The following is a 72,089-nucleotide window of genomic DNA, read 5'->3' as shown; positions in this document are numbered from 1 at the left end:
AGAATGTTAAATAAAATTTAATAATTTTTTTATTTAGTTACTTGTTGCTATATTGGTTTTTATCTATACAAAGTTATCAAACAACAGCAAATCATTTTTGAGAAAAAAAGTCAAAAAGCCTAATGGGTCTATGTTGGGAATGTTCAATTTTTTTTTTGAATTTTCAAAAAATATTTTTTTAATATTAAATAAAATTTATTAATTTTTTTATTCAATTACCTGGTTTTCATCTAAACAAATTTATGAAAAATAAAAGAATTGTATTTAAAATAATTATGGGAAATGAAGATTTTATTAAAATAACTAATCTACAACCAACTGTGGCGTAAGGCTTGTAAGGTTATATAGCGAAATCTCAGATTATTATTTTTTAAATGTTAATTACTTGTTTTGTGGTTGATCTGAATTTTCCCTCTGTTATACTCATGATTATGAAATTTTAAAGGTTTTAAGAAATCATTTCATTTCATCAGCATATCTTCCAAATTCAACACATCATAATCCTCCACACATAACTACAACCACAAGATCACAAATGTGAACTTTGCACACAAAAACTATTGATAAAATAAGATTTTTCTTAATCACGCGGCAAACTAAATCTATAAAGATTTTCTAGAAACAAATATTGAATGAAAAAATGCTATATTTTAGCAAGTCATTGAGTACTAAAATAAATATCTCTCTCTTTATCTCTCCCTCGAGATAAAGGCTCTCAGTCTGGTCGATTTTATTAATTAACATAAATGATTAATTAACAAATATATTCGTACATATCTACAAAACATGAAACATAATTTGTTTTTGTATGCTCTTCATTATATATGTACATCAATATGTATGTATAACCAATTAAAAAACATTATTAATAATAACAAGCAAACTAATTTCATCATTAATTTTGTTTTTAAAAATTAAAAAAAAAAATTGTTTTCACTTTTTCGTGGGTGTTAAATTTTTATTTTTAAAATTTTCTTTGTCTCTTTGCAAAATTTTTTGAAACAATTTAAAAAAAGCAACACAAAGAAAACGTGTCGCCATTTAATAAAAAAAAAAACATCGTATTGCTAAAACATATCCAGGAAATAATTTATAAGTCATGTGACATTTTTTCATAACAAACAAACAAACTTTGGAAAAAGTGAAATGAATTTGAAAATAAATACGTATGTGATGAAAAACAAAACAAATGCTTTCTCGTGTTAAGATTTGCATAATATGTATGTTTTTTTATTTATTGAAAACCCCCAATGAACATCTGCTTGGAGACATCAACTGTTTTAATTTGCTTAAAAATGTTTTGTTTTTTATTTTTTAAGTATTTTAAGTGAAATAATTTAATTTCAGAATTGTTGCTATTGTATGATTTTTGATGTGTTTTCTTAATTAGCAAGTCTATTAAAAATTGACACTTCATTGAAATTGTATGCAATCGCTTTTAAATACGTTATAAATAATTAGGTTGGCTAATTACAGCCACACTTTCACATTGCATTGCAATGAAATAAATAAGAAAGTGTTAATATGAGATATTGTCAGTCGTTACGCCCATTTCAAATTTGTTTCATAATTTACTACGTAGAAATGACCGGGACGTCGCGGCAATACACCACTGCATTTCTGTGTTGCAATGAAACGTATAAGAACAAAATTTCACAATAATAATCGATTTGTGTATCGAAGCAAGCAAAATAGTACAGTCGGATATGAGACTCCCCAAAGATTTTAACTTTCTGCGGTGATAGACCCCAAATATGAGCAAAATATGGTGACAATTGCAAATATAATCCATTTGCAATCATGTCAAACCATAAACGTAAATTAATTTGATATTTATATATTGGCAAATTCGCAGGGTCAAGTTTTTTAGTTTTTACACAAAACTTATGGTCCACTTTTTCCGAACAGTTGTTGGGCCATTAATATGAACCGATTATCACCAAAGAGTACAGATATAGTATATTTTCCAAAATTGTCATCATTGAGATTTGGTCCATATTAGCTGTTAGCGTTATAAGATGAAGCCAGGGAGTTCTCTTGTTACTTTTGGCTTTATTTATCACCTTCGACGAGATACTTCTCGCTATACTCTGCTGGAAATGAAGCGAGGAACCTCATTTTGTAACCATTCTTGGGTGCTGAGTCCTGTTGAAATGTCCAAGGTCCGCGCCCAAAATGTTTGCGTGCCCAAGGCTTTAATACACCCTCCAGAATATTTTCGCGACAATATTCGGCATTTATTCTGATGCCACGGTCAAAATAGGTGGTACGAGACACAAACGATTTATTCAGATATAAATGCTGCAGTTATCTTAGAGCCAATTTTGTTTTTTTTTTTCGGAAAAATCTCACTAAAATGCTTTTGTACGCTTAAAGTTGGTTGCAGTTTTTTTCATCTCACCCTGTATACATAAAATTTTTCTTAATAAAGCATGGACCGATATTGATAACGCATGGTAGGCGTCTAAAATCCTCAAAATATTTCAATTTAGAGTCATGTGAGGGGAGCATCGCAAAAAAACACAGAAAGTATATGGGGGAGAGATATCAATATATTTTCTAACCTAATTTGTAAGTGTTGTATCTCGATTCTTTCCTTCACGCTAAATGTTTTAAATACTGAAAATCTGGAAGTAACATTATATGGGGATAAATCGTCTTGGAAGAGATTTTCATATGATATAAACAACATTAGGCATCAGAATATAGTGATTTCAACAGACGGACAGACGGACATGCATAGAATTTTATTCTGATTAAGAATATATATATATATATACTTTATGGGGTCTACTGTGAATATTTCAAGGTGTTGCAAACGGAATGACAAATTTAATATGTATAAAGTGGGTTATATGAGGACTACCCCAACAAGTGGACGTTTCGTGCCAAAGGGAATAAAAAATAGCAAACTACAGCCACTTCGGTTGGAAAATGTGCCCCAGCTCCCCAAAATACCAAATGTAAGGAGTAGCGTTATATGAGGCTACCCGAAAAAGTTTATATATATTAGTCGTGATATTTTTACCCACTGAGAACACAAAATACTAAATTCCAGCAAATTCGGTTAAAAGACGAGTGCCAAAATCTTAAAATAGAGCAAATTTGGAGGTAAAGTTATATGGGGACTACCCCAAAACCTAAATGTCATTGATCCTACAACTTCGCCCGTCACAATGTCGTAGCTCGGATCGAACATACTACCTCGATTGCCTTCGTGGGACCTATAGAAAATATAAATAGTTTCGCCTGACATAAAGTCTGAGGTCGGCAAGGAAAGACAGAAACATTACTACCGCAATACACCGGCGAGGTGTAGTTGCAAACATTCTATGTTCCAGAATTTTTTATGTTGGGGGCTGATTTATAGTCTTGCTAAAAAAAAGGCTTTGAAGTTTTAATCCGAATATACACTTGATTTGTAAGAACTTTATTAGAGGTCCTTCAGGTCACCACACTGTGGTACAGGGTATTAAATCTTTGTGCATATGTTTGTAACAGGCAAAAGGAAACGAGATAGACACATGGTTCCTTTCCAGAATATGCATAGAATCACTTTCTGAGTCGATTTATGCATGTCCGTTCGTCCGTCTGTAGATGTTAAATTGTAAACAAAGTACAGATCGCATTTATGATCCGATTTCGATGAAATTTGGCACAAGGACGAACCCTATAGAAAGTGGTTAAAATCGGTTCAGATTTAGATATAGCTCCCATATATATTTTCATCCGATATAGGCACCAAAGTCCCTATATATCTTTCGATTTGCACGAAATTTGGAATAGCGTACTGAATTAAGTCTAGTTCTAAGTTTCGTGAAAATCGGATCAGATTTAGTTATAGCTCCCATATATAGTTTGGCCCGATTTTAGGTAAATGGTACACGAAGGTCCCTGTATATCTTTCGATTTGCACGAAATTTGGCATGTCGTACTGATCTAAGCCTGGAATGATGTTTGTTAACTTTCGAGAAAATCGGGTCAGATTTAAATATAGCTCACATATATAGTTTCGTCCGATTTAAGGAAAATGGGCCACCAAAGCCCCCATATAATTTTCGATTTGCGCGAAATTTGGCATAGGGTACTACATTAGGTCTAGAATGATGTGTGCTAAGTTTCGTGAAAATCGGTTCAGATTTAGTTATAGCTCCCGTATATATTTTTGTCCGATTATTTGTAAATAGTGCACCAAAGTCCCCAAATATCCTTCGATTTTCATGAAATTTGGCATGGCGTACTTAAATAAGTCTAGAATGATGTGTGTTAAGTTCCGAGAATATCGGTTTAGACTTAGATATGGGCCGATTTTAGGTAAATGGTGCACCAAATTCCTAATGTTTGTCGGATTGACATGAAATTTTACACAGCGTACCATATTTTTAACAGTGCGGCATACTACGTAGCGTGTATCAAGTTTGCTATAAATCGATTTCCATAAATTTGTCCCATTGCACGCGAACGATTCTTACTCTTACTCTGACCGATTGAAATTAAATTTGGCGAAGAGAACATTGACATGAAATTGGTAGGATACATATGTACAATCCAATCGGGCCAGTCCAATTTTACTACTTTCCTTACTGGTTTGAAATTGTGAAAGGGGGAACAGGGATGGAATGGTGGGGTACTTTTAATGGTGCCACATCTATATTATATATAATATATTATATAATATTTATTATATAATATATAATATTTTTACACTAAACCATGCTAAAAGAATAATTAACTACTTTTTTAGATCAACCTCAAATCACTTTGTGTGTAGATTTTTGCTTTCAGATTTCATATTGATGCATTTGTAATAAAAATTCTATAACGATGGTGTTTGTCATGATGCATTTTGATTGAAATAGGTATAGTTTCAGATATAAATCTCATATACATATAATACCTAGTATTCGATTCAGTGATTTGTGGGGCCTGAAATTGTAAAGTGTCGTGCGGTCTGCAAAAGAACTAGCGCCATCTGTATATTAGACTTGTTACATATATACATATTTCACCTACGTGACGACAACATTGGCATTTCAAAATTGTCATACTACATTTCATTTAACTAAAAAACTGAACACACACAAAAAAACTGAAAACAAATCATGAAATACAAATTTTGAGATAAACCAAATTGTAAAAAGACATCTGGCGATGAACAGGGATCTGCAAACGACAAAAAATCGCAATCCCTCAATTGAATTTCGACAAAAAGAAATTATTTACCTAACAACAACTACTACTCAGCGGAACAACAATAGTTCTGGCAACTACTGAACGATTAAGAAATACACCAAATTGGCTAATTATATGATTTGGCCTTGAACCTGATTAAGATAAGGGGTTAATTTCTGTTGGGTTAGAAAAAAAAACGAAATACTTGGCAACAATGTAAGGAAATAACAAATGGGATATGAAAAATAATAAAATTAATCACAACGGCCTAAAACAACAACAATTTGTTGTATGTATAGTGTGTGTGTTACAACATCTGTTTGGCGCACGTCCTTTTTTCTCTACATTTTTCTGTGTGTAGGAGGAAATCGCAACAAACTTCCGTTTTAAACCAGAAATCAGTTTGTGTAGAATTCCACTGTCGACGATTTGTTGCTCGATTTGCATCACGAGTTTGTTGCGCGTAATGCAAATTCCTCTGCTGATCTGGTGATCTTTGCAAATGGCCAGATGATAAAAATAAAAAAAGAAACAAATGTGTGACATTTCTCTTCCCAAAAACCCCACATTCATTCAACCACCCACCAATAAAAAAACTGTGCTAATAGCCACACGTTGCAGATGTGTGGGTGCACAAGATGTGACTGTGTGTGTTTTTTATTCGTTTGGTTAATTTGAATGCTGCACAATACGCGACAAAAGTCGCGTTTTTTCAAAACAAAAATAAACAACAAAATATTTTTTATTTATTTGTCTTGAGTGTGTTTTTATTTTTTAAAATTAATTTTTATTTTTATTTATTGTTTTATCTAAAAATAACTTACACTTGCTTAAAAAGACAGTAGCCAGAGTAAGGGGCATATTATTGTGTGTTTTGTTTGCAAATAAATATTTTGATTTATTTATTCGTTTTTTTTTTGTCTTTTAGTTGTATTTTTTCATTGTCGTCGCCTTTCGTTTTATATGGCTGGCATCCAAACTATTAGAAAGGCACTTTGAATAAACATTTTTTTTTTTTTTACTTAGTTTTTATTACAGTATGGGCTTATTTTATGTGCCACTGTAAATTTTATTCGACCAACGACGATACAAATAAAAACAAAGTAGAAATCTGAAAATATTGATATTTGTCAAATGAGTCATTTATTTTGAAAATGGTTTAAGTCCAATTTTTTTATAAACGTCGCTACGTTATATAAAATTATTTCGAAATATTTTCCGATCTTTCTCAAGGTCAATACCAATTTATTGAAGGTTCGACCAAAAATTTTATCATTAGTTTTATGAGATGTTTTTTTTCTTTGCACTAGTACAGAACGTACCAAAATGATTGATATTCATGCCCTATAATAAACGCTCAGACCACATGCTGAAACTAAAATCTTTAAATTTTGCATGTGTGTTAGTATTGATAAGGGTATGCAGCAATTATAAGCCGAACATAACATAGAAAGGGATCTGGCCAAACAAATCGAATGGCTGCCGTTATAGTGAAGGTTGAATATTTAGCGGGTCAAATGTACGAAACCCTTTTTTAATAACCAAATTTAAATCTTATGGACTAATTTATTGTTCCGGAAAACATGATAAGACATGCCACAGATGTGCTGTTGATTTCTAATCGGTCAAGAGAGTACAATTATCGCGAAATATTTTGCAGGCTCAGAATATAGATCCGCACAAACTTAGAACTCAGTGGTAGTTGTGTAGGGTATCATATTGTCGAAGCACAATTTCGGTCCATAGATCGGCGAGAAATTGGGTTTTATAAAAAAGTTGGTTTGGTATGTTATATTTCGTAGCTATCGATTTATAATCGACTGTGTTCTTCGGATTTCCTACATTGTAAATTATAAGAAATAACAAGAAAAAACGTCTTTGAGTTTGGTCTATTTGGATTTCTTACGGGAATACCACCTATCCTCTATGTTAAATTTCGACGCGATTCAATAGGCTGTCAAATGAGGATACATTATGTTAAAGACTTGTAACTTTGTATTTGAAGACGTAAAGAAGAAGAAAATAAATTGACCAAATTTTGTTGTTTATTTTTGGTGTTTTTTTTTTTTTTTTTTGTAATTAAACAAAGATCCTTTTTGTCGACGGCAACATCCTAATCTCAAAATTCCAACGCAATTAGAAGGATTAGATATCTAGCTTTGCTAGAAAATTAGCAATCTGTCGGTCCTAGGAATTTTTTTTATGGAAATCGACTACTTTCAGTGAAAACCCGAACTGAAAAATCGGGAAAGTCTTCGAATAATTTTAATTTTTGGTAGAAAGATTTGCACTCATTGATCATATTATAGTCGATTCGGTTGAAAAACTTTCCCAAAAATCTAAGAATACATAATAATAGGCGGATCTTAGGCCAATTATACAATTCGTTCTGTCCAATGAAAGTTCAAAATAGCGAAATTCGGAAGGTATCGTTATATTTAGGGCAATACTAATATTTACCAATTTTGGTAGGAAGATTTGCTACCAAATTATAACCCAAATTTCAATAGGCCATTTTCAATAGCAAATATCCTGGGAGATAGAGCACACACATTGTCACTGTGTGTGCAAAGCTCAATCTTAAATATTCCAACTAAATCGATCAAATCAATCAAAAAATAAATGTGAACAATTTGTATTTCAAATCAATCAAAAAATAAATGTGGACAATTTGTATTTCAACGGTGGACCACAAAAGTATATTATTTCTCTATTAAAAAGGGGTTTCTCTGGCGAAGAACAGTAATAATTTTATCATTTATTGCATACTTTCAGGCTAACGCCTAGATTGGACAGTTTTCTAAAACCAAAATTGGTGAAATATGCACTAAAATATATTATGAATAAGCACCTAGAATCGAAATCGTTTACAATGTCACCGTTTTTGTAGACTCACTTCTAATTGAACCCATAAATCGACTACATACTGTGTTTTACTTAATATATAACCTATATCTTTGTTTGTGTGCCATTGGATTATTTATTTTACATGTTATATTCTACATCTGGTCGAATTTTCGTATCTCTTGTTCTCTATTCTTTAGCTTGTATATGTGTTTTTATTTTAGTATGACGTTGATGCATCTGCATTTTGGGATTGTCTTTTTTTTAATTTTTGCTGCCATTGCTGTTGTTTGTATGAATGATTTCACTGATGAAATTTTGAAATATTTTTATTTCATTTTATTTTATATAATATTGGCAATTAAGGCGAAATAATGAATAGACAAGCAATAAATTAGTAAATACTGGGGGGTAGAAGTGAAACGTGTACAACAAACTGTCGGCTACAATGTGTGAATGTTTATTGACACCCGTTCTAGAAAATCGTGTGGTTGAAATTTTATGACAAATTAAAACATTTTAATACGACATTAACTATAAATAAAGTTCTGTTCCAGAACATCTAATATTTATCGAAATAGAACATTTTCCTGTTAAAAAAATTGAAAAGTTTTACTGGGAACAGACACTAATACCATAGACAGACGACAGCCTTAATTTGCATTAAAAAGTTCTTAATTTGAATTAAAATTTACCCCTGACAGACGAGAGTTTCTGCATTTATGAACCAGTTTTTTCTTTCAAAACGATTGTTTGTCTGTGTGTAGGAAGAAAATATTGACATTTGTTTACAATATTTTTTAGGATTACATCTTTTTGAAATTGATACATGACAGTAAGGAAAACTAACAGCTATAATAAAGATAAAACAGGTCCAAATTTGAAGAAATGTTGAATTTTGCCTTTATTTCTAATTTTTATTTTCCTAAACGTAAACAAATTTGACAACAATCAATTTATTTTCTACAGCATTGCCATATTGAAATTGCTTAATTCAGTATAAATTCAGTTTGATTTTGTGCATTAACAACACATAAAAATGAGGATAATGTACAAATTAATTTGAATTAAGGCTGTTAATGCAAATTAAGGCTGTCGTCTGTCTAGGCTATAAGTTTTAGATTTATTTGTTTTTATTTTATGTTATAATTTTTATTGATCTAATTTACGACTACAGTGGCAACATTTTGAACCCGATTTTTTAATTATTTAATTATATATTTAACATGATTATATTTCTTAAAATCTAAATCTCATTTTTTTATTGTATATAATCTTATTACTTATCATTTTTTTTTGCTATATGTATGTTTGTTGCACAAACATATAGACCACCACATTTTAGTCTTATTTTGTTAAATGTAATTCTATATTAGATATCCTCTTATTTACAAAAGTATTTTTTTGTTGTATGGCAAAATAAAGGGGTGTGACTATATTGCGGTAATGAGCACGTGATTTTTTGTTTTTTACAAGACCTGCCCACTTTTTACACAGACACGTTTGTTTTTTACTTTTTTGTGAAGATCTATATTTTGCCATCTGAATAGATCAATTGGTTTAGTTCGCTGGCGTTCATAAGTACTGAAGGTTGTGGTTTTTTGTGATATTAGTTTTTATTATTATTTAAATTGCCGACTTAATTTTATATTAAAATAAAAGGTAAATTTGTTTAATTTTTTTTTTTTCATAGTGCTATCCATGGGATGAGGCGATAGCACTATCTTAATTGAATACTTGAATGTATAATATAAATAGCTGTATGGAGCACTTTTAATACCTGTTTTGCTGCTGGTGGATTTATTGAGTGTGTTTGTGAGCAAATTACATTTGGTGTGTCATTCACACTTTAAGACCTTAAAGCAGAAGTTAGAATTCAACAGAGGTGTTGATTCTAAAAAATCCATTTATTATGTGAGCGGTATACCATTTTGCCATTAGATACCTATAGAAAGAGCAGAAAGGGATCTTCGACAGTTTAGTTTTCACAAATCTCACCAACAAAAGCTTACCCTTAACATATGATATGGAGTGTGTTCGCAGAACGAGAAAACTAAGGCTGAATAATTCCAATATATCCTTCTGTATGCAGTGGTTTCCATCGATTTTTTATTCATTGCAGTAATATTACCTGTTCGGATTTGTAGAAAAATAAATAAAAAAAAACATTTTGCCCCAGATTTTCTAAAGGGGGAATTTTTTGCCACAAATTAATTTTTAACGAATTATTCACTTTACCATGTGGTTCTCTTTTGTTATTTGTTTTGTTTTTTTTCTCTAATTCTAAACTATGATAGGATGAGGTAAAAAAACGATTACTTGTTTATGTGCGGGTTTAAGGATACCTCCTATTATCGGTTGCAAACAATTTTGTTTAATTTATTTATATTTATATAATTTTTATACCCTTCACCACGCTGTGGTACAGGGTATTATGTCTTTGTGCATATGTTTGTAACAGGCAAAAATAATTGAGATAGACCCATGGTTCCTTTTGAGAATATGCATAGAATCACTTTCTAAGTCGATTTATGCATGTCCGTCCGTCCGTCTGTCTGTCTGTCCATGTTAAATTGTAAACAAAGTACAGGTCGCATTTATGATCCGAATTGGATGAAATTTGGCATAGGTCACTTATTCGGCCCAAGGACGAACCCTATTGAAATTGGGAAAAATCGGTTCAGATTTAGATATAGCTCCCATATATATATTTAACCGATTTAATGTAAACGGTCCCTATATATCTTTCGATTTACACGAAATTTGGTACAGGCTAATCATTTAGGCCTATAATGATGTCTGCCAATTTTCGTGAAAATCGGTCCAGATTTAGATATATCTGGTGCCCCAAAGTCCAGATATATCTTTTTATTTGCACGAAATTTGGCATAACGTACTGAATTAAGCCTAGAGTGTTGTCTGCCAAGTTTCGTGAAAATCGGTCCAGATTTAGATATAGCTCCCATATATAGTTTCGTCCGATTTCATATAAATGGTGCCCCAAAGTCCCTATATATCTTTTGATTTGCACGAAATTTGGCATAACGTACTGAATTAAGCCTAGAGTGATATCTGCCAATTTTCGTGAAAATCGGTCCAGATTTAGATATAGCTCCCATATATAGTTTCGTCCGATTTCATGTAAATGGTGCCCTAATGTTCTTATATATCTTTCGATTTGCACGAAATTTGGTATAACGTACTGAATTGAGCCTAGTATGACGTCTGCCAAGTTTCGTGAAAATCGGTCCAGATTTAGATATAGCTCCCATATATAGCTTCGTCCGATTACATGTAAATGGTGCACCAAAGCCCCTATATATCCTTCGATTTGCACGAAATTTGGCATAACGTACTTAATTGAGCCCAGAATGATGTCTGCCAAGTTTCGAGAAAATCGGTCCAGATTTAGATATAGCTCCCATATATAGTTTCGTCTGATTTCATGTAAATGGTGCCCTAATGTTCTTATATATCTTTCGATTTCCACGAAATTTGGTATAACGTACTGAACTGAGGCTAGAATGATGTCTGCCAAGTTTCGACAAAATCGGTCCAGATTTAGATATAGCTCCCATATATAGCTTCGTCCGATTACATGTAAATGGTGCACCAAAGTCCGTATATATCCTTCGATTTGCACGAAATTTGGCATAACGTACTTAATTGAGCCCAGAATGATGTCTGCCAAGTTTCATCAAAATCGGTCCTGATTTAGATATATCTTCCATATATAGTTTCGTCCGATTTCATGTAAATGGTGCCCCAAAGTCCCTATATATCTTTTGATTTGCACGAAATTTGGTACAGCCTAATCATTTAGGCCTAGAATGATGTCTGCCAAGTTTCGTGAAAATAGGTCAAGATTTACATATAGCTCCCATATATAGTTTCGTCCGATTTCATGTAAATGGTGCACCAAAGTCCCTATATATACTTCGATTTGCACGAAATTTGGCATAACGTACTGAATTGAGTCTAGAATGATGTCTGCCAAGTTTCGAGAAAATCAGTCCAGATTTCTATATAGCTCCCACATATAGTTTCTTCCGATTTCATGTAAATGTTGCACCAAAGTCCCTATATATCTTTCGTTTTGCACAAAATTTGGCATAACGTACTGAATTGAGCCTAGAGTGATGTCTGCGTTGTTTCGTGAAAATCGGTCCAGATTTAGATATAGCTCCCTTTTATTATAGATTGATTTTAAGTAATTGACGCACCAAGAACCAATAGGAACAAAACGTTCTGAAATTAGTATAACCTATCCTGTCACTAGTTTGTTTGAAATCGCTTAATATTTGGATAGAGCTTCCATATATATTTTCGCCCGAGTTCAAGTAAATTGGTCATCAAACTCCTCATGTTAGTCAGTTTGACATCAAATTTTGCACAACGTACAAAATTGAGCATAGAATTATGTAGTTGCGTTTTCTAGAAGTACAGACATAGCCCAACGGATGACCCATTTATATTTGTTTGAAGTCGATTTACATACTTTATGGATAGATCTACGTAGATTAACATTTAGATAAATATCACATATTTTATTTCATCCAATTTCATGCTAATAGTCCTGTTTAATATACCCATAGTGGTGAAGGGTATCATATAGTCGGCCCCGTCCGACTTTACTACTTTCCTTACTGGTTATTTATTTATTTTTTCGTATCTACTTTATTTACAAAATTTCACTTTTAAATTTCAAGTGATTTCAAGTAACAATTACTCGGGAAGAAAAGTACCAAGCAACGGCCGGAGTGTTTTTCAATCAAATAGTTTTTTACGAATGGCGGGCACGATAACTCCAAAACTAATAATGCAATCCATTTTAAACTATAACAAATTCAGTACGTTTATATCTATCGTATGAACAGGGATAAATGTAATCGGCCAAGACCCTTCATATCTGTTAACTAGCTTTGTGGTCAAAAATAGGAAATTTTCCAAAAATCAATCAAAAAAAATAGGTCCGCCATTTTGTTAAGTTTTTTTTTACACCAGAACCAGAATGCCGCTGGAACTTATGGATTCGGTTGTTCCAGTGGTCGGAAATCATACCCGCTGTCGAAAAGAAGGATTTTTCTTTAATTACAAAAACAACACAGCGCAATTGTGCCAATTAATTTTCTCATTCTTTAAGTCTTCAAATACATATATACAAAGTCACAAGTCTTCAATATAATGCACTTTCATTTGCCGCTTGTTTAAAAATTGACGAAATTTCAAATCGCGAACAGAATTGGCTCCCCTTGAATATGGAAATTAGAAACATATAAACACCTGTTTAACCAGTGCAATATAGTCTGACGTGGCCGACCGTATGATACCCAAAACAACTACCACAGAGCTCGTAGTCTCCGCAGATATATATTCCGAACCTCGGCAATATTTTGCAATATTTGCAATCTGTTTATCAATTATAGGTCAACAGCTCCTCTGCGCATCTTTCCCGGAGTACAAAATTACACTATAAAATGCAAGTTTTCCGGTAAATATTGATCGTTATTTGAATTAATTGGTCAGAAAGCCTTCCCCATGGAAATTTCTAATGTCATCTAGGGCGACTAGAAAACCAGGCAAAAAGTTGTTTGTGAATTTCATCCACAAAATATCATTTGATCATCAGCGTCGTCCTTGACCATAACGGGAACTTCATGTATAATTTCAGGAGTAAATATATACGCCATACAATATAAATGTTATCATTTTTGACACACAACGCTGGGTCCTTTTGATCCGATTAATATTGGCCGAGATTCATCAAAACATTCATGCTTATTCCATGGTCAGGTCTCTTTTCTCTTTGTAAAATTTCGTGATGTTCGGGTCATAATTGCGACCTTTAGAGAGCCCAGAAAAAACACAGACAAAAATAGAGTTTTTGGTCCATTTTACTCTCTAAATTGGTCCATAATCGTGGACTGTGTCGAGCTTACAAATTATAAAGAATAGACAGAGGGACACACTTGTCTAGATTGATTAGGCTAGCCGAAATATGATAATCGGTGTACTAAAAGTTGGGTCTAGGACAACTATTTCGAGGCGTGACAAATTCTTGGGACCGCACAAAGCTATAATACCTTTACAACACAGTTGTGTAGTGTATAAAAACTGTATATATAATGGCCCATATACCACATCGGCCGGGCCGAACTTTGGATACCCTCCACCATAGTTATATTGACAGGTACTATAAATTAAAATATAGGGAACATACCAAAAAGTGGACCTATACCGACATTTCCAAAAACCGATTATGTAAACCATAATAAAAATTTTAGAAATTTTTAAAGGATAATTATACCATCAGCCTTATGGCTAATGAAGGTGTATACACTTTAACACGATGAAAATGTGCCTCATCGAAATATTGGTTCTAGACCCCATGTTTCTTTGGATCAATTTCATCCGAACTTTGCCCATCTTATTATTTCTTCCATGATTAGTTCAATTCCGAAAATGGGGAATATCGGTCCACTCTTTCTGGAACCTCCAATCAGGGGCTAGATCTAAATGCGGCTATAGTGCATTACCGAGCTTACGTTCCAATTTTTTATCTCTCTATCCTCCGCAGGTGAAATGATTACAAAAAGGTCTTAGAACCAAACTCAAAACGCGCAACAAATCAGATAACTATTTTAATATATAAAAGGGGGTTAGATGGGGACTACCCCAAAAAGGGGGGCGAATATTAATAATTTTTAGTAGGGAGATTTGTTACCATATGCGACTACAAAATACCAAATTGCAGCAAATTCGGTTGAAAAACGCGTTAAAAACCCCAAAATACCGAAAATTGGGGGTACCCTTATATTGGGACTATCCGAAAAATAGGACCTTTATTCATAATATTTTGTGGAGAGATATGGAACCTATTAAGAACCCAATGTACCAAATTTCAGCGTATTCGGTTAAAAAACGCGCCCAAGAACCTTAAAATACCGAAAATTGGGGGGTTCTGTTATATGGGAGCTATGCCAAATCGGGGACCGATACTGCCTGCAGATCGGTCCTGCCTGCAGACAAAAGACAACCCTATGCAAAATTTCAGCACCATATCTCAATTCCTTCAGAAGATAGTGTGATTACAACAGACGGACGAACGGACAGACGGACGGACATGGCTAGATCGTCTTAGAATTTTACCCTGATCAAGAATATATACTTTATAGGATCGGAAATGAGTATTTCGATGAGTTACAAACGTAATGACAAAATTAATATACCCTCCATACTATGGTGGAGGGTATAAAAAACTGAAAGGATGTTTCAAAAGACGGAAGACGACTATATTTTATCTATGCAAAAATTTCGTGTCACTAGGGTAGACTTTGTATCTTTGATCTGGCACATATACTGAATTAAATTTGGTTCAATGTTTTACCAGTTTTGTGGGTTCAGGAAGGGTTTTCGAGTAAAAAGTTTTAAAACTTAGTAGATTCTTTTAGGTTCTGGAACGAAACTATTGCAAAAGCCTGCGATGTGATTAGTAAATAGCCTGGGTTGTTATACAGAGGACATATACCGACCGAACAAAAATTTAACCACTTCTTACCATTATATGGATACTATACATATGACCGGACCATATTTTATATGGCACATTGAAAATTTTCTGAAAATATGTTTTTTTTACCTCCAGAAAACCAGATGGGTTGAAAACGCGGATTACATTCATAAAATGACAAAAATGGGACAGTACCGTTGAAAGGGGGCTATACGAAAACATGGACCTATATTGAAAATTTTAATTCATACACAGAAAACAAATTTTAAGGAATATTTGAATAATTTCAGTCATTGTTTTTTTCCTAATTGTACATGTACCTCGCTTAGAATACAAGTAAAAATTTTTATAATCATAAGAAAGCCACTATTTTTTTCAAAAAATGTAAACATTTCATTAACATCAAAATTAATTTCATACTTCGCTCTACTTTACCACTATTTGCGCTAATTTTTTCATTTCTCTCTTTTCACAAAAAATGTATTCTTCCAATAAAACAACCCACCACCATTCATTGTGTTTTGTTTTGGTTTCGTCCGATGTCTCTCCCCTCACTTGGTGGTTGTTAGTTTTTCAACCGTATGTTTATCTACTGTCTACTCCAATCACTCTATTGTGCCTAGTTTTGCGTTCCATTGTTTCATTATTTCAGACACTGTTACCGACATCTGCATTGGTGTTATAAAATTCTCACATATATTTTCCAAATTATTTCGATATAAAACGGAAGTTTATCATTATATAGAGTTGTTACAATGACACAAAACAAGAACATTTATTTTGGAACCTTATCTGCCTACAAACAGTCTACCTTTGACTTTATATTATTTTAAATGCATTTTTAGTACAAACATGTAAAAGTGAAGCTTAATCATCAAACCGGGTTCCCTTATCTTTAGATGAGATTTTTGGAGTTTTGGTTTCAATATGGAGAAGAGAATAAATGAATTTTGGCAAATTGATTTTAATTGATGATCGATAGAGATCAATTTAATATATAGTATGAAATAATCCCGATCAAAGGGCTTCTCGCTTTTTTTTCTCTCTCTCTCTTACATTCAATTAACCAAATTTAATTATTTCCATTAAAAAATAACATAGCCATGTTTTCTTATAAACAAAACAAATTATATACTATATTATGTACCACACAATGATGTCTCATTTATCATCATTAATATACTAAATATGCACACAAGTACACACATGCATATTTATATTATCATACGTTCATCATCGTCATATACTAAATATAATGAAATGAAAATTTTTTAAAAATTCGGTCAACAATTTCAATGATTTCATAAAATTGCCAAAAGAAAATAAAATAAATGCTGATATATATTTTCTCAGAAGACGATACTAAAATAAGTTTCTTTGTTCTCTTTGCAGTTCGGCCAAAAACAAAATTGCTAAAAAAAGTTTGACGTAAATGAACGGTCCAGGCGATTTACCCTTACAACACTACAGTGGAACGCCCGACGCCAATAATTGCAGTATCATATCGATAATACCCACGCTAGGCATGTCATCATGTAGAGGTCGGGCTGAGGCATTTGCACGCCGTTTATCATCAAAGTTGCGCACGTTAGGCTCACAGGTAACGAACCCACTCATCGATTGATTAACTGACGAATAGATTGATTTATGATCGATATAATGTTTGTTTTTTTCGTATTGACAGGCTGACGACAGCGAAAACTCTGGTGATGAACAACCCATTATCAATGGAGAACCCAAAAACACTTGGGTATCCGGCCACGATGGTGGCCAAACAGTCACAGATTTACAACCCCTGAGACATGAGTCGGATTCATTTTTCGATTTCGACTGTGAACTGGAAAGTCCCGGCAGTCCTGTGGATGAATGTGAATATTTAAGACTTATAGAATCGACTTCAAATACTCCACACAATTCGGCAGCAGAGTCAGGATATGCATGTGCTTCGGCCGCCAGTTCTCATAGTTCCTCAGATGGTCCGTATTTCGATGTGAATTCGGAAAGTGAATCAAGTCAACAACAGAAAGCTCATCTCTGTCAGCCACATCAGAAGGAGGGCACTGACGAGGTGGACTTCCCCCGGGCCAAAGCCATCAATGATGGAATCGCCTTGCCTGTCTGTAATGGTCATGCCTGTGAACTGTTTACCAAACCTTTGAAAATTCCAACCGGCAACGAGGAAGGAAAACCCCAACATTCATACAAGGATGTGTCGAAACCACTGCCTAGTGAAGGTCCGGATATTGAGAAAAATCAGACAGTCCAAGAAAATAAAAATCTGCAAGAGGAAATTTTAAAGGAACTACAACAGCAATCACAGAATGTTACGGAACATGAAAAAGATGAGAAGGACACCAGCACCACCGCAGTACAGGAGACATCAGAGTCAAATACAGAACAGCAGGCTGTAGAGCAGCACATCCTTGTCAATGGTCATGCAGAGAATGGTGAAGAGGTTTTGAAAATCGAAATTTGTCAAGAAGAAACAACTGCGGAAGACACCAAAGAACCCACAGTGAGCCAAGAGGTCAGTGCGGAGGGCACAGAAACACAGAGTGAGACCATTGACACACAGAAACAACTTTTGAACAGCTCACACTTGGACACAACAGACGACGAGGAAGATTGTCGACCACAACGAGTAAAACGCTGTTCCTCCCTGAAAACCGGCAAAACACCACCAGGCACACCGGGCCGCAAGAAAATTGTACGCTTTGCCGATGTCCTCGGTCTAGATTTGGCCGATGTTAAAACGTTCCTCAATGAAATACCAAATATACCCAAGTCCGCCTTTGAAGATTTGGAAATCAATGAAAATGAACCGCCCATACAGTTGGGTCCCAAGACCGATAAACTTCTGATGCCTCTGTTCCAGCAACCGGGTGGCCTACCCAATTTCCTCGACATTGTCAAGGATAAACAGGTGTCGCTGGAGAATGCCGCCGTCACCGATCACATCAATCACACAATTACCGGCAGTGTCCGTGTGCGGAATCTGGACTTTCACAAATCCGTACACATACGTTATACCCTGGATAATTGGCGTAGCTATGCTGATCTACAGGCAAATTATGTAGAAAACACCTGTGATGGCTTCTCCGATAAATTCTCATTTGTGCTGTTCGGCAATTCGCTGCATGTCGGCCAGCGTTTGGAATTTGCCGTGCGTTTCCAGTGTAAGGGCCAACAGTATTGGGATAATAATTATGGTTCGAATTATTGTTTCCAATGTTTGCCAACATCGACGCCGACAATAACACCGCCGGCAATGCCGTCACATCACACGAATAACAGTCATTTGGTGGGGATATTGAGTCCAGTAGCTGGAGATGCCTGGTGCACTTCGTTCTATTGAGAGAGAGAGATGGAGATGAAGCGGTGTTAAATGGGTATATAGAATATGTTAAAAGAAATATAGGATGCAAAGGATGAAGAAGGAGAAGCAGATGGAAAAAAGAAGGGGAAATAAGGAAGTAATGGAAAAAAATAATAGAGTTTGTTTACAAATGGAAAGAAAACCATGTGCAAGTTGCAAAAGATATAATGAACATCAAAAGGTTAAAGGTTACACAAATTATTTGCGGAGAAGGAAGGTGATTTGTAAAGAAAATCAAAGAAGATGCTCTTAATCGGACCAAGACTTTTATCAACTACGAATGGGAAATAAGGTCATGACCTTTCAATTAGGTAAATTAAAAAATTATTGCATACTTTTAGGCAATATAATTTCAATATTGATTCGATAAAGAAGTGTGCTAGAATATCCGAGTAAACAATATATAATATGGCCGACATACAGTAGATATCGGATATAAGAAACTCAAAAAAGCCGGAGATTTCTTTCTTATATGCGTTTTTTTCTTATATGGAATTATCGGATATAAGAAAGTATAAGCTCGGTGTTTTTGATAATCTTTCTTATATGCGATATTTTCTTATATGAGATGTGCCTTTATCCGATATCTACGAAATGAACAGTGTCTTTATCAGTGTAAAGTTCTAAGACGATTTAGTCAGGTCCGATATCTTACTATGAAAATACCTATTATCTTTATACAGACCAATTAGCCTTTATAAAGACCTGTGGTTTCCAATTGACCTCAGTAACGACCTATGGTTCCTATATAGGCCAATTGACCTTTATAAAGACGTGTGGTCTCTATATAAGCCAATTGACCTTTATAACGTCCTGAATTCTTCATATAGGACAATTTTCCTTTATAGAGACCTGCGGTATCTATATAGGCCAATTGTCCTTTATAAAGACCTATGGTCACTATATATGGCGAGTGACCTTTATAAAGACCGGTGGTCTCTATATAGACCAATTGGTTTTTAAAAAGGCCTATGGTCTCTATATAGGCTAATTGGTATTTATAAATACCTGTGGACTCTATTTAGGCCAATTGGCCTTTATAAAGAGCTGTGATTTCTATATAGGCCAATCGGCCTTTATAAAGCCTGTGGTCTCTATATAGGCCAATCGGCCTTTATAAACCCCTGTGGTCTCTATATAGACCAATCGTCTCATTTTAAGCCAATTGGCCTTTATAGCGTCCTGAATTCTCCATATAGTACAATTTTCCTTTATAGAGACCTGCGGTATCTATATAGACCAATTGTCCTTTATAAAGACCTATGGTCACTATATATGGTGAGTGGCCTTTATAAAGACAGGTGGTATCTATATAGGCCAATCGGCCTTTGTAAAGACCTGTAGTCCCTATATAGGCCAATCGGCCTTTTTAAAGACCTGTGGTCTTTATATAGGCCAATTGGCATTTATAAAGACCTGTGTTCTCTATATGGGCCAATTGGCATATATAAAGACCTGTGGTCTCTATATAGGCCAATTGTCCTTTATAAAGACCTGTGATCTCTATTTAGGCCAATTGTCCTTTATAACGTCCTGCGGTTTCTATACTGACTAATTGACCCTTATGAAGACCTGCGGTCTCTATACAGACAAATTTGCCTTTATAAAGCCCTGTGGTTTCTATGTAGATCATTAAAAAATATGGAAATATTTGTGTAACCTTTAACCTTAAGAAAAATCAGAGAAAAATGAAATTACAGTTACCACCCCTCCTAAAACATTAAAAATCACAACCACTCACATTCAATATAGAAAGTCTCAGGAAGAAAACATCCTCACATATTTTGTACGAAATCAATTAATTTACTGACTGTAATTTCATTCTAACATATTTGAATTAAATAATTTTGTTATTTTTTGTACAACAAAAAAACTGAAAATTCTGTGGAACCCGCCGTTGCAATAAAGTCATCAATGAAATGTTTAAACAAATAATGCAAATAATCTCGATATAAATTCTAGTACTCATAGTATATTTCTCCTCTTTTATTTTAGTTATTTAGTTTCTATATAATTTATATAATGTAATTTATTTTTGTTTTTAGTTTTATGCGATTTTTTATTTTATATTATTTTCGATGACAAAATAGAAAAAAGTGTGGCAAATAAGAAACGGAATATACAATTAATATAACATAAAATAATTATTTTCTCCCAAGGAAGTAAAAACTGTTGAATTTAAATTTAAACAGCCACAAGGTCGTATGAGTGCCGCCATCAATCATACGCCGCATTATGTATAAACGGTAAATGCAATGTTTATTGGATCGTATGAGTAACGCCGTCACTTATACTCAATCAACTATAAACTTTTGTTAGAAATTTAGTTTATTAAAATTTTTCGAAACGTTGTATAACTACCATTAGTCCTATCTTATTTGCCACACCTATCTCTATTATATTCTTTGTGATTATATATACCTATTTTCTTATTTAAAATTAATATTTTTGTTACTCGTTATTTTTTCACTATTTGTTCAGGTTTCCTATTCGTTTATTTCTTTTCTCACAGAAAGAATGAAAAAATGAAGAAAATCAAATTCACATTTTTTACAAACATATTAAATTTTAAGCAAAATTATTTACATTTAATTTTATTTAATGATTTTCTCTCTCATTTTTTATTTAGTGCATATATAACAATAAACACCTTTAGTATATACAATAATAAACAAATAAAAAGAAACTATTTTTAAACAAAATTATTTTGTGTTGATTTTTGTTTTATTTTATTTTTCTTTTGTTACCAAATAAAGGTTCCTAAAAATAGTGGAGGGGGAAAAGCAGAAAGAAACTAAGAAACAATACCAAACTAAAACTTATTAAACTATAAATCAAAGACAAGAACATATTTTTATAAAAAAATAAACTTCCAAAACTTTTTGAAAAATATATTTACAATCAACTAAATATACATATAATGACAAAACAATCTCTATTAACAATAAATTATAACAAAATCCACCCTAAAGAAAACCAGCCCTAAAATAACAACATCTACCTGAAAATCCCTGTGAAGTCAACAAAACTACCTCAGCGTAACTAAAACAACAAAATTGCAATTATATTAAAAAATATATACAATAAAAGAAATATTTAGACATTAATGAAACATAAATTACATCAACTTTGCCTAGCAAACTAAATTAAAAAAAGATGAAACTAAAATACACTAAAATATTACATTACTATTATTAATAAATAAATATATTTGAAAAAAATCCAAAAATATTTATGTTTAAAAAAACTTTAAAAGTTATTAATTTCATAACATACATGTTTACAGATATTAAATGTTATATATTTTATTTTTTGTTATTAAAATTATTATTCCTTTTATTAGTCTCAATTATAGGTTACTTGCAAATGCTTTAGAATCCTATTTCTAATGATAATGCTATTCAAAATATGAACCTATACTGAAACTGTAAAAAGTCATTAAGTCATTTCAAGAAGAAAATCGGTCGAGATCCTTATATATGGGTAATGCTGAAACCTAGACCTACCTATAATTTAGTTCAAATAAAAAATATGTAACAAACGTAACAAAATCGTACCTAAAGATGAATCAATATAGTTATCTTTCGGTAGGACCTACGCAAAAAAAAAACAGTAAGGAAAGTAGTAAAGTCGGACAGGGCCGACTATATGATACCCTTCACCACTATGGGTATATTAAACAGCATTATTAACATGAAATTGTATGAAATAAAATATGTTATATTTATCTAAATGTGAATCGGATAAGATCTATCCACAAACATGTCATTCGTTTGGGGCAAAAGTATGAAAATCGACATCAAACAAATCGACTTCTAGAATACGTAACTACGTTATTCTAGGCTCAATTTTGTACGTTGTGGAAAATTTGATGTCAATCTGACAAACATGAGGAGTTTGATGTACAATTGACGAGAATATATATGGAAGCTATACCCACATATGAAACGATTTCAACGAAGCTTGTCACAGGTTAAGTTATACTAATTTCGGTACGTTTAGTTCCTATCAGCCATATATTGGTTTCTTGGTTCGTTAATTACTTCATATCAGCTATATCTAAATCTCAACCGATTTTTACGAAACTTGGCACACAAAATTCTGGACTAAATTCAGTACGTTATGCAACATAAGAACTTTGGCACATTATTTAAATGAAATCGGACGAAAATATATATATCTAGATCTGAACCGATTTTCACGAAACTTGGCAGACATCGCTCTAGGCCCAATTCAATATGTCATGCCAAATTTCGTGCAAATGGGAAGATATATAAGGACTTTTGTGTACCATTTATATGAAATCGGACGAAACTATATATGGAAGCTATATCTAAATCTGGGCCGATTTTCATGAAACTAGGCAGACATCATTCTAGACTTAATTCAGAACGCTCTGCCAAATTTCGTGCAAATCGAAAGATATATAAGGACTTTGGTACACCATTTACCTTAAATCGGACGAAAATATATATTGCAGCTATATCTAAATCTGAACCGATTGTCACGAAACTTGGCAGACATCATTCTAGACCTTATTCATTACGCTCTGTCAAATTTCGTGCAAATCGAAAGATATATAAGGACTTTGGTACACAATTTACCTTAAATCGGACGAAACTATATATGGGAGCTATATCTAAATCGGAACCGATTTCCTCGAAACTTGGCACTCATCATTCTGGAAATAATTCAGTATGCTATGCCAAAATTCGTGCAAATCGAAAGATTTTCAGGGTCTTTGGTGAGCCATTTACCAAAATTCGGACAAAAATATATATGGGGGCTATATTTAAATCTAAACCGATTTTTCCCTATTTCCATAGTGTTCGTCCTTGGGCCAAATAAATGAGCTGTACCAAATTTCAGCCAAATCGGATTAAAAATGCGACCTGTACTTTGTTTATAATTTAACATCAACAGACAGACGGACGGACATGCATAAATCGACTCAGAAAGTGATTCTATGCATATTCTCAAAAGGAACCATGTGTCTATCTCGTTTCCTTTTGCCTGTTACAAACATATGTACAAAGACATAATACCCTGTACCACAGTGTGGTGAAGGGTGTATATCGAGTGTATATCACGTGTGGATTGAAATCGGTTGAAATTAAGATGGATGTCAACATTCCCGTTTTAAAAAATCGATTTTTTACATGATTTATTTTAAACATACAGTAACACAAGCATGTCTAAAAATTAGAACCAGTAAGGAAAGGAGTAAAGTCGGACGGGACTGAATATATGATACCCTTCACCAATTTGGGTATATTCAACAGCCAGTAAATGAAATTGTATCCATAAACAAGTTATTCTGCAACCGATACTAAATTTTTCATTTGGTCAGATATAGAAGCTATATCTAAATCTGAACCGATTTTTAGGAAACTTAACACACATCATTCTAGACATAATTTATTACGCTGTGCCAAATTTCGTGCAAACCAAAAGATATATAGAGACTTTGGTGCACAATTTACATTAAATCGGACGAAAATATATATAGGAGCTATATCTAAATCTGAACCGATTTTCAGGAAACTTAGCACACATTATTATAGACACAATTAAGTACGCTATGCCAAATTTCGTGCAAATCGAGAGATATATAGGGACTTTGGTGCACCATTTACATCAAATCGAACGAAAATATATATGAGAGCTATATCTAAATCTGAACCGATTTTTCCCAATTTCAAGTTTCATCCAAATTGGATTATAATTGCGACCTGTACTTTGTTCGCAAATATACATGGACGGACAGACGGACGGACATGCGTGATTCTATGCATATTCTCAAAAGGAACCATGTGTCTATCTCGTTTCCTTTTGCACAAAGACATAATACCCTGTACCACAGTGTGGTGAAGGGTATAAAAATCTTGGAGATATATACCCTGTAGGAAATGTCAATTGTGAACCCCATATTGGCTCACTATTGACAATGTACTAACCGAAATTTGACAGCTCCAATAGACATTTTATGTGAAAGTGTCTTTCGGAAGTCAATAGTGATATTGTCTATGGTGAGTCAAAGCGATATTGGAGTGTCATTCGAAAGTCAATAGTGGTATTGTCGATAGGGACAATGGTTATATTGTCTTATCCATTGTCCACAAAATCAAAATATTTTCAGCACAAAATTCGTCGACAATCTGACAATTTTTATTTTGATAACAAATGTCTGTTCATACACTTTACCACACTGTGGTACAGAGTGTTAGGTCCTTTGGTATATGTTTGTAACAGGCAATAGGAAACAAGATAGGCCCATGGTTCCTTTTCCCAAAATATACAAATAATTTGTTGTCCGATTTTATCTATGTTTGTCTGATTGACACAGCATTTCGAACAACGTATCGAAATGGGACAAAAATAACTACTGGTAAGTTTGGATCAAATTTAGATAATGCTCCCATATATCTTTGTTATCTTTGTTCGATTTTATGTAAATGGTGCATCAAGTGCCCAATGTTTCTCCGATTGTGACGTAAGCTGGCACATGAATTAAATTAAGCTTAGAATTTTGCGTTTTTTTTCATATTTCCGACTGACTTAATGTTAATTACGCACCAAAAATGATCTGGTCTCCAGTTGAAACAAATTTCCAGCATACAAAAACAACCCTAAAATCTGCCCTAATGAAATGGAATTTTGTAGAGGTTGCCGAAGACATTAAGTCGGTTCACATGTAAATACAAATCTCATATTTAATTTAGTTCAATTGTTGATAAAGGGTATCATAATGTCGGCCCCGTCCGACTTTCTACTTTCCTTACTGATTGATATATCCCTTTGGTGCCATCAAAATTAACTGCAATTTAGTTCCATTTTTGGACATTACCTCGCTAATTTCGGTATTTTGAATATTTTAGTCACATTTTCCAAATAAAGGTAAGGAACTCGGCATTTTAGAATTGCTGAGAATAAAATACAAATTGACAGATATTTTTATTTTCATGTAGATCTATGTTTTTTCATAGGCCCCATATAAAGCTTAAAGACAAACTTCATGTTGGATAAGATACAAGCAAACTTTATGACATTTTGACTTGAAAAAACAATATATTCGAACAGATTATAACTTAAAATTATATGATCTTTTTATTTTATATGAGTATGAAAAATATACATCATCTTCACATAAATTATATTTAAAGTAACATTTAAACTGAAATACATGCATACATATATAGTCTGATAAACAGATTAACATTAAAGCAACATTGAAATTCATATTTGTTATAAATATTTTTCGCTCTACTGAGTGTTAATGATCGAATTGTTAATAGGATATCAAAAATGCAAAAAAATGAAAATAGTAAAAAATATACTTAGCTTTAAGAAAACAAAAAAAAAAAAAAATGAAAAAACACTTGTTACTAAAATTGAATGTTAGAAACTAAACACAACTGAAAAGAATATGAAACGCTTATTGATAAGAATGAAATGTATCGATTCAAAACGAATTGCTAAGATAAACTGTTACAAATCAGAACTTATGATTTAATTATTAGAAAAAGAAAAAAAATTGTTAATATCTCTGGCAATGAGTGAAAATTGTAAGTTGCACCCACTGTAAAGTAAAATGAGAAGTATGAGGTTATTGTGAGGGCGATAGTGTTGTTAATATGAAATGAATACCTCATTTACACAACCTTAGTAATTACTGCGGTTTAAATATATGTATTTAAACGCTGTTATATCAGTTTAAAAGTTATATACGTTTTATGAGAAACAAACAAGCAAAAATATACCTCACTACATTATTAACAATAAAATGTGGCAATTGTAATATTATTTACGATAAATAAAGAAAATAAATAATAAAATATTTTAAATTATTTGTGTTTCATTTATGGCGGGATGCAATCAATGTAGGTGAGAATATTGAAATATTTTAAAAAGTCAATGGAATCGAGAACAGGTGAAAGAGTTAATTTCGGCCAGGCGGAACTTTTGTATATCATCAAAGGTACACTATCAATTATTTAAAATGAAGTTACATGGAACTACAGCGTGACTACAACTTTATTGTAATGAAAATCCTGCAGTGTTTTTCTACGATATGGATGTACTCAAGATGTACAGAGCCGATATTTTTGCCTTATTAGAAATGCTGGGGAAAGGACAGGCGTAAGTAAATCAGATGATTACGCTCTGTATTATAGCTGCCATGAAACAAAACATGAAGTTGGCTGCGGATTTTTGGTTAACAGGAAAAAAACCAATAAGGAAAGTAGTAAAGTCGGACGGGGCCGACTATATGATACCCGTGGTGAAGGGTATATTAATCAGGACTATTAACATGAAATTGGATGAAATAAAATATGTGATATTTATCTAAATGTGAATGTACCTAGATCTATCTATAATCATATCATATCATATCATATCATTGTACGTTGTGCAAAATTTGATGTCAATCTGACTAACATGAGGAGTTTGACGCCCAATTTACTTCAAATCGGGCGAAAATATATATGGAAGCTCTATCTAAATATTGAGCGATTTCAAACAAACTTGTCGCAGGTTAGGTTATACTAATTTCAGAACGTTATTTTCCTATCAGCCTATTGGTTACTTGGTGCGTCAATTACATAAAATCAATCTATAATAAAAGGGAGCTATATCTAAATCTAAACCGATTTTCACGAAACAAGGCAGACATCACTCTAGGCTCAATTCAGTACGTTATGCCAAATTTCGTGCAAATCGAAAGATATATAGCGACTTTGGTGCACCATTTACATAAATCGGACGATACTATATATGGGAGCTATATAGAAATCTCGACCAATTTTCTCGAAACTTGGCAGACACCACTCTAGGCTCAATTCAGTACGTTATGCCAAATTTCGTGCAAATCGAAAGATATATAGCGACTTTGGTGCACCATTTACATAAATCGGACGATACTATATATGGGAGCTATATAGAAATCTGGACCAATTTTCTCGAAACAAGGCAGACATCACTCTAGGCTCAATTCAGTACGTTATGCCAAATTTCGTGCAAATCGAAAGATATATAGCGACTTTGGTGCACCATTTACATAAATCGGACGATACTATATATGGGAGCTATATAGAAATCTGGACCGATTTTCTCGAAACTTGGAAGACATCTCTCTAGGCTCAATTCAGTACGTTATGCCAAATTTCGTGCAAATCGAAGGATAGATAGGGACTTTGGTGCACAATTTACATAAAATCGTACGAAACTATATATGGGAGCTATATCTAAATCTGGACCGATTTTCACGAAACAAGGCAGACATCATTCTAGGCTTAATTCAGTACGTTATGATAAATTTGATGTAAATCGAAAGATATATAGGTACTTTGGGGCACCATTTACATGAAATCGTACGAAACTATATATGGGAGCTATATCTAAATCTGGACCGATTTTTACGAAACTTGGCAGACATCATTCTAAACCTAAATGATTAGGCTGTACCAAATTTCGTGCAAATCGAAAGATATATAGGGACCGTTTACATTAAATCGGATAAATATATATAGGGGAGTTATATCTAAATCTGAACCGATTTTTTCCCAATTTCAATAGGGTTCGTCCTTGGGCCAAATAAGTGACCTATACCAAATTTCATCCAATTCGGATCATAAATGCGACCTGTACTTTGTTTACAATTTAACATTGACAGACAGACGGACGGACGGACGGACATGCATAAATCGACTTAGAAAGTGATTCTATGTATATTCTCAAAAGGAACCATGTGTCTATCTCGATTCCTTTTGCCTGTTACAAACATATGCACAAAGACATAATACCCTATACCACAGTGTGGTTAAGGGTATAAAGATTCCAGATTCACTCCAGTAGATGATCGAATTGCTATAATCCGTATAAAAGCGATGTTATTCTACATCATTATAATTTGCGCACATGCACCGACGGAAGACAAAAATGAGTAGACCATAGACATATTTTACAAGCGCTTTGTAACAGCATAAAACCGCTGCCCTGCCCATGCCATTAAAATTCAGCTAGATATGGTAGTTAATACCACCAGATTCAAGCAAACAACGAGATATCTAACTGATCATGTTGTGATAGACGGAAGGCAAGGAGTGAATATCGATTCGGAAATTGGCTCTAGGATGATGAGTGGTGAGTTTCGGGAAAATCACTCGAGATTTCGATATAGCTCCCATATATATGTTCGTCCGATTTTATGTAAATGATGCACCAACGTCCCTATAAATCCTTCGATTTGCAGGAAAGTTGGCACAGCGTACTGAATTAAGTCTAAAAAGATGTGTGTTAAATTTCGTGGAAATCGGTTCAGATTTAGATATAGCTCCCATATATTTTCGTCCGATTTTCGGTAAATTGGGCACCAAAGTCCCTTTGTATCCTTCGATTTGCACGAAATTTGGCATAGCGTACTGATTTGAGTCCCTTTATATATTTTCGTCCAATTTTATGTAAAGGTTCCTATATATATCCATCGATTTGCACAAAATTTGGCATAGCATACTGAATTAAGTCTAGAAAGATGTGTGTTAATTTTCGGTTCAAATTTAGATATAGCTCCCACATATAGATTATATTTTTAACATCGCGGCGTACCGAATAGCGTGTATCAATTTTGCTATCAATAGTTTTCCATAAATTTTCCCCATATTACGCAGACGGCTCTAAATCTGCTCGAATGAAATTAAAGTTAGGATAAGTTGGAGAAAGAGGGAACATAGACATGATATTGTTAGGATACATACATATGTACAATATACCCAAAGTGGTGAAGGGTATCATATAGTCGGCCCAGTCCGACTTTACTACATTCCTTACTGGTTTAAGCTTGGATTATGGAACAAATGCTTTGTCTCGAGCTAGTTAAGTAAGTAAGTATTGAGCACCAGTCACTTCTTATGACAAAAATGTCTCGACTTCCGATGTTATAATTAATGGATGGGATTATTATGTAGGGAGTATACAAAGGCTATGCAAAAACATTTAACAATATAAAAATTGACCTGCCCCCGATTTGCATCTGATTTCCTATTGCATTTTTCCGAGATACTAATTAGAGAACGGAGTGAACGGAAAAGTGGACAACTCCAAAACATGAACCAAAAAGCTTAAGTAATTGTTGTAATATAAATAAGAATATACGTAATATTACGTCAAATTACAACCAAGAATTTAATTTATTGCCAAGGAAATAAAGTTGAAAAATTCCTTGATGAAATCGGAATGTTTGAGAATACCAACTAAATATGATGATACTGTCCAATTTATTCGCATCTCATCATTTAAATTAGCAGCACGATTGAGTAGTTAAATTGAAAAAATGTTATCACTGAAACACGATTGTAAATAGAAAAAAATTATTACACCTCTTATCGATCGATCTGTTAATTTGGCGTGTTTTAAAATAATGTATGACACCTGTAATTACACTGTCAGAATCAGTTTTTCTGTATATAAAACACACATTTTCAAATTTGATTTAAAATTTCCAATTTCCAAAATGTTTCGAAGTGTCGTCAAACCATTCCAATTGCTGCTTCTTATTTTATTGTCGCCATTTATCGCGATAGCAGCACGCTATGAATTCCTTGTGGACAGTGATGACATTTTCGAAAAATGTCCTAATATACCCAACACAAACGGAATACATGATCTCTTCGATATAAAAAATATAAGTATCAAACTTAATGATGGTCTTGTGGATATTGAAGGCAGTGGCGTCTGTAAATGGGAAGGTATTGAACCCACAGATCGTATCATGGTACGTACGTATGTTGTTTCATCAAGATGTATAAATAAATTAGATGTGGTTTTTATTCTTCAGTTCAGAGGTGAATTTTTTAAATTTCAACGAGGTGCTTGGCAACCAACACTCTTTTCCTCATACACGTCTGATTTCTGTGCAAGACAATTTGATCCCGTGTCAGTTTGGTATGATGTTTGGACCCGTCATATACCTGAAGATGAGCGTAAATGTTTAAATAATTATGGTGTAAGTCTTTTTAGGAAAATGATTTTTGTTTATTTAATTTGTTATTATTGTTATTGTTGTTCTATGCTCTATTTTCCGACAGCACATCTATCACTTAACCAAGTTTACAATTAATACGATTTATGAATTTAATACAAATGTCGAGGGTCGTTATAAAGTTGTGTCCCGTTTTGAGGCATATGATTCAGCAAATCGGAAACGTTCCCAGGAAATATGTTATCAAACAATGGGTGAGTTTGTTAAAATAAAAAAATAATTTCATATGGATAATAAAACACTGCGTTGGTTTCTACCCATAACCTAAAGATCCATAAAAAAAAAACAAAAAATAAATTGAATAAAAGTTCTCAAATACTGAGGCAATTGTTTTTCAGCTTTTATTTATTTTATTCGCATTTTTTTCTTTTCTTTTCTTTTTTTTGAGAATACCGTTTTTATATAGGAAAACTTGATAGGCACTTTTTCTCTAAGGTAAACTTTTTCTATGAGAAAACATACTCTGTTACAGAGGAATAAAATAGAAAAACAATTAAAAACAGTAAGGAAAGTAGTAAAGTCGGACGGCTATATAATACCGACTATATAATACCCTTCACCATTTTGGATATAATGTACATATGTATCCATACAATTGTATGTCAATGTTCCCTCGAAGGCACATACTCATGTCTTTCTGCAAACTATGATACATTTAATTTCATTCGTGCAGATTTAGATAATGGGAAAAATGAAAAACGATTTATAGCAAAATTGATACACGCTATTCGGTACGCCGCACTGTTTAATTTCAAAATTTAATTTCAATCAGACACCCGTTTGAAATACATTTGGAAGCTATGGCTGGATCAGCACCAATTTCAACAGAACCCAAAAACTTCATTCACGTCTCAAATTGATACGTTGCCTAAATTTCGTGCCATTTATGTAAAATCGGATAAAAATATATATGGAAGCTATATCTATATCTGAACGGATCTTCACGAAACTTAGCACACACACTATTCTAGACCCAATTCAGTACGCTATGCCAAATTTCGTGCAAATCGAAAAATGTATTCGCACTTTGGTGCACCATTTACATTAAATCGGATGAAATATATATGTAGGGCTATATCTAAATCTGAACCGATTTTCATGAAACTTAACATACATCATTTCGATTTTCATGGTGTGTGTGTAGCACACACCATTCTAGACTCAATTCAGTACGCTATGCCAAATTTCGTGCAAATCGAAAGATATGTAGGGACTTTGATGCACCAATTACATAAAATCGGACGAAAATATATATGGGAGCTATATCTAAATCTGAACCGATTTTTCTAGACTTAGTTCAGTACGCTATGCCAAAATTTGTGCAAATCGAAAGATATATAGGGATTTTGGTACACCATTACCTTATCACAGCGTGGTGAAGGGTATAAAAAGGGGGTTATATGGGGATTACGCCAAAAGGGGGCGAATATTAATAATTTTTGGTAGAGAGATTTGTTACCATATACGACTACAAAATACCAAATTTCAGCGAATTCTGTAGAAAAACGCGCTCAAGAACCCCAAAATACCGAAAATTGGGGGTACCCCTATATGGGGGCTATCCGAAAAAATGGAACTATATTCATAATTTTATGTGGAGAGATTTGGTACCTATTAAGAACTCAAAATACTAAATTACATCCAATTCGGTGGAAAAATACGATCAAAACTCCCAAAGTACTGAAAATTAGGAGGTACCGTTATAATGGGGGCTACCAGAAAGTGGACCTATATTCATAATTTTTTGTGGAGACATTTAGTATCCAATAGGAACCCCAAAAATTGGGGTGTATCGTTATAAGAGAGATATGCCTAAACGTGGACCGATACATCCCATCTTCGAACTTGACCTGCCTGAAGACAAAAGATAACCCTATGCAAAATTTCAGCACCCTATCTCAATTCCTTCAGAAGATAGAGTGATTACAACAGACGCACGGACAGACGGCCGGACGGACATGGCTAGATCGTATTAGAATTTTACACTGATCAAGAACATATATACTTTATAGGGTCGGAAATGAATATTTCGATGAGTTACAAACGGAATGACAAAATTAATATACCATCCATACTATGGTGGAGGGTATAATCAAGTTTTCAGCACCACGTGGAACCATAATACATCGAATGAATTTGTGAAGTATGACTGCATCCTCCATAAAAAAGACTAAATCTTCCATGTCCCAAGTTTTCTGAGTATGACTTGGAACCTCTGGAAATACGCTGGACCGATATAACATATTTTTCAAACCTTACCTTACCAACGCGCAAGACGTCCAGTAGTCTCGGACCAACTGTGGAACTTGAGAACTACAGCTTCGAGGTAGTTAAAGACTTTATATACCTTGGTACCGCCATAAATAAAACGAATGACATCAGTTTTGAAATTCGGAGAAGGATTGTGATGGCCAACAGATGCTACTATGGTCTAAGTAAGCAGTTTAGAAACAAGGCCATCTCCCGCCAGACCATACTCACACTTTACAAGACGCTGATACTACCAGTGCTATTATATGGATCAAAAGCATGGGTATTTACGCAGGCGGATGAGGCAGCTCTTGGGATGTTTGAAAGAAAAATTCTACGAAAGATCTACGGGCCGATCTGCGTCGACGGTGAATATCGGCGTCGAATGAACCACGAGCTTTACAATTTATATGCGGACATCGACAAATCAGTCTTATTGAGATGCAGCGACTACGGTGGCTAGGCCATGTTGTGCGGATGAATGAGAATGCCTCAGCTCAAAAGGCATATAAAAACGAGCCTACTGATGGTTCCCGTAGAAGGGGAAGGCCACGAATTAGATGGAAAGACCAAGTAGAAAACAACATATTGGAACGTGGTCTTCCAAATTGCTAGATTTGCGCACAAGACCGACGCGCTTGGAAATCATTTTAAGCTCGGCTTATGGAACAACCGTTCTGTAACAAGCCAGCTAAGTAAGTAAGTACCCTTTAATATACTGAAAGTTTGGAGTTATGACTAAATGTTAATTGAAATTTGGGGAATACCGAAGACTACCGAATAGAAAACCAATATCATTTTTTTTTATTTGAGGGAGATTTGGTACCGAGTCCGAATCCGAAAAAAACCTACTTAAAACAAATTACAAATTGAAAAACGTGTCCAAAATCTTTACAATACCGAAAGTCATGAGGTACCTTAATTGGGGTCTATACATAAAAGTGAACTGATATTTATAGGAGTAGGAATAATTTGTGGAAACTACACAAAACGAGGACCTATAAAACAATATTAATATTCCATACGTGGTCTGTTCCAGTATTTTTTTAGTAGTAAAAGGGAAACATGTCAAAATCCCTCTCAGAGTACAAAATAAATTAAAAAGTTCGGAAACGCAAATCTAGTAAAAATGTCAAAAATACTTACTTACTTACTTAGCTGGCTTGTTACAGAACGGTTGTTCCATAAGCCGAGCTTAAAAAAGATTTCCAAGCGCGCCGGTCTTGTGCGCAAGTCCACCAATTTGGAAGACCACGTTCCAAGATGTTGTTTTCTACTTGGTCTTTCCATCTAATTCGTGGCCTTCCCCTTCTACGGGAACCATCCGTAGGCTCATTTTTATATGCCTTTTGAGCTGGGGCTTCTTCATTCATCCGCACACCATGGCCTAGCCACCGTAGTCGCTGCAGCTCAATACGACTGACTATGTCGATGTCTGCGTATAAATTGTAGAGCTCGTGGTTCATTCGACGCCGATATTCACCGTCGACGCAGATCGGCCCGTAGATCTTTCGGAGAATTTTTCTCTCAAACACCCCAAGCGCTGCCTCATCTGCTTGCGCAAGTACCCATGCTTCTGATCCATATAATAGCACGGGTAGTATCAGCGTCTTGTAAATTGTGAGTTTGGTTTGGCGGAGGGTGGCCTTGTTTCTAAACTGCTTACTTAGACCATAGTAGCATCTGTTGGCCATCACAATCCTTCTCCGAATTTCAAAACTGATATCATTCGTTTTATTTATGGCGGTACCAAGGTATATAAAGTCTTTAACTACCTCGAAGCTGTAGTTCTCAAGTTCCACAGTTGGTCCGAGTCTACTGGACGTCTTGCGCGTTGATACCATCAGCTTGGTCTTCTCGCCGTTTACTGCCAGACCCACTTTGGCAGACTCCTTTTCAATTTGTTCAAAGGTGGCTGTTACCGCTCGCAATGTTCGACCCATTATATCGATGTCATCGGCGTAGGCGAGTAACTGGTGTTGTTTGGTGTACAGAGTGCCATTTCTGTTCACCTTTGCGTTTCGTACGACCTTTTCCAGTAGGATGTTAAAAAGATCACACGACAAACTGTCACCTTGTCTGAATCCTCGTTCGGTAGTGAAGGGCTCCGATAGGTCCTTTCCTACTTTAACGGCTGACCTTGTGCCACTTAAAGTTATCCTGCATAGCCGTATTAATTTTGCAGGAATGCCGAACGCAGACATGGCTTTAAACACCTCTGAACGGATAGGGCTGTCGAATGCGGCTTTATAGTCGACAAATAGGTGATATGTGTCGATGTGTTTTTCGTGGGTCTTTTCCAGGATTTGGCGCAGAGTGAAAATCTGGTCTATGGTCGATTTGCCAGGTCTGAAGCCGCATTGGTATGGTCCGATGATGTCATTGACCATTGGCTTCAATCGTTCACACAGCACACTGGATAGCACTTTATATGCGATGGGAAGGAGACTTATTCCTCTATAGTTGGCACATATCGTCTTGTCTCCTTTTTTGTGCACGGGACACAGGATGCTGAGGTTCCAATCATTGGGCATGCATTCATCTAGCCAAATTGTGTTAATCAGCTGGTGCATGCTCCTGACCAGCATCTGGCCACCAGTCTTGAATAGTTCGGCTGGTAACCCATCGGCTCCTGCTGCTTTGTTGTTCTTGAGCCGATTAATTGCTTTTATGACCTCATCTTGGCTAGGTGGTATACACTCTATACCATCATCTCCTATTGGTTCTGGGGTATCTTCTTCATCGCCACTATTTGATACTAGCAGCTTTTCGAAATGCTCCTTCCAGATCCTCAACACGCTGTCTGTATCTGTCACCAGGTTTCCTTCTTCATCTCTACAGGAGGATGTGCCTGCACCAAAGCCTTCGGTTTGGTGTTTTACTCGTTGGTAAAATTTCCGGACTTCATTCTGACTCCTGTACATCTCGATTTGCTCACGCTCACGTTTTTCTTGTTCTTTCTTCTTTTTTCTGAAAACACGTTTCTCCTCTCTCCTTTTCTCCCGATAATTCTCCATCACGTTACGTGTTGCTACTGTCTGCAGGGTTGCCCTATACGCTGCGTTTTTCACATCAGTAGCAATACGACACTCCTGATCGTACCATGGGTTTCTTGGTGGTGGTTTTTGGTACCCAATTGTTCTTTTTGCTGCAGTTTGTAGGGAGTGGGCAATTCTTTGCCATTGTGCTTCTATACTATTATCGGGACAAGAAGTGCTTTCTTCAAGCAGATGGGTAAGTTGAGCGGAGTAGGCCTCGGCTACCTGTTGTGTTTGCAGCTTTTCGACGTCGAGTTTCCGTGTTGTATTAGATCGCACCTTTGCTGCAACATTTAGACGGGTGCGTACCTTGGCTGCCACAAGGTAATGGTCCGAATCGATATTCGCTCCTCGGATCGATCGGACGTCTAAAACACTGGATGCATGCCTTCCGTCTATCACAACATGATCAATTTGATTTCTCGTTACTTGATCAGGAGAAATCCAGGTGGCCTTGTGTATATCGAGATGCTTGAATCTGGTGCTGCTAACTACCATGTTTTTTGCTGCCGCGAAGTCAATCAACCTCATGCCGTTATCGGATGTTTCTTCATGAAGGCTGAATTTTCCGACGGTGGGGCCAAAGATATTTTCCCTTCCGATTTTTGCATTAAAATCTCCTAGCAGAATTTTAATGTCATGGCCAGGGCAACGGTCATATGCTGTTTCTAGGCGCTCATAAAATATATCTTTGGTCTGTTCATCTTTATCTTCGGTCGGAGCATGGGCGCAAATTAGACTGATGTAAAAGAACTTCGCTTTTATACGGATTATAGCAATTCGCTCATCTACTGGAGTGAATCTGGAGACAAGGTCTTTTATTCTCCTGTTAACCATAAATCCGCAGCCAAATTCATGTCTCGTTTCATGGCAGCTATAATACAGGGCGTAATCGTCTGATTTACTTACGCCTGTCCCTTTCCATCGCATTTCCTGTAAGGCAATAATATCGGCTTTGTACTTCTTGAGTATATCCGCCAAAGCGAACACTGCCCCTGTTCTGTATAGCGTGCGCACATTCCAAGTGCAGATTCGCAGATCGTGGTCCTTTATACGTTTGCGGGGGTTGTCAACATTAGGGGGGTTTGGTTTTCTTTTTCTTTGCTTTTTCATAGTAGGTTGGGTTTTCCGAGAGTGGGCAACTAACCCGACGCCTCAACCCATTTTTTTATAGTTCTTATGGGTGAACTCGCGGCACATATTAGCTCACTATTTCATCGGGTGATGAGAATAGCTCCCCAGGTGGCACCGCGGGGAGGTCAGTGTCCACAATTGAGATGAAAGAGGGACCAAGATAAGCCTGGGCTTCGCCATGTTAAAGCTAATCAGAGCCGTTGCTTGGTATCTATCATCCCCTACGCCACCCATGTCAAAAATGTCAAAAATAGAATAGGCAATACTTCAAAATCAACACAACAGCCAATCAGAAGTAGGCATTCCCGTTTACCATTTTTACTCGGACAAATTTTTCGAGTAGAAAGTTTACAAAGAGAGCGACATTTTGTTTTCTGTTCTCTTAAATTTGGTTTAATGTTTTACCAGTTTTGTGGGTTCAGGAACGGGTTTCGAGTAAAAAGTTACAAATCTTGTAAAATTAGTAGATTACTTTTGGTTCAGGAACAGAACTAAGATGGTGAAGGGTATAACCCTTCACCACACTGTGGTGCAGGGAATTGCGTCTTTGTGCATATGTTTGTAACGGACAAAAGGTAACGTGATAGACACATGGTTCTTTTTGAGAGTATGCATAGCATTGAGATGATTTAGGCATGTCCGTCTGCCCGTCCGTCGGCCTATGTATTCCTGTGAACAAAGTACAGGACGCATTATGGTCCAATTTAGATGAAATTTGGCCCAAGTAACTTATTTTGCCCAAGGAAGAACCCTATTGAAATCAGTTTTGATTCATATATAGCTCCCATACATATTTTCGTCACGTATTGACCTTCGAACTTGACCTTTCTGTATACAAAAGGTCATTCTTTGCAAAATGTTGGCAATCTATCTGAAATCATTAACGGACATACAATATTATGCCGATAAGGAATATATATCGTATAACATCGAAAATGAATACATCTATGATAACTTTGTAACACATTTTTGTCGATCTTCCAATTATAGTATAACTGCCTAAGAGTATGCTATATAATTTAGTTTTATTTTTATACCCAAAGCCTTAAAGCTAATGAGGGAGGGTATGTATATACACTTTGATACGACAGAAATGTGCCATTCCCGTGTTTCTTTGGACCAAATCCATTTCAGACAATTTGGAGTCGATTTACAAATGTCCGATCCGTCTATCTGGCCGGCTAACTCTCGAGGGGAGAAACCGATTTCATCCAAACATGACACGTCGTAGTATTTCTTCCAAACTTAGTTCAAGTTCGAAGATAAAAAATATCGGTCCACTACCACAAAATGGTTAAAATTGATTTGAACCAAACTTTGTACAAACTACATTTCATTACCAAGCCTAGATCCAGTCTACTCCTTCTGGTACCTACCCCACAAAATTTTCAATATTTATAGACCAATATAAGGATAGAATGTCAGATTTTAACCAAACTTTGCACAATCTATTTAGACCTGTTTGTGTGCAATGGGACAAAATTATGTAAATCTATTTTAAGCAAACTTGACACACGATATTCGCTATGCTGCAGCACAGCACACGGTACAAAATCTCAATCTAACACCCGATGATTATTTGGTACACAATAACATGAAGTCGGTCCAAATGTGGCCACAGGCTGGGTTTTACTAATTTTTGTACTTTCTGCAAAATGTTGTGCCAATCTGTCATATTTAGGGTATTTGGTGCACCATTAACTTAAAATCGGAGGAATATATATATATATTAGGTTGGGGAAAAGAAATCCATTCTTGAGTAACAGTTAAATTAGATTTTTAGCTCCTGGGCGATGTTTCGACTGCTAACATGCCCGTCAACTTCAATCATTTCTCCGATTTTATCGACATTTTCGACGAACACCAAAAATTTTTTTACTTCAAGCATAAGTCTGAAATTGTTTAATCGAAAAAAATGTATTTCTTTTTCCCCACCCCGATTTAAAAAAAAAAATTAACCACAGCTTAGTTTATAATAGCTTCAGTACCAATGTGTTGAGCCGATAAGCCATATTTTGGTTCTTTGATGCATCATATGCTATTTATCAATCTCAACCGATTTCAAAAACAACATTCTAGTCTCAATTTATCTGGGTATTTGGTACACCATTAATCTGGGTATCTGGGTATTTGGTACACCATTTACTTAAAATCGGCGGAAACTCTATATGGGAGCTATATACAAATCTGAACCGATTCCAACAAAACTTGACACACGTTAGACAACACTAAATTCAGAAAGGTGTTCAAAATTGTGTACCAATCGACCATATTTAGGTCTTTGTTGCATCATTCTCTTAAAATCGGATGAAAATATATATGGGTGCTATATTTAAATCTGAACCGATTTAAAAAAAAACTTGACACTTTAGCCTATACTAACATCAGTACGTTGTGCAAAATTTTGAGGCAATCGGCCTAATTTTGGGTCTTTGCTGCAATATTTACAGAACACTATATACGTTAGCTATATCTAATCAGAACCGATTTCAAAGAAACTTTCCACAAGTTAGGTAATAATAACATCAGAACGTTGGGCGTTTGCGGCAATCGGCATAACTTTGGGCCTTTCGTACAAAATTTACTAAAAATCGGACGAAAATATTTTTTCCCAATTTCAATAGGGTTTGGGTCCTTGGGCCAAATAAATGAGCTGTGTCAAATGTCATACTATTCGGATCATAAATGCGACATGCATAAATCGACTCAGAAAGCCATCCTATGCATATTCTCCAATGGAACCATGTGTCTATGTCGTTTCCTTATGCCTGTTACAAACTATGGTCAAAGACATACTACCATGTACCACAGTGTGGTGATGGGTATAAAAATATTTTTTTCACACTCCATGAATCTATAATCGACATGCATAGGACCATTAAAATTCCTGAAATGGCCAAAACGTGAACCTATATGGAAAAAGTTCTGCAAATTCGGCTAAAACCTTTAAAATATTGAGGCAATACCAAAACGTGGACCGATATATTCAATTGTAATACAAAACATCCTAGGAGTATCTTCTGTACTCCCATAGATTCACGATACAATAATTCATTGTCGTTAAGACTGGAATTGGTTCATTGAGCATGCCGAAAATAACGTGTAGCGGTAAAAAAAAGTGCTCAACATACTGAGTAGTGGGGTTTGCCATTATATGTAGAGTACCGTTCTATAGAGGCTACAATAAAAATTTGATCAATATTCATAGTTGAGGCAGATTCGCTACCCAATGAGAACATTTCGAAAATTTCAATGTAAAATTTCGGTTGAAAAATGTGCCCAACATACCCAATATTGGGGCTACGGTGATATGGGGGCTATACCAAAACGTCAACCGATATACACCTTTAACAATACCAAACATCCTATTTTTTGGGGGTTTCCAACGATGAATACATCAAGCAGCGAGATGAATACATTGGCAATGCAATTATCAAGAATTCAATAGATACTTACTTCCGAATCTTCATATTCCTAGTACTTACCTTTCCAAATAGGCTTCCCAAAATGTTCCAATCACTAGATAACCTCAGAATATATTATTTTAACATATAAAAGCTCTCTCACGTTTTAATTTTGTTTTTTTTTCTGCATTTTCTTTTGTATATAACTACAATATTTCATATATATTTATGTATGTATGTGTATTGTTGTATGTATGTATGTGTCTTTATATGTATGTATATAAGTACAATTTACTCTTAATACACTATTTTATACAACTACAAATCATTATAACAAAAAATAATTTTGTTTTTTTTTCTTAAATTTTCACCAAATATTAACAAACATCATCCAAGGCCTCATCTTCATCCAGACTGGGTACAATTTCAACAAATCCCTCCTCAGCGATATCCGGGCCACTGTCAACTCTGGAAAACGAAACAAATGTAAAACTTCGAATTAAAAAATGTAAACAACTTTAAATAGATTTATTACACGGATTCGCGTAAATCGTCTGCGAACATTTATTTGTACGTACTTTTCGAAATCACAATGCGGCAATAGACCCTCATCCTTCGACCTCGCATGACTGAACCGGAAGACTAGACACAGACGCAGCACTGCCACGAACATCAGTAGACCACCGGCAACATAGCTTAACCATAAATTGTGGGGCCACAGCATAAGAGTCAGGCCAATTGTTAGGTACGGCAGGGATAGACGCCAACTGCCAAAGTATTTGCTAAACTCCCAGCAACGCAAACACTTGGAGTAGTTATCGCTAAATGGCGAGGGTGTGGGTGGGGTGGCCGGATTGGAATTGTAGAAAGGATAAAAGGTATATTAGTTTGTAATTTGTTTTTGTGTTAAAAGTTCACAAAGACAGGAGGTTAAATAGATATTACAACAACAAGAACAACGACGACAACTATGAAATTGTTGTTTATGTAGTTGTAGTTGTTGTTGCTACTGTTGTTGTTGTAGTCATTTTATGCTTACTTGCCAAATATTAATTGAAGAAAAAGAGTTATGACCCATTTGATTTCAAAGAATAAAATAATTATTGATGAAATTCTGCAAATATAGAAAGAAAAGAAACGATTGAGAGGGACTCAATATGGTGTAAAGGGAATGTAAATGGTATTAAATATAAAATCAAGTAAATTAAAGATGTAGACGATTAAAAACCACAATCGTCTGTAATTGACAAATAAAATGTCATGGTTATTAATTAAATAATTTTTGCTTAATTTGAAAAGTGGTATAAGTTTGTTTTAGATGAAAATCCAGCTGAAAATCTTGATATGTATAAAGTAATTTACTTTATCTAGCTGTAATTTGTGCCATTGTTTTTATAAGTTCAATAAGCAATACGTATGAAATGCCATCGGTCATCCGATAGTAGCTAAGTTACGATCTTGAGTAAAACCTGATACCTCACAGGGATGAGAACAAATAAAATTTTTCTTCTTTTTGGCAGTCTTGGACAAGTCATCAATGGCCTGGTGGTAAGGCGTACTAACGCCTAATTGGAAAGGCAAGGATCGAATAGAAGGAAGCCACAAAAAAACAGCGGAGGAGATTGATTGAGATCATCCAAATAAACCTCCATCGGAGTGACACCACAACAGTGGCTCTGATAGAAATATAAAATATAGGTAATATACACATCTGACTAATCCAGAAACTATTTACTTTTAAGAACAAGTCAAAAAGTCTCAGTCTGTGTCGCCGAAAGATGTATACCCTCAGCTTATGGTTTGCGGAGACTTCGAAATTACACACAGGTTTTTTATGCGCTCTTAATAAGAGATATATTTTTTATCAACGAGGTTTCGGATTAAATTTACAAGTTCCTCCTTCGGACTTGATTTAGGCTAGGTAAAGATAGATTTGATGAAGATAATAGGTTGTTCAAAGTTCGGTTCAAGAATAAATAATATTGAAAATTTTGACGTCTATGGGGCAGGTACCAGAAGTAGTGGATTAATGGATCTTATCTTCGGACGTGATTTATACTTGTTACAGATAATAACTTGTACAAAGTTGGTTCAAATCGGATATTTCGCACGCATGATACTATAAAACAAATTTTTAGTAAAATTTCTAACTTTTGTGAGGAGTGAACCAATGGGTCCCATCTTTGGAGTTAATCTAGGCTTGGTAAGGATAATATATGTTGTGTAAAGTTTGCTTCAAATCGTATAGTCCGTTCGCATGATATTATAAAATTAATCTTCCGCAAAATTTTGACCATTTTGTGGGGTAGGTACAAGAAGGAGTTGGCCTTTATTCACCATCTTCGAACTGGAACGAAGTTCGGAAGCAATATTATGATGTGTAAAATTTGAATGAAATTGGTTAAACCAGTGCGCAACAGCTGACCAGACGGACGGACATTTGTAAATTGACCTCAAATTGTCTGAAACGGATTTGGTCCAAAGAAACATGCAGGCTAAAACCAATAATTCGATGAGACATACTTTTGCCGTATAAAAGTGTATATACCCTCATTAGGCATAAGGCAGAGGTTATAACAAGGTCTTTGGATTAAACCCTAGAAATTACTAAATCGACCGAGAACCTTATAATATGTCACATGTATACTTTCTCTTCCCCCAGAGTTGTTAACATCGTACTCAACTATATCGAAGCAATGGAATTGTTTAAACGATGATACCACCACAAACAGCGTAGCTTCAGCGACGATAAAAGCAAAATAAACAGTACTGATTGGGGTAGTACTAATACTAAAAAATGTTTCCAGGCCTTTCTAGATTATGTGAATACCAATTTGTTCGGAATGCAATTCGGGAGAGTGATCAAAGAGAGGTTAGTGCTACATAACTATGACAACCTAAATACTGAGAACATAGACACATTCCTGTCAATGCCCTCAGTATTTAGCGAAAATAATTAATCTAAAGTTTATCGAAGAATTTTGTGCTCTTCGAGAAAGGCAATCTGTGTCCGAAAAACACTGGATAACAGGGTCTATTCGGAATAAAGGGGAAGAGGTTCACAGACTTTACAACAGAGAAGACCGCAAAAATTTATAGTATACTGGGCAACTTCCACGACAATCAGATCACAAATACAAGGAGACGCAAATTATTCTGCTAACAGATCAAGACGAACCCTATTGAGATTCGTGAAAATCGGTTCAGATTTAGATATTGCTCCCATATATATATATATATATATATATTCATCCGATTTTAAGGGAACCCCCATTCTCGGTTTCAAAAAATTTAATTTTGTATTTTGATTTAAATCGAATCTACATTAATTCAAGAATGTCCCTATGAAATTTCAAGTGAAAATCTCAACAACACTTGAAGATATAGCCGATTTATTGTGCTAGCATCAAATGACGATAAGAGGACTTCTCAAACTTTTTTTTTCGAACGTTCCCACGCCACTCACTCCCGCCCCTGCCGACCGAGGGGGCCACCTCCCCATAACGTGGAGAGAACGTACACCCCATAGTCCGGACTATGGAGGGTTAGTAGTGAAGGAAAATTACTGGCTACAGAATAAACATCAGCCAGTCTTATATTAGTTGTTAAACATAAACAAAAACACAATAGTTTTGACAAAACATACAAACAGAAATATTACATACACAATTGTCTGGCAACTATACTTCAATTATAGACGAATAATAGAATTTGTTATTACATGAATGGGGTCAGAAAATGATACTCTGTTATATAAATTATTATAAATTTCACATAAAGCGCGAAGTGGATTAGTTAGTTCATAATTATGTCTAACTAGGGATAAGTTAAGAGGTAAATAATTACGTGTTCTACGGGAGGGAGTATTAAATTTTATTTCACCGGTTAAAAAGTTTGAGTCAATTTGTCCGCGTAACAATTTTGTTATAAATATTGCTCTAAGCATTAATCGCCTTCTTTCAAGAGTTGGAAGATCAATCAGTTTCAGACGGTTAACGTACGGTGGAAGTGCTTGAAGTGGATTCCAAGGTAGACCCCTAAGAGCAAATAAAAGAAACTGGGTGGCTACCCTGAGGGACGCCAGATGAAACACTGATGTCATCTGAGAGAAGTGAATTGAAATGTACTTTTTGAGTACGATCTTGTAAATAAGAGGAAATCCAGTTAAGAAGGATTGTCGGGAAACCCATAATAGCAAGCTTATAAATTAATAAAATGTGTACAACAGTATCGAACGCTTTACTGAAATCTGTATATATTATATCAGTTTGTAGTTTATTGATAAACCCATTGTGAGCGTGACACATAAGCTCCATTAAGTTAGTCACTGTAGACCTCCCTCTTAAAAAGCCATGTTGGAAAGGAGATACTATAGATGAGACAAAGTGGGAAATTCTTGGAGAAACCAAAAGTTCAAATAACTTTGGAATCGCACTCAATTTGGCGATGCCCCTATAATTTTCAATAGTGCACCGACTACCAGTTTTATGTATAGCTAGATCTCCAAGTGAAGAGGAAAATAACCAAGAGATAAGGAATAGTTAAATAAATCTGTTAGTGGTAAGTACAATTCATATGCACAAGACTTTAATATACATGATGGGACACCATCTGGACCAGCAGAATTAGAGGTTTTTAGTGATTTCAGGGCATCATCCTGGCAAACATATTTGCAATATCAGAGTTATTAGATGATCCCATACTACCAAATTTTATATAGCTGGGAAATGACCGAACATTACGTTTAGTATTAACGAATTTAAAAAAAAATCTTTTGGATTAGTTTGTAATCTACTTTTCAGATAAGAAGATGACCACGATGGTTCACTATAAGGATAGAAGTCAATGGATAATGATAACGCTCCATTTAAAGTTATGTAGAAAGAAGAAATGCGTGAGTCCATATCACCCTTAAAATCCCAATTTGTGTTGGATAAAATGGAATGCAAAATATCAAAGTTGGCTTTCTTAAAATTTAGTTTAAGCTTTTTTGTTTAACATGATCAACATTAGTTAATTTATGCTGGAATTCCAGACTCACATTAAGAGTTGGGTGATACTTATCTTCAGGTTCAGAAAACGGGGAACATCTACATATAGATACATTTATCGTTGATGAAAATACTAAGTCTAAGATTGCTTAATTAATTCAGCATGTCTAAGGTAAACGCCGGTTTCAGAGTTAGGTGCTATATATGAACAGGTTAAGATAAAAGATTAACCTAAATAATTTAATCGAACACAAACAAATTCAATATCTAAATTATTTATTGAAATGCACTCAGAGGCAATAGAATTATGTACAGCTATCAGCACTCCACCGCCGATTTTATTAAGTCTATCATGCCTATAAACTTGATATACATTTGAAAAAATTTCAGTATCACCAATCTCAGGTTTAAGCCATGTTTCAGAGAAGACAACAATTTTATAATCGCAATCGAAAGATTTAAGGTAAATATATTTTAGTTTTGTATTGAGGCCTCTTACGTTTTGATAAATTATTTGTAAGGAATTACTTAGTTTTTTGAACCGGATACTTTATCGGAAATAACCAATGGTTTTGCGATGTTGGATCTTTCCCTAAATTTAAACTCTTTTACCAAAATCCCATCAGGCCAAAACGATTCGTTGACTAAAACATTAAATATTTTTTGAGGAATAATAAGTTTAAATGAGGAAATGTCACGTGGAGTTGATTACTTAAACTTAAAAATTTTAAAATCCTTTTCATGAAGGCCATGTATTTTAGATTTAATATAATTTCGGATGTTATCTACCGATGTATTAGAATGTAGCCTAGAGATAAATAGAGTTTTTCTAGGAGCAACTACGATAAGTTCACTATTGTCCACAGAGACAGGATGATTTGATAAAGTTACCGGATTTACAGATGGAATAACTTCTATAGCAGGTATACATAAAGAAGAAGAATCAGTCAATTTGGCTTCAGAAGATAAGGTCTCAGTCTAAATACTTGGACCGTTTTGTTCATTTGAGTCAGCAGTGGTTAAGCCACTGGGTGGTATAGGTGAATATAGCGCCTGCGGCGCAAGATGGTTTTCGGAAGGAGCACTCTTGCTATTATTGCGTTGCGATAAAACAACTGGTGAATTTAAAGTAATTAAATTATCACCGTGATCAACAGCCGAAGTAGTCTTCTTCCGTTTCGGAGAACCATCTACATATTCAAATTTGTTGAACTCTTTCTTCATGGCAGCTATCTCGATTTTAAACGCATTTTTCTCCAAAAAGCGTTTTTGCAAATGGCGGGCACGATAACCCAAAAACTAATGATCCTATCGATTCCAAAATTTGGGATGTTTCTTTTTGAGGATAAATCCAATCGGTCAAGGATAAATCCAATCGGTCAAGATCTTCCTTATTTTTTAACTATATTTTTTTAAAGGGTTGCATTTTTTTTGTTGATTTTTGAGCCAAGCCAACCTTTCTGACGCCGTTTTAATTTTCGTATTCCGATGTTCCAGTGAGGAGTTATCATGCCCGCCATCAAAAATAAGGACTTTTCTTTTATCCAATAAAAAAAGAAGAAACTCCCAATATTTCTCCGACAGTGACAAAATTTTGCGCAGTGTACTGAATTAAGTCCAGTTTGATGTCTTTGAAGTTTTGTTGAAATCGGTTCAGATTTAAATATAGCTCCCACATATACCTTCGTCCGATTTTAAGTAATTAGTGTACAGAGTTAGTTCAGATAGACGTATGCGATGTTTTGTTGAAATCGGTTAAGATTTGTCCGATTGAGGCGAAATTTTACATAGCGAATGCAATTGAGAAATAAATCATGTATATTAAGGTTTGTTGAAATCGGTTCAGATTTAAATATATGTCTGATATAAATTTTCGTCCGATTTTATGTAAATGGTGCACCGAAGAGCCTACGTTGTTCGATTTACACGAAATTTGACAGAGGGTATTAAATTGAGTTTAGAGTGATGTGTATAAAAGTATAAAAATAGGTCTAGATTTAAAAATATCATAAAATCTGATGAAAATATATATGGTAATATTTTGGTGATTTTATGTAAATGATGCACCAAGGAGCCTGTGCTGTAGCATACCAAATTGTGTGTGCCACGTTTGCTCGATTAGGTCCAGATTTACATACAAATAGTTCACCAGATAATCCAAGTCTGCCCGATTGACATGTAATTTTTCATAGATTTCAGAATGTCAGGTGTATGGGTAGGTTTATATTAGTTCGAATATCTTTGTAGATCACACATTTAATTTTGCCCGATTCTATTTCAATGGTCCTCTAAAGATGTTACGTTTGTTCTATCTACCTGTACATATTATGTACCCAAAGTGATGAACGGTCCCGTCAGGAGACCGATAGATGTAATCCTCGAACATAATGTATGTATGATAAAATTATTAAGCTTGGATCAAATCGGACACTTCGTTCTAATAATATTATAAATTTTTATATTCGTTCAAAATATTTATAATGTTGAGTAGAAGTACAAGATGGAAACTGATTTTAGTTTTGAAAATTATATGCAATATTTGGATCAAATCATACATTTCGAGTGTTATCGTGTTCATTTTCCAATTTGATGTCGTTGAAATTTAATATCGAAGAACATGGACACAGCTGACCTATTACAGTTCTTTGATCGGAGGAATATTAAAACCAGTAAGGAAAGCAGTAAAGTCGGACTGGGCCGACTATATGATACCTTTCACCACTTGTACATATGTATCCCCTCCAAGGAACATACGCAAGTCTTTCTGCAACCTATGATAAATTTAATTTCATTCGGGCAGATTTAAAGTCGACTTCGTACCATGGGACAAATTTATGAAAAACGACTTATAGCAAAACCTATACACGCTATTCGGTCGCCGCACTGTTAAAATTTTAATTCTATTCAGACATCCATTCGAAATACATATGGAAGCTATGACAGCATCTACATCAATTTCAACAAAACGTTGTGCAAAAAATCGTGTTAATCGGACAAATATTAGAAGGTTGGTGCACCATTTAAAATCGGACGAATATATATGTATACGTGGGAGCTATATCGAAACCAGAACCGATTTTTCCGAAACTTAGCACACATCATTCTAGACTTAATTCAGTACGCTATGCTAAATTTTATGCAAATCGAAAGGTATATAGGAACTTTGGTGCACCATTTACATAGAATCGAAAAAAAACTATATATGGGAGCTATATCTAAATCTGAAGCGATTTTCAGGAAACTTAGCACACATCATTCTGGACCTAATTCAGTACTCTATGCCAAATTTCGTGCAAATCGAATGATATATAGGGACTTTGGTGCACCATTTACCTTAAATCGGACGAAACTATATATGGGAGCTATATCTCAATCTGAACCGATTTTCACGAAACTTAACACACATCATTCTAGCCTTAATTCAGTACGCTATGACAAATTTCGTGCAAATGATATATAGGGACTATGGTGCACCATTTACCATAAATCGGACGAAACTATATATCTAAATCTGAACCGATTTTCTCGAAACTTGGCACACATCATTCTGGCCCTAATTCAGTACTCTATGCCAAATTTCGTGCACATCGAATAATATATAGGGGCTTTGGTGCACCATTTACCTTAAATCGGACGATCTTATATATGGGAGCTATATCTAAATCTGAATCGATTTTCTCGAAACTTGGCACACATCGTTCTGCACCTAATTCAGTACTCTATGCCAAATTTCGTGCAAATTGAATGATATATAGGGACTTTTGTGCCCCATTTACCTTAAATCGGACGATCCTATATATGGGAGCTATATCTAAATCTGAATCGATTTTCTCGAAACTTGGCACACATCGTTCTGCACCTAATTCAGTACTCTATGCCAAATTTCATGCAAATCGGAAGATATAGAGGGACTTTGGTGCCCCATTTACCTTAAATCGGACGAACAGATTTACAATTTAACATGGACAGACAGACGGACGGACATGCATAAATCGATTTTGAAAGTGATTCTATGTATATTCTCAAAAGGAACCATGGCTCTATCTCGATTATTTTTGCCTGTTACAAACATATGCACAAAGACATAATACCCTGTACCACAGTGTGGTGAAGGGTATAAAAAATATGACCTACACAGGTCACAACTTATACGACAGAAGGGAAATCCCTTCAATACATTTTCCGCAGTGGCTGAAATCCACAAGCAACCATAAAGTAATAATTTTAAGCCTTTTAGGTGAGAATTCGACTAAAATATTCCAAATTGCAAAAATGTGAATGTACTGTTATATGGGGGCAATGTCAAAACGTAGGCCGTTGGTGTATATCGGTCTACGTTTTGGCATTGCCCAAACATCCTAGAAGCAGTAGTAGCACATATGCAAAATTACAAAGCTGTATCTTAAATATTGCGATCCCTATCATGATTTCAACATTGTGGGAACAGAATATTGTGGACATTTATTTAGATACTCCTTGCCGCAGTCTTATGGGTTGAATTTTCCAATATAAGAGGACCACTGATAGAAATTATTCAATCTAGATGAACATTTTGTATTCAAATAATAGATTTTATGTATTAATGAAAGTTTCTCGAATATTGGTATTTTGATGGTATTTAGAGCTTCACCATATAAAATATGGAAAAATCGGAATATTTCGAAAATTAAATCTCCGCCCAGCAATTCTCTGTACAAACTATTTATATCCACTCCCACAATCAATTACCCATTTGTATATAAAACTTTCAACACTTACTTTATTTGTACATCCTTCTTATTCTTTACTTATACCACTTTCTCAATTACTTACCGCTAAATCGATGGATAAATAACAAAGACAAAGACTAAAGTTTTTATATACTTACAATATCAATAGTCCCGCCTGATAGCCATGAACATAGACATCGACTCCAACGCCGCAAATAACTGAAATTAAATCAAAAACATGTTTCCCTTACTTCAGATATTCTTCGATTTAATGGCAGTTGTTGACGAGACAATACATTTATAACAAGGATTACAATATTTATGATATTGGTTTACTATCTGTTTGTGTGGCTGTGTGAGTGTGAGTTTGTGTGTGCGTGTGTGTATTTATTTGTGTTGTGGCATTACAGATTAATTAAGTTGTTCGATTTATAAATGAAACTAAATTTTGAGTAGATGGAACGAATTAATGATTGGTCGAACGTATTAAATATAAAAAGACTTCTCTTAATTAAAAGCTGATGAGTCAATAAAATTGTATTAATTACAGGGTTCGTAGCTAGATGTAAATCAGATATGATATAAACTAAAGTCAATAAAGTGTAAGGGCATATGTTTCCATGGACTAGAACTGATTTAGATATAAAATCTAGTAGTAAATATGAAATGAAAATATAAAATAGTGCTCGTATTAAATTAACTGTCCCGAGAAACATGTTATTGACCTCACAATCAAAACAGTTTAATTCGTAATTATGTCCTCTCAATGGGAAAACATGAATATGAAGGTAATATAACCTTATCGTGCTCCAAAAGAATATAAATCTGGCGTTTGTGGATCCCAAATGGGTAAAAATAGGCTATATAGATTGATATGCAAACATTGTTCAAGAGTTTCCTCGACTTTGAAATTTTGCACATATGGTGTTACTATTCCGAGGTTATTTTGAATTACAATAAGGACATATCGATTCATTTTGAATATTTGATGGCCCTAAACGCATTTCGTATTCCTGGTGAGTAAAAACATTTTCAATATAGGTTCATGTTTTGTCATAGTTCTAAAGTTCTCACCCACTTTGAGGTGGGTTCAAGGTGCCGGACAAATTCACCATCCACTTTTACTTTCCAGATTCTTTATAGGTACAAATCATATTTCCAGTCAATGTTTAAAATAGGTCCTTGTTTGTGACATAGCGCGCATATAAACGATCCGTACCATTTTCAGTATGGTTTGACACACATGGTTTCGTACTAAATACGATGGCCTGTGCTGAGTTTCAATTTGTTCAGACAATTGTAGACCTAATGATACATCATTTAAATGAAATCGGAGAATAATATATATGGTAGCCAGTATTGCCAATTTAGAACTTTTAGTGCTAGATTTTGCACTTTTTAAACTCTTTTAGCACCAAAAAAAGTGGTCTATCACCTAGCACTTTTTATAGCATTTTTTTATATTTTAGGAATCTTTTACAATTTTGGTTTCAATCCAAAATATTTTCCCGTTTCTCCATTTAATATTGACGTATTGAATTTTCTTTATTTTTCTCGCGGTGAATTCGATTTTCCAATGGTATCTAGCATGTGCCGTGCATTCCAAATTTCTTAAAAAATGGTCGGGTACTTCATGTAGTGACTGTGACATTTTCATTTGGGAAAATGAAAAATGAGAGCGATGTAAAAATTATGGACACGAATTATGTTGGAACTTTCTGAAAATAAGTTTTTTATTCACTGGGAACCCCGAATGCCAAGTTATAACCACTTTAGAGTACCGAAAAGGCGAGCATGCTCCTTTATATTGATATTATGCCAGAATAAGAACCAAAATAGAAAAATTCCGGCAAACACCTATTTTTATACCTTAAACAACTATGTTGTCCGGGTATTAAAGCTTTGTGCAGCCCCAAGAGTTTGTAACGTCGCGAAATATTGGTCCTAGACCCACCTTCAAGCATACCGATCGTCATATCTCGACTAGCTGAGTCGACTTAGACATGTGTGTCCGCCCGTCTGTCCATTATAATTTGTAAACACGATACAGGCCACAGTTATGGACCAATCTTCATGAAATTTTGCATGTAGGATGGCCTCTACCCAATGAAGACCCCTATTGTTTTTGGGAAAGATCGGTTAATATTTATGGGATGAAATGGACCAAATACTTAATTTTTGTCCGTTTTTCTGATCTCTCCAGAGGTCGCAATTATGGCCCAAACATCGCGAAATTCTACATGGAGAAGGGGATTGGGCCAAAGAATAAGCATGCCTGTTTTAATAAAGATCGGTCAATATTTAGAGGGTCAAATGGACCCTGACTTTTGTGTGAAAAATTACAAAATTTGTATTCTATAGCGTATGTGTTTGCTCCTGAAGGACATAGACCGGAAAAATTGATAGTATATCCAAGAGGAGTAGTTGGCTTTTAAATTGATACCAATTATATTGTCGTATGTACTCGGTGTGGGAGTTACACGTAAATATTTACACTTGCTTACGTATTCAGATATTATTTAGTATACCATTACCACACTGGAGTGCGGAAATATAGCGCTGATCGCATTGAAATGTTCCATGATGTTCTAGTTATGACCGAGGACAACGCCTGTAAATTCCGGTGATGATGAGATAACAATTTTGGGATGAAGTGGACCAAAACCTTTTTTTTTTTTGGTGTTTTTACGAGTCGATCTATAGGCCACAATTATAAGCCGAACATCACAACACAACCCACGGTGAAGGGAGTATGGACAAGTAATTAAAAAGACTTACTGAATATTAATAATATTCGGAAAATAAGTGTAAGGAAGAGGTGCAGTTCCCTCTCATCGGGCAAGAGGGTGAAACTATCTCGATATATTGCCCAGGCTCGGAAAAAAAATCCGCAGAATGTTACAGTTCGTTGGTAGTTGTGTAGGGTATCGTATAGTTGACCACGTCCGACTTTCTGCTCCGCTCACTGGTTTAAATTAAAGTTGTTGTTGGGAAAGAGATTATAAACCCTTAAAAGTACGCAAATGGAACGGTACGCAATGTGAACTTACAGTTATTTACCCTAACCATTATTAATATTAATATTTCAAACCCCATTAAAACAAAAATATAAAATGTTAGTCAATTCGGTTGCGTGCCCGACGTCCACAAAATGTGGAATAATGGGGAGCACCGCTCTCTGTGCGCCACCCCTAAATATGGACCAATATTAATAATTTTTGGTAAGGAGATTTTTTACTCAACGAGAAATTAAACTATCAAATAAAACCAATGCTGTTGTAATTGCGATCCAGGGAGAACCCAAGATACAAAATTACAGCAATTTAGGTTGAAAATTTTGTCCAAAAGCTTAAAAATCAAATATTGGGGCATGTGGCGTACTCAAAAGGACCGAAATATTCCATTTGGAATATCAAATCTCATACAAGTAGTAGCAATGTATGTGCAAAGCTGTGCCTTAAATATTGCGACCTCAATCGGACGGACATGGCTAAATCGACAATGGGGTCTTTCATAAATATTACATTATTAAATAATAACAATTTTTGTTCTATAAATTTTTAGCACTTTTTTTAAAATTTTTAGGACTTTCTAGCATTTTTCCCAACAAAATCTAGCATTTTTCCTCAACAAAGTTTTGGCAACACTGATGGTAGCTATATCTAAATCCGGACCAATTTTAATCAATTTTCATATGGCTCTTCCTTTGTGCTTTGTTTAAAAAAATACATGGAAGATGAACGAACACCCACTACTAAATCGAATTATAGAGTGATTCTAAGTGTATCCACACAAGTATCTATGACTTTTCGTCCATTGGTATAGGTCAGTTAATTCAATCAATGAAGCGAAATATTTAGATGAATATTTGGACCAAAAGGAACGAGAAATCCAAATATTGAAGAAATTAACTACATATCGTTCCTTGTGCGACATAGTTAATTTAAACTAGTTCGTCCCGGAACGAAACTACTCAGACGACTGCCTGCCTGGCTTCCTTCTGTAAGCTGCATACACATTCACAAATGCATAATACTCTGTAGCCTAGTGTCCTGTTCGATTTGGTCCATTCCTAACTGGTTGTGAACATGTTGAACTAAATTTACTGAAGAGCAGTGTCTATAATCTGCTCTAACACAAATCTAACCAATGAGAGGCGAGCGGAGCGGACCATATGATACCTGCACAACTACCACTAAACTTTAGCTTTCTTTCTACCATTACACACTTTTGTGTGGTAATGGATATGTGGAGCCCATTACATATTTTAGTATTATCCATGAAATCTTTCATAATTATTCACACGAAATATTGGTCCATTAAAATTGGCCGATCATCTTCAAAACGGTCATACATATTCTTTGGGCATATCCCCTTTCTCGTGCAAAATTTCATGATCATGGAGCCATAATTGTGCATCTCTAGCGATTAGATCATTATAAATGCAATTGACATTGGTCCATAACTGAGGTCTGTATTGTACAGATGGAAAACATATGCGTTTCATTCGTGCAGGAAATGGAATAGTATGGGAATTTGAGCTTACCGCACACATGCGGTATGCCTGCAACGTTTGAGTTGTATTTAGTGACTCATTCTTATGGTAACAGCCTAGTGTGCAACTTCCAAGTTAAGGGTAGTTCCCGTTATCTCTTTAAATTGGAGAGCAAAATGGTAATATGGGGTTGAAATCATTTCAATATGAATTGTGGGCTTAAGTCTAGTTTAGGGCCCCCTTGCGGATTGTTTGGAAAATTTTGCCATATGTAGTTCTTGAGGTCCAGATTACAACTGTATACATTTTTTCTTACGGAAATCGGTATTTCCGACGATGTGTGTCTCTAATCTTCCGTTTGGACCTTTGTATTTTCTCATATATTTTAAAATTTACTACGACAATATCGGTCCTGATTACACAATCACCTTTGAAATTGAAGCAGATTCGGTCGTGTATTGTCATCTGTCCATAGGAGAAAACTAAAATCTCCGACTGAAGGCCGGCTACCCACAAACACCCATATTGTCTTTCAGAATTGTAAATGGGTCCCGCGGAATTTAGAGACCCACAACTCAGAAAGTATGGACTTATTTAAAAAGAATATTTTTTTTTTTTGTAATCGGGACTTCAGTTGCTTTAAATTGCCTTCCATATTATTTTAGTGATTTTTAAAAATCATGAGAAAATACAAGGGTAGCTCGTCGAGTGCCATAAAGCAGACTAACCCCCTATGAACAGTCTGGTAGATTCCATCACCTCTTAATTACAGTAAAGCTTAGTTGTCAAATTTCAAATTCGCCAGATCAGAAAATCAGAGAACTGCGGATGCATTAACAACATACCAATTTACAGTCAATTCGATTGAAAAACTTGTCCAAAATCCTCAAGATCTACATATTTGGTGAGTATTGCTATATGGGACTTCCCAAAAAGTAGACCGATGTTGATAATTTACAGCAGAGATGTTTCGTATTAAATGGGAATACAAAATACCAAATTGCAACCATTTCGGTTGAAAAACGTGCCCCAGTTATATGGAGGCTAACCAAAAAATTAGACCAATATTCATATTTTTGGTGCGAGGATTTGGTAACCAATTAGAATCCAACATACTAAATTACATGTAATGCGATCAAAAACTTCTACAAATTTATAACGTGTCCAAAATCCTTAAAATATCGCAATTTTTAAATGGAACATCCACATGGAACATGGTATTAGTAAATTTACTTCAATTACATAAACTTAAAACTTTCCCAAATGTTTACAACTTTTCATACTTCTTGTCAACAAATAATTTCAACATAATTTCCCGCTCAAAATGAAAACAAGATATCCATCGATTTTTTTATTACAAACCAAAATAGTAGTAGTTTTCCATTGAAAAATATTACATTTACACACAATTTTCTTTAATAGCAAACTCCAAAAAATACACTTACTGTCAATACACATATCTACCCAAATATCAATGTTCACATAAGTGTGTGTGTGTACACACACACACGTGGATATGTTACCGAACAAGAAAATATGTTGTCGTTAATGCCTTTTTGTCGAGATATGATCAGGATGGAAATCCAATCAAATGGTATTATGCATAAAGGATTACCAAATCACGAAAGAAGCCAACTAACACGAAAAGGCATCTGCCAGGCGGAGTATTGAAAGGACCGGATAATAGACGCAAAGCAGTAATAGTAGCAGGAGCATCAGCAGCAACACATGTACACCAATACCAATACACACTATATTGTGGCAGCCATTCATATTCATATACAGAGAGGTTTATATGTATGTCTCTATGTGAAGATGTACAATAGCACCGACATCAATATGTTTTTGCAATAACAATGGCGCCAGATATTGTTGAAAATTTATTGTCAACTAAACGCTTTTCTTCGGCCTCTACCTCTGGCTATACCAATTCAGCCATTGAAAACTGTGTGAAGTGCAAAAAATATTTTTGGAGAAGTCTTTGGCTGACTACAATTTGGGATGTTAAGGAAGGAAACATTTTGAATGCAGTAAATTGTTATCCTGGTAATTTTTTCTCTGATTTCCTGTAGGAACCAAAATAAAGATATTCTATAAGATTTTTCATTTAAGAGCGTAGAAGAGCAGGAAATCTAGCCTTCATAGAAGTTCGGAAAGTTTAGTCTTCATTGAAAAACAAAAGGTCTGGTCTTCAAGAAGATCAGAGCATCTTGTCTTCTTCATAAAAGAGCAGTCAGGTCTGGTCTGGTTTTCATAGAAGAGCCAGACGGCCTGGTCTTTGTAGACGAGCAGGAGATTAGGTCTTCACCAGAATATCAGAAGGTCTTATTCATGAAGGTCCTGAATAAGACCTGAAGGTCCTGTTTATAGAAGAGCTGACGGTCTTTCTTTAAAAAAGAACAGAGGCATTCCTTCACTTCATAGAAGAGCAGAAGGTCTGGTCTTCATAGAAGACCACTTTATAGAAGAGAAGAAGGTCTGGTCTTCATAGAAGAGAAGAAGATCTGGACTTCATAGAAGAGAAGAAGGTCTGGTCTTCATACAGAAACCAGGAGGTCTGATCTTCATAAAGAACCAGAAGGTATGTTCTTCATAGCTGAGCAGAAGATCAAGTCTTCATACCTGTGCAGAAGGTCTGGTGTTCATAGAAGAGCCAGAAGGTCTGGTCTTTATAGAAGAGCCAAGAGGACTGGTGTTCACAGAAGAGCCAGGAGGTCTCATCTTCATAGATAGCCAGAAGGTCTGGTCTTCATAGAGGAGCAGAAGGTCTGGTCTTCATAGAGGAGCAGAAGGTCTGGTCTTCATAGAAGAGCAGAAGACCTGGTCTTCATAGAAGAGCCAGAAGACCTGGTCTTCATAGAAGAGCCAGAAGACCTGGTCTTCATAGAAGAGCCAGAAGATTTGGTCTTCATAAAAGAGCCAAAATGTCTGGTCTTCATAAAAGAGCCATAATGTCTGGTCTTTCTAAAAGAGCCAGAAGGTCTGGTCTTCATAAAAGAGCCATAAGGTCTGGCCTTCATAAAAGAGCCAGAAGGTCTAGAAGGTCTAGAATTGCTGAATATGTGATCTTTGCCCTGGAAGATCATAAGGTCATCTTCTTTAAGGGTTTGTCCTCTTCTCCATGGAGGATCTGAAGTTTTCTTCATGGAAGACCAGAAATGTGTCGTCGTAAAAGATCAGAAAGCCTTCTTCATAGAAGACCAGATCGCCTTCGGTGAAAACCAGAACGTCTCCACTTCATAGAAGACTAGAAGCCCTTCCTTATGAACAACCAATAGTTCTTCTTCATAGAAGACCAGGAGGATTTCTTTGTAGAAGACTAGTAGCTTTTCTTCATTGAAGACCAGGAGGTCTTCTTTATAGAATACCAGAGGCCTTCTTCATAGAAGACCAGAAGGTCATCTTCATAAAAGACCAAAAATTATTTTTTTCGTCTTATATGAAGACCATGAGGTCTTCTTCATAGCATACCAGAAGTTTTACTTCGTGGAAGAGCAAAAGGTCTACTTCGTGGAAGACCAGAAGGTCTATTTCGTTGAAGACCAGAAGGTATTCTTCATAGAAGGTCGGGGTCTACTTCATAGAGCCCAGAGGGACTTCTTCAGGGACCAGGGGTCTATTTCATAAAAGAGCAGCATTTCGGCTTCATAAGAGCCCAGAAGCACTTCTTCATATAGGACCAGAGGTCTCCTCGAAAGAAAACCGGAGGTCTCATCCAAAGAAGGCCAAAAGGTCTTCTCCATAGAAATGTGCTTTCGGAAGGTCTTCCTTGTGGAAGTCCATAAGTAGACCGGGGGTCTACTTCATAGAAGAGTAGAATTTCACCTTCATAAGAGCCCAGAAGGACTTATTCATATAGGACCAAAGATGGTCAGAAGGTCTTCTCCATAGAAATGTGCTTTCGGAAGGTCTTCCTTGTTCTCAGTGGACTTGTAGGCTTTCTTTGTCGAATTTTTTGAAGTCCAGTTGATGTTTTTTATGGAAGAGCTGATGGTCTTCAGACGTCCACTTGGCCTTCCTCAAAAAGTTGTGGATCACGACCTCTTCTTCAATTTCACAGTGTACAACAGTTCTTCATTGACACACACACACATATTTTTACAACATGCAATTGTTCGCCAAAATGCGTATCGGGTCTTGTAAATGTGTAAATTTCATTTTGATTTGAGATTGTAATAGACCGCCAAAAACAAAACTGAGGAAAACGCATTTTCATAACAACAATGCCGCGACTACGACTATTGGCACAAAGCTGCTTCGATGACAACAACAAAAAAATCACGACAAGGAAATATTCTGCAAACAAACAAATTATTCCGCACACAAAAACAAAGTAAAATTTTCGAATAAAGAAAGGACAGTAAGTGTTGGTTCTACCAACATCCTTGCATTTGTTTTTATATCCTGTCTCTCTCACTCTATTCTTTCCCAGTCGTTCGCTTTGTTCGACAAAATTAACGTCTATAAAACAGGAATGAGGATATTGAACTGTCGTCTATGCTTTGTGTTGTCCCAAAACAGCGGAGTGCGGAAAAAAGTTTTTGGCAAAGAATTTTGTTGACACGTTTTGTGTCTCCGAAGATGACGAAGAAAAACAACAAAAACAAACAAAATGAAATTTAACCTTTTGCTTGGTGTAGGTTTCGCACTCCTACATAGATGTTAGTTTGATTTTTGTTCTTCTTCCTCAATGGGTATTTTCTTTCCTTGTTTTTGTTGTCCAAACAAACAAAAAATAAAGTTGTATAATAACAATTTCCATTATCAACACTTGGTCTTTTGTGCATATTTAAGTTAGTAGCCTTGTTTGTTCTTGTTGTTGTTGTGGTTATTCTGTTGATGTTGTGCTGGTTATTATTCCAACATATATGTACGCCTCTGTTATTATTTTCCTAATGTAATTAGTTAGAGGAGCCTTCTTAAGCCGATGCTTTTATGCGAGGTCAGTAAGTAGTTAAGTTAAATTAATTTGAAAAATCGGCGTAATCCAATGTGAAACTAATACCAAACTAATTCATTGGGATAAGATCGTGGAGGATGTAAATAACTTAATGTGTTTCACACATAATAATAAGATGTCCCTTCAAAATGATCTTTTATAAGTTTTGAAGTACTTGTCAAAGAATATTAAATGGCAATTTTCGAATAGTGTTACAAAATCTTCTCCTAAAGGATTAGAAGGTCATGTTAAGTTCCGAAGTGTCGTTTTGCAACGAATAGTTTTTTCATTGAAGAAACATTGGGAAGAATATACCCTCCACCCTAAGGAGGAATGAGGGCACGTGTTTAGATCAAATTGACTGTATTTGGATCTCATTAAGTGGAAAGTCTCCCTACCAAAAATTACCCCCTATTATTCGGTATTTTGGGGTGTTTGTACATGTTTTTCATCCTAATAAGCCGTAATTTGGGTTCTCACTGTGTAGAGAATTTTCCTACAAAGGTAGCCCCATACAAAATTGGCTTAAATTTGATATTTTAAATTCTTATTCCGTAAAAAATACCTCTACCAAAAATTAGCATAATAGTTCCAAATTTCCTGCGAACCCCCATAGAGCGGCATCCCCCTTTGATACTTTATAGCTTTTGGGCGCGTTATTCAAACTGATAGGTTCTTATTTTTTCAGTTTCTCATGGGGTGTCACTTATCGGTTCACATTTAGGTATAGCACCCATATAACGGTACCAATCGATTTTCGGTATTTTGAAAGTTTTAGTCTAATTTTCCCCATCCATATGACTGTAATTTTGTATAAAGAAAACTTAAATGCTGATATCTATATATGGGTACTTCCGTGGTCGCTTACACGATTTTCGGAGGCGAAATAAAAAAATTTTAAATAAATCAAACACAATAATTTTTATTTTTCAAATTTTTTTAGTTTTTAAACAATTTGACTATAATGTGGCATATCGGATACTTTCCTAGAAATTAGCCAATAAAGGTTAATGTCTTAAAATAGCCCCCATACAAATGTCCGGTTTAGTTTTCGGTGTGTTCTACCGCAGTTTTTATACCCCCACCACACTGTAGTACTGGGTATTATGCCTTTGTGCATATGTTTGTTAGGAGTTTTTGAATATACACCACACTATAAAGTTTGATCCGACCGAGCTTTATAAGTATTTTACAGATGCTATGACATATTTTTACCACTGGCAATAATACTTTTCGCATAAAACATAGGGAAAATGCGTCACAGTGAAATCGATATTAAAAAAAGTGCTAGGTCACTTTTTTGGTGCTAAACTTAAAAAGTGCTAAATCTATGTTTGTAACAGGCAATGGAAACGAGTTAGACACATGGTTCCTTTTGAGAAAATGCATAGAATCACTTTCTGAGTCGATTTATGCTTGTCCGCCTGTCTGGGTTACGTAGGAGATGATAGATACCAAGCGACGGCTCTGATTGGCTTTACAGGCTTACGTGAAAAACGCAGGGTATAGGGCAACCCTGCAGACAGTAGCAACACGTAGTGTGAGAAAGAATTTTCGGGAAAAAAGAAGAGAGAACAAGAAAAACAAGAGCGTGCCCAAATCGAGATGTGCAGGAGTCAGAATGAAGTCCGGGAATTTTACCAACGTGTAAAACACCAAACCGAAGGCTTTAGTGCAGGCACATCCTCCTGTAGAGATGGAGAAGAAAACCTGGTGACAGATACAGACAGCATGTTGAGGATCTGGAAGGAGCATTTTGAAAAGCTTCGGATATCAAATAGTGGCGGTGAGTGGCGGTGAAGAGGATGCCCCAGAACCAATAAGAGATGACGGTATAGAGTGTATAGCACCTAGCCAAGATGAGGTCAGAATGGCAATCAATCGGCTGAAGAATAATAAAACCGCAGGTGTCGATGGGTTACCAGCCGATCTATTCAAGACTGGTGATCAGATGCTGGTAAGAAGAATGCTCCAGCTGATTGGTATAATTTGGCTAGATGAATGCAATGCAATGATTGGGACCTCAGCCTCATGAGTCCCGTGTGCAAAAAGGAGACAAGACGATGCCAACTATGGAGGAATAATTTTCCTTCCCATCGCATATAAAGTGCTATCCAGTGTGCTGTGTGAACGATTGAAGCCAATGGCCAATGGCATCATTGGACCATACCAATGCGGCTTCAGACCTGGCAAATCCATCATTGACCAGATTTTCACTCTGCGCCAAATCCTGAAAAAGACCCACGAAAAACATATCGACACATACCACCTATTTGTCGACTATAAAGCCCATTTGACAGCCCTATCCGTTCAGAGGTGTTTAAAGCCATGTCTGCGTTTGACATTCCCGCCTGTCACCGTGACAGTTTGTCGTATGATATTTTTAACATCCTACTGGAAAAGGTCATAAGAGACGCAAAGACCACGCTGATGGTATCAACGCGCAAGACGTCCAGTAGACTCGGACCAACTGTGGAATTGAGAAATACAGGTAGGTTAGTTAAAGACCTTATATACCTTGGTACCGCCATTAATAAAATGAATGACATCAGTTTTGAAATTCGGATGCTACTATGGTCTGAGCAAACAACTTAAAAGCAAGGCCACCTCCCACCAGACCAAACTCACACTTTACAAGACGCTGATACTACCCGTGCTATTCTATGGATCAGAAGCATGGGTACTTGCGCAAGCAGATGAGGCAGCTCTTGGGGTATTTGAAAGAAAAATTCTCCGAAAGATCTAAGAGCCGATCTGCGTCGACGGTGAATATCGGCGTCGAATAAACAACGAGCTCTACAATTTATACGCGGACATCGACATAGTCAGTCGTATTGAGCTTCAGCGACTACGGTGCTAGGCCATGTTGTGCGGATGCGTGAGAATGCCCCAGCTCAAATGGCATATAAAAACGAGCCTACTGATGGTTCCCGTAGAAGGGAAAGGCCACGAATTAGATGGAAAGACCAAGTAGAAAACAACATCTTGGAACGTGGTCTTCCAAATTGGTGTATGTGCGCACAAGACTGACGCGCTTGAAAATCTCTTTTAAGCTCGGCCGTTCTGTAACAAGCCAGCTAAGTAAGTAAGTAAGATTTAAAACAAAATTTACACACGCTGTTTGGTATGCTTCACTGTTTAAAATGTAATATCAATCAGGTACCCATTTATTATTTGGTGTACAATAAACATGAATAGGTCGAAATTATATATGGAAGCTAAGCTATATCTAAATAGGGACTTTGGAGCTCCATTAAAATAAAATCGGACGAAAATATGTATGGGAACAATATCTAAATCTGAACCGATTTTTACGAAACTTAACATACGCAATTCTAGACTCAATTCAGTACACTATGCAAAATTTCGTGCAAATCGACAAATATATAGGAACTTTGGTGCATCATTTACATAAAATCGGACGAAAATATATACGGGAGCTATATCTATATCTGAACCTATTTTCATGAAACTTAGCACACAACATTCTCTATGCCAAATTTTGTGCAAATATAGGGACTTTGATGTCCCATTTACCTTTAATCGGACGAATATATATATATATATATATGGGAGCTATATCTCAATCTGACCCGATTTTCCCGAAACTTGACACACATCATTCTGGGCCCAATTTAGTCTCCTATGCAAAATTTCGTGCAAATCGAAAACTATATCTAAATCTGAACCGATTTCCACGAAATTCAGCACGTATCATTCTGCACTTAATTGAGTGCGCTATGCCAAATTTCGTGCAAATCGAAAGATATAGCGGGGCTTCGATACACCATTTACCTTAAATCGGACGAAAATATATATGGGAGCTGGGTATATACAATATATGTTCCTAAGTTTTTTTATTCCAACAGACGTAGCATGGTTGATACACGGGTCTTTCATGCACCATTTCATTAAATCGGACTAACACATATTGGATGTATTGGACCTATATCTAAATCTGAACCGATTTCAAATTTTCGCATACTGCAATTTGTACTTAATTCAGAAGCTGTGCAAATCTATGTTTTAATCGGACAAACATTGTGATTTGGGTGAACTATTGTAGAATCTGACAAACCTGTATAACTATATCACAATCTAAAGCGATTTTCTCCAATCAATAAGGTTCGTCCTTGGGCCAAATAACGAGTTTACATGGATGGTCATGCATAAATCGACTCAAAAAGTGATTCTAAATATTCTAAAAAATAAACATGAGTCTACTTCATTTTCTTTTGTTGTTTTACAAACAAATACACAAAGACATAATATCCTGTACCACAGGGTGGTGAGCAGGTGTCTTATGTACCTAAGGCTTAACAAAATAATTGAATTATTTTCAACAAAGATTCCTTTAAATTCATTTGCCTCATTTGAACTGGACTAAAATCTTAAAATATTTTCATAATTTAAAGCGAACATTTCCATACTCACCAAAAGCTGCCATTATACCAAAAATTCGTATCAGCGGCTTTAGACAATCACAAGGTTCGCCAAACTGTCGTCGTCGCCTTTGAAAATGTGACATATTGCCAAAATGTGTCTCCCAATGTTGGCCAGGGTAAATGGTATTGCAAAAATGACTGGAAGGCTGGCCGACTGGCTGTTTAACTCACAGAGACTGGCTAGCTGGTGTTGGCCCGACTTGGCCTTTTCAAGGCCTATTGGTGTTGATGTCTTGCTGCTGCTACTACAGCTACTGCTGCACTATTAATACTAAATGTACAGACACTGACAATGAACACGTTGAAAACTTGTGATTTGTTGTTCAGACTTCAAGAGTTGCCCGGTTGAGACTTGTTTTTGTTCCGTATTTTTTTTTTCTTTTTGGGTTCTATATAAATAGTTTTTATTATATATGTATTTCCTAGTTATTTAAAGTCCAAAATACACGCACTCATATTGGCATTTGGAGCACATTCATATTCTCATAGTATAAGTACACTTGACCCCCGGCGGGCACAGGCAGTACCATTAACATTCTTTTAAATGTTCCAAGTTTTTTTGCTGCGTTTTTTGTTCGTTGTCGTCTTCTATTCAAGTCTCTGGAGTCGCCAAGGCAAAAGACTGGAAGTAGGAGATTTATAATTTTATTATTACAAGTACATGTCTATGCATGAGTGTGGAAGTGTTTTGTTTGTTTGTGTGTGTGAGTGAGTGTTATCCTGTCCCAGGATAATAAACCATCGCAGTTGTGTGCTTTGTTATTTTGGTGTTGGTGTTGTTGTTTGGATGGCTGGCTGGCAAGTTGGTTGGTGTTAGTAATATGATATTGTTAAACGATAAACTGAAAACACTCACAGACACACACGCACACCCATTCACACACTTGTAAGAGTCATGCACACAAACAAAACATGTGCGTGTTGTTTACACATAAAATCACATAAAACAACAATAGTTTATTGTTTCTCTATAGAAAGCACTTGCATAATAATAATTCGAATAATGTGTGTTGTGTATTTGTGTGTGTGTGTGCTCTCAATGTGGGGTTTCTCTTTTTCGAAATTCCCATAGTGTAAATAATCCTGCGGCAAATTTCAAATACATCAACCGCAATAACTACTATATTTTTAAATGTGGTTTCATGGGATGGACCGAGCTGACAAATTTATAGCGACAAAATGAACCAAATAAAGATATATTCGGTATTTTGAAGCTTTGGGGCACATTTTCACCCTAATCAGCTGTAAATTGGTATTTTAGGTTATCTAGGTAAAAAAATCTTCGAAAACATCAACTAAAATTGTCCATATTGCTCTTTTTTATATAATGTTACCACCCAAATTTTGTTATTTAGAAAGTTTAAGCTCATCTTACAATCGAATTGGATCTTATTTGATATTTTGGATTCTCATTGGGTAGAAAAATTTCCAAGCAAAAATTATCCATATTCAGCCACTTTTTGGAGTTGGAACCCCCATAGAGCGATACCCCCATTTTTCATCACCAACGTACTGTTTTACGTAATGACTAATTTCTGGAATGATAAATTAGAAAAAATGCTGACCCTATATGAACCAAATATAATGAAGGAGCTGGAGTTTAAGACTATTAGGAAGAAAATTCCTTATCTTTAGTGTTGTAAACCATAATGCACACAAATGTTTAATGGGGATTTTCCTAAAATCTCAAACTGTGGTCCGATATTGATAACGCATGATAGAGTGGAACATGTTTATAAAAAACACACTCAAAACCCCAAAATACGGTAAAATAGGAGGTACCGTTATATGGAGGCTATAATGACCTATATTTATAATTTTTAGTAAAGGGATTTAGTGTCCAATAAGATAGCAAGGTTCCAAATTACAGCGAATTCGGCCAGAAAACGCACTAAAACGCCTAAAAATACTTAAAATTGGTGGGTACGTTTATGTGGAGGCTACCGGAAAATGTGGACCTATATTTATAATTTTAAGTGGAGAAATTTGAACCCATTGTGTCAAATTTTAGCGAATTCGGTTGAAAAGCGCGTTCAAAACCTCAAAATAATGAAAATTGGTGGGTATCGTTATATGTCTAAACGTGAACCGATCAAGCAGATCTTCCATGCTAAAAACTATCTAAATACGTTTAGAGGCTAGAGTGATTACAACCGGTCACAAATATAATATCCTCCATACTATGGTGGAGGGTATACAAAATCTAGTTATAACAAATTTACAATTCAGCATAAGGTGGACATTAAATTGTAACTTGGCATTGTATTCTGGCGAATGAAAAAGTTTTCAAAATTATTACACGGTTTTTATACCCTTCACCACACTGTGGTACAGGGTATTATGATTTAATAGAAGTGGTGCACCAAAGTCCCTATATATCTTTCCATTTGCACGAAATTTGGCATAGCGTACTGACTTGAGTCTAGAATGATGTGTGTAAAATTTCTTGAAAATCGATTCAGATTTAGATATAGCTCCCATGTATAGTTTCGTCCGATTTTATGTGAATGAGTACGGAATTAGGTCCAGACTGATGTATGCAAAGTTTTGTTAAAGTCGGTTCAGATTTAGATATAGCTCCCATATATAGCTTCGTCCGATTTTTTGTGAATAATGCACCAAACTCCCAATATTTGCCCGATTGAGCAAAATTTTGCATAGCGAATGCAATTGAGGAGAAGATGATGTGTTATAAGGTTTGTTGAAATATATATTTTCGTTCGATTTTATGTAAATGATGCATAGAAGGGCCTATGTTTGTTCCATTTACACGAAATTTGGCAGAGGGTAATTAATTGAATATAGAGGGTAATTAATTGAAAAACAAATGATGCATACAACGTTTGCTCAATTAGGTCCACGTTTTTTATATATATCTCCTATATACTTTTACTCGATTTCGTACAAATGGTACACCAATCCAAGTCTGCCCGTTTGACATGCAATTTTTCATTGATTTTAGAATGGTATGTGTATGGGATTTTTCAATTGGTTCAAATATCTGTCTAGATAGCACATTTATTCCATCTCAATGGTCCTCCAAAGACTTTGTGTCTGTTCTATCTACAGGATATTGTAGATATTAACATCTCTTGTATGTACCCAAAGTGGCGAAGTGTATCATATATTCGGCTTCGTCCGACTTTTGAACTTTCCTTACTGATTTCATTGTGAAATCTATGCCATATTTCATCTCAATAGTGCAAATATGGGGTCTAATGTGTACCATTTAAATACAATCGAGCAAAACTGTGTATGAAACGTTATTCTAGACGCAATTCAATACAATAGGCAACATTTCGTCACAATCAGACAATCATTCGGACACCATTCACATAAAATCGGAAAATATATATATGGGTGCTATATCTAAATTTTAACATTCGGCAATCTGTTCTTAATTCATTACACTGTCCAAAATGTTGCCTCAATCGAATTATGTATATCAAGACGATATACATAATTTCACCTCAATTGAATAAATCTTGGGAGTTAAGTGCTCCATTTACATACAATCGAACGAAAATATATATAGGAGCTATTTCTATATATGATTCGATTTCAATGAAAATTAACACACTTTATCGTAGACTGAATTCCACACGTTATGTCAAATTTTATATATCTAATTAAATCCGAATTTCTCCAATAGGTTCATCCTGGGGCCAAATAAGTGAGCTGTGCCAAATTTCATATCATTCGGATCATACATGCTACCTGTACTTTGTTTACAATATAACATGGACAGACAGACGGACAGACGGACGGACATGAATAAATAGACTGAGAAAGTGATTCTTTGGATATTCTCTAAAATCACCGTTGGTTTATCTCTATTATTTTTGCCTGTTACAAACACATTCACATAATACCCTATACCACAGTGTGGTGAAGAGTATGAAAAATCACTTCCGAGGGTATTTTGTCTTTGCAAAAGGGGATGGACTCATAATTACATTTTTGAGCGTATTTAAAGTCGTCGTAAGCAAAGTGTCGATCGATTTTCTAATCTGAATACAATCTAATTTTCCACAGCTTATTTACTTGGCCCAAGGACAGATCCTACTAAAGTTGATGATAATCGGTTCAGATTTAAATATAGCTCACGTATATAGACTCGTCCAATCTCACTATAGTACAACAAAGAATCAATATTTTCCAATTGAGAAGAAATTAAATTAATTAATTAAATTTAATGAGATGTTTTGTTACAATTTATTTAGATATAGCTCCAAAATATTTTATTTCCCATTTGATGTAAATGGGACACCAATACCAAAAGTGTTTCCGATTGATGCTCAATTTTTACACAGCGTACAAAATTGAGCCTAGAGTGACCTGCATTAAGTTTTGTTCAAATAGATTCAGTTTTTTTTTTTTTTTTTTTTTTGACAAAGGCGAAAATGCAAGCCGTAAAAGCGGTCAATTTTGTGCAATTTTGGTTTCGTAGGTTCCGTTCAGGAATTTTTGACGTTAAAGATAGGCCTGTCGTCGAAAATGTCGATAAAATCGAGAAATGCCTTTAAAATGTCAAAAAACCATACAACAAATCGGTGCATATTTGTCCCAAATCGGACATTGCGAAGCAAGTTAAATACAGTCTTATAGTTCATAAAAAAGCAATGGATTTCTTTTTCTTTTTTAATATTTTTGTAATATTTCATATAATGGGTATACCGATATTGTTATGTTTGCTCCAGGGTCAACTAAAGATGCTAGATATGTCCAATCGTCATATTATTGGCCTTTTGAATCAAAACTTTAATAGTTTTTATAAAATTTTAGAAATATGTTAGATTTTAATTCCTTTTTCGAAGTAGCTGTTTGTAATTATAATTAACTAGCGGTTCCGGCAAACGATGTCTTGTATAGCAATATTGTTGATGTATAATTCACATAACGATAACCCTATATTAAGTTAGTTTTTTCTACCCTACACGATTTGAGAAAGTGCTCTGAAATTTGCACATTGAAATGGTGTGGCATTGAAAATGTTCAATATTAGTTCACTATTTATTCTCTCTACTTAAAATTATCAATATTGGCCCAAGTATCCGGGTAACCCCCTAATATTCGGTATTTTACTGTAATTTTATATTTGGGATGATCATTGAGTATAAATAATGTCACTTCACATTATATGATCCTTTGGGGATTTGGGCACGTTTTTCAACCTAATCAGCTGTAATTGTTTTATTTGGTAGCATGAATCCTACTAAAATTTGGCAATATTATCCATGATACACATGTTTGGTATCGGATATATGCGTGAAGTTCTGTTTTAGGCATATAAACACGTGGTTTGATATTTCCCGTGGCATATCAACATTTCAGCTACTTTAAGGAAAAGCTTGTTCCCATTATTATTATTATTTTCAAACAATTTAATCTAGGACATGGATCTTAGAATCCGAATACCCTGAATGGACACGAACACGATTCAGAATCTCTTTTGAGTTTCCATCCTTGCATTAGTCCCAAAATGTACGTGCATTCTATGGAAAACGTATACGTACAATGATCGCGTGTACTTGCAATGATATACCTCTCAATTATTTTTTGTATTCTCCCAAAAAATGTTTCAATACAATGTCATTCAATTGAAAAAAAAAACAAAAATATTTTGAAAATTTTCAATAATTGACAAATGTAGGCTTAAGGGAATGATACGCTACCAATTTTCGCCCAAAATATCTCAAAATAACAACTACGACGAGGTGCTATAAAAATAGCTCGATACTAAATTCGTGGAAATGCAAATAGGCTGCAAAAAATTTTGCTATTTTCGATTATTTCTCACCTTTTAAACCTCCCCTAGACCTCCACGAACACTTCAAGACTAAGATCAGATAAATCCGCTCAGCCGTTCCCGAGTTTTAGCGAGATAAAGGAAAGCAATTCATTTTTATATACATATATAGATTAGCGATAATTATCAGTCCTTCCCACCCTAATGTACTTAATATATCACAATATGTTCTAATAACACCAACACCAAGATATTATCACTGTTTTTATATGCGTTAATTTTGTAAACCACACCAGCATATTGTAATGTAAATCATTATAGTGTCGGAATGTGGGTATGCCGCTTTTGGATTCTTCGGCTATCACTTTACATCAGAGAGTTATAAAAACAGAATAACAACGACTGGTTCTGAAACACAAGAGGCCAGAGTGAATGAAAATCAGTAATGCATTGCTTGAAAATAGAAATAAGAAGTTAGGTTAAAACAATTAGTCGCCTGGGACACTTTGCACATTTTCTATAATGAAAAATTTTGAAATTTTTTCCAACAGATTGGCAAACCAGTTATTTTATAAATCGATGATAGAGGACTAAAATTGAGACTTGCCAAACTCCAAGTTACAATCAACATTATTTGAATCGGATTCACTGTTTCAAAAAACTCGGCTTGAAAAAAATTTAACCTTGTTAAATCTTCAATTATATATGTGCAAAAAAACCTAAAATTGGATTTACCAGCCCATTGAAAATCTTGAAAAAATAAAATTGAGAATGGGGGGGGTTCACTTTTATTTAATGCGAATCTATCCTATTTCAAGAATGTCCCTACAAAAAAATCTTAAGAACTCTTGAAGATATGGCCGATTTATTGATGAAGAAGTCACACCGAAATAACCATCGTGTAACCATGTTTGATAAATAACTTTAAATTACAGTTTATCATTTCTTTTAGATCAGACGGCCACCCCGTAATTGTGTCAATCAGTAGACCTGCTTCAGACCACTTTTCAGAAAGATCACCAGACATCGCTTCAGAGATGTATGGGTAGCTGTTCGAATACACGAAGACTTAATTCCCCGGTAGATACAGTTGGAAAAAATTAACGTGATGAGCTCCATTGTTCTAAGACCAGGGTCAGGAAACTCACGTTGGAGGTAAGCAGACTAGTGGCGAAATAATAATAGTGAATACATCAGAAGTTTTTCAACATTGGAACAGGTAAACTGTGGGCAGGGTTCGTTTTCGAACTCTGGAAAAAAAGATTATAGTTCAATCACACCACATCGGTGTATGATCCGATATTCGATTCGATAGTTATTGTTTGTCGAACCTCCCGAAAGTTTCCGCGGAGGAGGTAGTACCATAGTTTATAATAGGTGATGTTGCAGGTTTGACCCTAACCTAAATCATCTGGCCCAGTCACAATATCTATGGTAATGCTAGTTAGGTGGAGGAACCGCAGGTCGACTATCTGTTGGCAACCCACGTCGTTCCCGATGCCATGCCCAGGGTTGTGTGCTCCCGCTTCTAAAACCAGGCAAGGATCCAAAAATGTGAATCGTACTTCCAATCTCACTTTTGTCGCCAGCCGTGCTAATATTGTTGGCAAGGCTTGACATATCCAATGATTTCCAAAGCGGGGAGCTCCTACATTTTCCGTATGTCAAAGAGATCAGTATGACGTATGTTACTGTTTTGACACCTATTTCGTCGATTTAGTTGCCTTCATCCTTGGAAAAAAAATAAAAATATTCGACAAGAAATGTTCAACCACGAAAATTCATGTCAATGTGCCGGTCGAGGGAATACAATCTGATCACTAATAAACCCAAAATTATCGGGGTCACATTCGGCAGCATGCTTAATTTGACAGCGCAAGCCTTTAGGTTGTGTTTTTTTTTCAAATCTCTTGCTTTTTGCTGACAAGAAAACTGTGTTAAGGTCTATGCGGTGCCAGTTTGGTCAGCGAATACTAGTGATACGACATAGTTCATA

At 35.3% G+C, this 72,089-nt stretch overlaps 3 protein-coding genes across 5 annotated transcripts; 2 read left to right on the top strand and 1 right to left on the bottom strand.

Annotated features, from left to right (window-relative positions):
- The first annotated feature begins 16,948 nt into the window (after positions 1-16,948).
- LOC133329131 (glycogen-binding subunit 76A) lies at positions 16,949-18,881 on the top strand. The gene is made up of 2 exons (XM_061537626.1): positions 16,949-17,126; positions 17,211-18,881. Exons 1-2 carry the CDS (start codon positions 16,959-16,961, stop codon positions 18,879-18,881), a joined length of 1,839 nt encoding a protein of 612 aa, XP_061393610.1. The 5' UTR covers positions 16,949-16,958.
- Positions 18,882-30,411: 11,530 nt separating this feature from the next.
- On the top strand, positions 30,412-38,997 carry LOC133329130 (uncharacterized). The gene is made up of 4 exons (XM_061537625.1): positions 30,412-30,672; positions 30,736-30,903; positions 30,986-31,133; positions 38,864-38,997. The coding sequence occupies exons 1-4, from the start codon at positions 30,412-30,414 to the stop codon at positions 38,995-38,997; spliced, it is 711 nt and encodes a 236-aa protein (XP_061393609.1).
- Positions 38,998-41,063: 2,066 nt separating this feature from the next.
- Positions 41,064-64,473, bottom strand: LOC133329136 (uncharacterized). Of its 3 annotated transcripts, none has more exons than XM_061537634.1 (5): positions 64,334-64,473; positions 50,624-50,684; positions 41,805-41,879; positions 41,344-41,586; positions 41,114-41,233 (listed from the first exon to the last, which is right to left on the bottom strand). In XM_061537634.1, the coding sequence occupies exons 1-5, from the start codon at positions 64,425-64,427 to the stop codon at positions 41,143-41,145; spliced, it is 564 nt and encodes a 187-aa protein (XP_061393618.1). In that variant the 5' UTR covers positions 64,428-64,473; the 3' UTR covers positions 41,114-41,142. The 3 variants fall into 3 exon arrangements, with proteins under 3 accessions (XP_061393619.1, XP_061393618.1, XP_061393617.1); XM_061537633.1 differs by having other exon boundaries at positions 41,115-41,257; XM_061537635.1 differs by lacking the exon at positions 41,805-41,879 and having other exon boundaries at positions 41,064-41,257.
- Between the last annotated feature and the right edge of the window lie 7,616 nt (positions 64,474-72,089).

This window comes from Musca vetustissima, unplaced genomic scaffold (assembly GCF_032173495.1).
Source record: "Musca vetustissima isolate MV318-11 ecotype Yass unplaced genomic scaffold, APGP_CSIRO_Mvet_v1 utg7330, whole genome shotgun sequence".
Lineage (NCBI taxonomy): Eukaryota > Metazoa > Arthropoda > Insecta > Diptera > Muscidae > Musca > Musca vetustissima.
The sequence above is the reverse complement of the archived record's forward strand: the minus strand, read 5'-3'. Positions and strand labels throughout refer to the sequence as shown.

What these genes read in the sequence shown, in the direction of transcription:
- LOC133329131 (XM_061537626.1), top strand. Translation starts at nt 16,959, where the DNA reads ATGAACGGTCCAGGCGATTTACCCTTACAACACTACAGTGGAACGCCC. An exon ending in TGCGCACGTTAGGCTCACAG is followed by an intron (nt 17,127 to 17,210) that starts GTAACGAACCCA and finishes TCGTATTGACAG; the next exon opens with GCTGACGACAGCGAAAACTC.
- LOC133329130 (XM_061537625.1), top strand. Translation starts at nt 30,412, where the DNA reads ATGTTTCGAAGTGTCGTCAAACCATTCCAATTGCTGCTTCTTATTTTA. An exon ending in AACCCACAGATCGTATCATG is followed by an intron (nt 30,673 to 30,735) that starts GTACGTACGTAT and finishes TTTATTCTTCAG; the next exon opens with TTCAGAGGTGAATTTTTTAA. An exon ending in AATATGTTATCAAACAATGG is followed by an intron (nt 31,134 to 38,863) that starts GTGAGTTTGTTA and finishes ATCTATTTTAAG; the next exon opens with CAAACTTGACACACGATATT.
- LOC133329136 (XM_061537633.1), bottom strand. Translation starts at nt 64,427, where the DNA reads ATGTCACATTTTCAAAGGCGACGACGACAGTTTGGCGAACCTTGTGAT. An exon ending in TGGTATAATGGCAGCTTTTG is followed by an intron (nt 50,685 to 64,333) that starts GTGAGTATGGAA and finishes ATTTAATTTCAG; the next exon opens with TTATTTGCGGCGTTGGAGTC. An exon ending in CCGCATTGTGATTTCGAAAA is followed by an intron (nt 41,258 to 41,343) that starts GTACGTACAAAT and finishes TTTAATTCGAAG; the next exon opens with TTTTACATTTGTTTCGTTTT.